We start from the raw sequence: 72,089 nt of genomic DNA, 5'->3' as shown, positions 1-72,089 counted from the left end.
CTGGCACGATTCTCAGTATCTGGACCACCCGATTTAGTCTGAAACACTTTGGATGACCTCATTTGGTCATATTAAGCTTTCACGTAAAGTTTCAGCCAAATCGGGTAACTTTTGTGAAAAATGACCGTTTTGCCCCTGGCATGGTTCTTGGTACCCGAGCCACCCGATGTGACCTGAAACCATTTGGATAACTTTATTTGGTCATATTGTGCTTACATGTAAAATTTCATATAATTTTGGTATCATTTGAACCTTGATCGGTGTGAAACACCATTTATGTGCTTTCCTCGATATCGGTGCCATTTTTAGGCAAAATTCAGCCATATCTGCCACACGAATGGAAAGTACGGGTTGAGACCTTCGCGGCAATATGTGGCGCGTCAAAATCGGCCACATGGATTGGGAGATATTAGCTTTTGAACGTGGACCTTTAAAATGGAATCTTTAAATGGTTTATTAAAAAATAAATAAAATAAAAAAAGGTGGGTCAAACTGAGTTGACCCGAACCGAGTCAACCCAGTCTGACCCGGCCCAGCTGGACTGTCGGCAGGGGACAAGCCCCCACCATTTAGGCTGAGCCACACATGGCCCCATGCCCACTTGCCTGAGCCAGGGTAAGGCTGCAGCGGCCTAGGCTGCCCAGCAGGCCTGAGCACACGCAAGCCTAGCCAGCCCATCACTCACCTTATCCCCAGCCATTAAGGCCCCAGGGGTCTTTGAGACCTTTCCTCGAACACTTTTTTCCCTATAAATAGGAGGTGTTTTAGAGAGGTTAGAGACAGAGGAAAATTATTAAAAAATTACCTTCACGTAGTCCTTGATCCCCTCTTTCCATCCATGGTTTTGTTAACCATAGGTTATGCTCCATTACTGATATACAATTCTGTAAATACCCCTTCTTCACCACTCTTGCCATTCGGAGTAACCACACTTGGAGCAGCTTTAGGAGGTTTCCGGCGATACTTATGGTCAAAAAAAGGTTACTCAAGCTGAGCCCAGGCACTTCCACGCTTCAAGGGTATTTTTCCATATTTTTTGCTTATTTCTAAGTATTTGTTTTGATTTTCTTTACAACAAAGGTTGTTTTTCAGTTATAAAAATGTTAAAAATAATTCAAGAGTGATACAAATATGAAATTTTCAGGGATGATGCTTGTCACTATGTTTGACATTCATTAATTTTCTCAAGCTCCAAATCATTTTTTTGTGACATGTTTGCCCCTGTAAAGGATTTTGGATTATGTAAAATCTGAACATGTGGGTGGATATTTGGACAAAAGTGTTATGACCACGTTAAAGATCATGTTTTGATTATTAGGAATGGGCTCTGGTTTGATCCAATTCGGATCTGTGATGGGGATTTTGTATTTTTCTTGTTTTCCCTTCTTTTTTAGCATTTCAGAAAATATTAAAAATAATATAAATGCATAAAAATTCACAAAAAAATTATGGAATGCATATCTCATCATGCTTGATTTTGTGAAATCATTATCCACTGACATGCATGTTTGATAGTTTTTATACATTTCCCACCTCATTTAGGGGTATAAATGTCATTTTCTAATTATAATGAAAAATTCTGGGAAAATAGGAAAAAATGTTTTTATGCATGACATGTTGTTTTAGAATGTTTTAGGATGTTTTCATATGCACACGTGACTATCATGCTTGATAAGTATGCATAAAAAGTCATTTTCGCCCTCTAGGGGCATTTTGGTAATTTACCAAATGTGGGCCCAGACTATCATTCTAGAAATATCATTTGGGGTGTTCAGTCATTTTAGGATGTTTAACATCACTTTCGCTGCCTACAATGATTCTAAGTGTCTTTGACACTTTTGCCATTTTGCCCTTAGGGGCATTTTGGTCATTTTGTGACCAAAGCTTGCTTAGGACCCCGAAAAGGCTCCTGTTATTTTTTCCGCATGTTTTAACATTTAATAAATATGTTTTAAGCATAAGTCAGCATTTTCATGAATTATCATGCATTTTCTACATGTTTGCCATAACAGGGGCATTTTGGTAATTTTTACCACCCCACATTTCCTTGCCATTTCATGGGCTCTTAATGATCCAAATGTATGATGTTAATGTTTTTTAATCATGTTTTGCTTATTTACAGCATTTAAATATGATTTCAAGCCTTTGTACATATTTTGGCCCTTTAGTGGCATTTTCATAATTTTGGCTATTTTGGCCTATAAGCTGTTTTGCTTATCAATATAATTGTCCTTCTCCATGATATAATTAGACTTGGTTTTCTTTTTTACAGTCAACCATGTTTTAGACCATAGACTTAGGCTTTCTAATTTAGGTAAAATCCATTAATTAGCTTAACTAGGATGCATAATGTACATAACCATCTAGCCTAGTGATAGTAATCAGGATTAAAACATTAATCTTAATTAGCCTAACTAGGTTCATAAATTTCAATTAAGCTAATAAAAAATCTTCAAGAAAAAAAATTAGTTTAATTAGGTGCACAATATGTATAACACAACAGTACACAACAGAGTTTGGTCTAGGAAGATCGGCTGTCGACCGGACGGTTGCTGGGTGCCTAACACATTCCCAGCCCGTAACTTGACACTTACCCAGAGATCTGGGGCAGACCATCCAGTGAGTCATTAGAGTTAATTTAGCGCCCCTTCTGCGAAGAAGGGGCACCATTCATGGGTCCTAGACCCTAAATCTAGGTGGCGGCTCCCATTTTCCCATTTTCTTTCTTTCCCCCTGGGTGCACGCTCAGCGACCCTCCGTCCGCTGCGCCTACAATGGCGACTCCACTGGGGACTGTCAGACTTCTGATTTGACCACACTTTGTTGTATATTTGTTGTGTTGTACATAATTGTTTATATATATTGTGATTGCACTAAGTGCATCATGCATCGTGCTCGAAATGAAATCAAACAACGAGGGTACTCCCTGTTGTGCCTCTACCCCCGGGGAGGTGGGGCACATCATACTAAGTACTCTGAGATTGGATGATAGCCACTTCCTGAATCACATTCGTGCACACACTCACTGCATGGAATCCCTCAACCCTGTGGTTAGTCGTTGGAACCCATGTGTAGTCATGGGTAATCCGCGGCGAAGCCACAACCCTTGATATTGTACCTCCGGTATATCAAAGGAACCACATACCCTCGACTCGCTTCATACATACGAGCGATAGGTATATTGGTTCTGTCAAGGGTGACCTTTTTCTGTCCTATAGCCTACCCTATGCATGCATCATGTACTGAACATAGACCCAATGCATAGGAGCGCCACAAACTGACTGTACTTTGTCTGCGGTCCCTTCCGGAATTCCTTCATAGCCAATCCTACTAGTTTCAGTCTCCCATCTATTGACGGATGAATAAGGATTTGATTTTAACACTAGGGCACAAGTGTTTATAACTACATCATCATTGGTTTTTATGTCCACAACACAAGATTGGAACTGTAGGGTGATGCCTATTCCTCGATAATCAATCCAATATGGCGTAAATCTCAACTTGGTAAAGGTTCCACATTTTTATCCTGGTATTAGGGGAAGATCCGAATTTATCCACCATATGGTTTCGGTGACTGTCTCAATGTAGTATTTCCTGCATGGAAATTCTTGTTTAGACCACCTTGATTGATTTATCATGAGAGAGTTCACCCAATTTGAGTGCACTTTTCTCCAATATGCTTTTGAGTTGGTGGCACTCTCTTTTAGACTAACTTTTGTGTGTTCAAATCTCGTTGTGCATGCTTACTGTCTATAATCATGTTCAGAAAGGAGAGTCTATCTGTTACCATCTCATCACTTCGTCTTTTTTCAAGGCACTATTTCAAACCTAGGGGGAGGGTCTCACTGAAATTCCACTCTTTCAACCTTTCCCACTCATTCGAGGTACCATTTCTCGTGAAAGAGAGCCCTGGGTTAGGGATTCCACTACCGGTAGACTTGTCAAAGTTCATTCTTTGCCTCCGTCAAGTGTCACATCAGAGAGTTCAGATAGTTCCACTAGTTCAAGCAAAACGAGTGAGCATGGTGATCCCTCATCTGGATGGGAAACGATGGAGAACAGATTAATGACCAAATTGGAGCAGATGATGGTCAACATGATGACAACTATGAGGACACAAGGGAATCCTGAGCGTACACCAGATGTTCCTGTACAATCAGACCCTCTTTATCCTCCTAGATTCTCCCTACATTGGCCTACTCCTCCAACCTTGGCAATTGGTGACGAGGACCAAGTTGTGATCAATTCTACTCCTGCTCGACAAACACATTAGAGTCAACAAAATAAGACATGGGATAATAAGTTTTATCGGCTAGAGCGCACAATCCAAAATTTGAAAGGAGTTGAGGATCAAATCATTGACATTGAGGGATTATGTTTTTTCCCCCATGCTATACTCCCAGATAAGTTCAAGTGGAAATCTGATAAATTTGATGATAGAGGAGATCCTCGTACCCACTTGAGGTCTTTTATTGGTCAGCTGAAGTCCCGAGGTTTTACAGATGAACAGTTGGGGCAAGCTTTTCAGTTTTCATTGACCGGTGCTGCTCATTGTTGGTTAATGGCTCTAGATCCATCTTCAAGCCATACTTGGGAAGATATGATGAAGGCTTTTTCCCGCCAGTATTCCTACAATACCGAGGTGGAACTAACCCGACGAGAGTTAGAGACAACAAGGTAACTTTTTGATGAAGGGTTCACTAGCTACCTAAAAAGATTCTGTGACAAGGCGGGTCAGATGTGGGACCGACCCAGTGAGCGAGAGCAGGTAGGTATGCTTATGAAGGGGTTGCGGCATCCATACCGCACATACATATTTGGACAAGGCATCACCACTTTTGATAGCTTGATTGTTGCTGGCCAGCAGGTTGAAGATGCAATCCATGATGAGAATCTCCCACAAGGTAGCAGATATCAAATAGGTTCGCCAAAAGCTAGCAATAGCTCGAGACCCCCTCAGCCAGGAATTTCAGGAGTTAATACAATGGCAGCTGTCGCTCCCCTGTCTCCAGCCTCATCCCTGAGGCCATCACCACGCACAATGGGGCAAACCATTACTCGTCCTTCCTGTCATCCTAGAAGGCAATTTATGAATCTGGGAATGCCCTTGGGGACACTCTTTAGCAGTTTGCTCGAAGCCTATTTGATTCAGAAGGCGGAACCCATACCTCTTTTGGATCCAAAACCGAAGTGGTATGACCCAGACTTGTTCTGCCATTACCACGATCAGAAGGGTCATGCAACCGACAATTGTACCAATCTCCGACATGCAGTGCAAGACTTGTTGGATGCGAAGAAGTTTGAACTCCGTCCCAAGTAGGATAAGTAGTTCTCTTAAGTAGCAATGTCAGGCCCAACAAGGGCATTTGAAGGTTTTGGACATCATTAGCTTTTTGACACAGAAGTTGCTGGAGATGGAGGAAATAGTTTCCCACCACACATCTGTTGATCCACCCTACTGTGGATCCCTTTTCGGACTGAAGCTTCCTAAATGATTTTGTTCATTCCATGGAATTTAATTTGATTTTGGCCATGTCTGGGCCTAAGTCTATTGGTGTTGTAGGTAGTCGTATTGTTGTTCTTTCTTTTTTTCTCTGTTTTTCTTATGTGAAAGATGCTATCTTTCCTTCTTGGTGTCATGTCAGTCCTAGTGAGTGTGTCTGATGTTACCTTTTTAGCTTTCAATAAAATAGCTTCTTTTGAGTATATTATTTATTTTTCCATTTTCCCTATCTTTTGATGATGAATCTTGCGACAGTCCGTTGCCTAGCTTTCCTAAAAAAAAAAACTCATCAACCATTCATTGTCCATTTTGGGTGTCAAAGTATTGATAATAAAAGATCTTGAGCTTTCCATACATCTGATCCCCTTCCAACGAGAGTGGAGCTTAGAAGGGATTTCACAGCATTGAACCTATTAAGGAAGGCCATCTTCGGCCACTTGCTTTCCTAAAGAATCCATAAACATTGGAATCCGCTAGTTCCCCTGTTGTGCCTTGGCATTTTTTTTGAAAGCTCATCTCAGCTTACCTACAACCCATTACCCAAATACCCTCCTACTTGTAGCATGTCCCCATATCTTCTAGGGTCTGATCAGGAGAAATCTCTGTGTTGAAACCTAATGTCACAAAGGTAATGAGGCCCCCAGGAATGAGAAAAGAAAAGATTTTCAAAACCCAAGCCAGTGCAATCTCAAAAACAAAAAAAAAAAAAGCAAAAACAAAAAAAATGTAAAAAAGGAAAAAAAGAAAAAAAGAAGATAGAATCAAATATCAATGAGATGCATCGGTTCAAGTGACGTTGGGAAAGATCTTGCAAGTAACCATGGGGCAAAAGTTTCCAATCTTCTAAATTAAACCTTTGAGGCAAAATTGCCAATCTATTTAGCAAATCACAGGGTTAGAAACTTCTTGATTAAATCTTTGGGGCTAGAAATGCTAAGTTTTCAGTTAACTTGTTGGAGTCAAAATTATCAAGTTCTGGTTAGACCCTAGGGGCATATTTGAGCCTTTACCATCCTTTGCAGCCAAGCCCGAAGCTCCATTACAACCTGCTAAGTCCTCCTAGGCTAGATACGGTGAAGTTTTCTTCAACAGCTTCGAGCTCACCCGGCTATGATGGAACTTAATTATCAAGGCTTTGACACCAACACATCATCAGGCATGAACTACGTTCGACCTGATTCCCAACTTGGGATACGTAGGCAGCTTTCAAGCTCGGTCACACCACCCATCACATCTTCCATTAAACCTCATTTTTAACCATCATAAGGCATGAACTACGTCCGACCTGATTCCCAACTTGGGATACGTAGGCTGCTTTCAAGCTCGGTCATACCAAACTTCATTACCCATCATTTTAGGGCTTCATAAGAATTTCCTTACCAACTCTCATGTTTTAAGGGAACGATAGATTTGTCGCTATTTTCATCATCTAATCCTCTCACAATCTCAGTTGAGCTCTTTCCACCACTCACTTCATTAGCAGAATTCCCAAAGAGTTTTATCCACCTTTAGAGTCTGCGGGTTTGCTCTTGCAATCGCACCATCTTTTTTCCTTCAAACCACTGATTTCTTTCTAATTGTGCGATTTCTCTCACGAGCTCACCATTCCTGTTAGTCTCTCCGTCCATGGTAGACCCATCGAACCTCTTTGCAGTGTCTTACAAAAGTATATAATGTAGTTATTTTAGGCTTGGGTGGGTCCAGACATAACCTGTTGCCTCTTGATGATAACAACATGAACAGATCACCCTTGAACGTCAACAGGAACGAAAGAGGAGTATTCCAACAAAAAGATCACAACATGTTGTAGTTGGTTTCACCCCTATGTAGTGGATCATTGTGAGGTGGGAAATTAACTGGGGCAACTGGTAGCCCTTGCAGTTGAAGACATCAGATGAGATTGCCATTGGTGGCAGCTAGAGAACCAAGTATTGCATGTTTTGGACAAATGGTTATGGCAGAGTAATGCGGATGACTCACACATGTCTCCCTACTTCAATTGTTGGTTCAATCTAAATCAAGGGACTCCAAATAAAATCATGTTTTTACACCCCATAGAGGAATTGATAAAAAAATTGGCATATTTCATAGCAAAAGTGGGGAGTTGGAATTTTCCTGAATTTATGTTGAGTGGGTCGGAGGCAGTTTGATCTGGGGTAATACTCATTTATGGGTTTCCTTCTTGTTTCTCCAATCCTCGTTCCCTGGTGACGGATTACGCTCTCCTACATGAACATGCTGTTAGACTGTGTCTGTAAATTAACTATTAATTGTGGTCATTTACCCTAATCTGCATCTATTTCATGCCTACATGTTGATTGCATTTGTGTTCATTCCATGTTTAATTTAATAGTTTTGCATGTTGATTGCATTTGTATATATTCCATGCTTGCATCTGTACTTATTTCCAATTTAATTTAACTTGGCATGATGTTTAAAGAGTCCAATTTACATGTGAATTATGTTTACACCTGTATCTTGACCCAATAGAGTGTCAATCCATCTCTTGACCCAGTAGAGTGTCACACATCTTTTGACCCAGTAGTGCGTCAACCCATGTCTTGGCCCGATAGAGCGTCAATTCATTCGTGACCCAGTAGAGTGTCACATATCTCTTGACCCGGTAGTGCGTCGATCCATCTCTTGACCCAGTAGTGCGTCACACATCTCTTGACATGGTAGTGTGTCGATCCATCTCTTGACCCGGTAGAGCGTCAATTCATTCGTGACCCAGTAGAGTGTCACACATCTCCTAACCCGTTAAGGGGTCAACCCTATATTGACCCGATAGAGTGTCAATCTGTTTTCATGACCCAGTAGAGTGTCAACCAATAGGTGACCCGTTAGAGTGGCAGCCTTGTAGACTCGACCCATTGGAGCGTCGTGGTCCTCTTCCTTAGATGGAAGGAGAATGCAAGTGATTAGAGTTCCTCGATTCCTGCTCAATTTTCATCTTCCACATGATTTGTAGGCCGCGTTAGGCCAAGTTCTAACAGTACAGGTGATCGTGGTTTAGAGGCTTCATCCGCCAGTTGTTAATTAACAAGGCGAAGGAACTGTAAGATTCCACTTCCATCAGGTTCAAAGCTGTACATTGCTGCCAAGATGGATAATTCAAACATCTGTTGAGAAATCCTCAGGTTCAAAGCTGTACACCGCTGCCAAGATGGATAATCCACACATCTATTGAGAAATCCTCAGGTTCAAAGCTGTACACCGCTGCCAAGATGGATAATCCACACATTTGTTGAGAAATCCTCAGGTTCAAAGCTATACACCGCTGCCAACATAGATTATCCGCACATTTGTTGAGAAATCCTCAGGTTCAAAGCTATACACCGTTGCCAACATGGATTATCCACACCTTTGTTGAGAAATCCTCAGGTTCAAAGCTGTACACCGCTGCCAACATGGATTATCCGCACCTCGCTGAGAAATCCTGAGGTTCAAAGCTGTACACCGCTGCCAACATGGACTATCTGCACCTCTGTTGAGAAATCCTGAGGTTCAAAGCTGTACACCACTGCCAACATGGACTATCTACACATCTGTTGAGAAATCCTCAGGTTCAAAGTTGTACACCGCTGCCAAGATGGATAATCCACACATTTGTTGAGAAATCCTCAAGTTCAAAGCTATACACCGCTGCTAACATGGACTATCCGCACCTTGCTAAGAAATCCTCAGGTTCAAAGCTGTACACCGCTGCAAACATGGACTATCCGCACCTCGCTAAGAAATCCTCAGGTTCAAAGTTGTACACCACTGCCAATATGGACTATTTGCACCCCCAGATCCTTTGGTTCAACATCACACGGCTACCCCCGGATCATTTGGTTCAAAGTCATACGACTACCCATAGATCCTTTGGTTTAAAGCCATGAGGTTGCAAAATAAAAATAAAATAAAAATAAATAAAAGTAGCATTTTACCTTGAACTTTCATAACGAGGTATTAAACCCTCAAGGTATTTAGTCCCAGAACGACGAGGCAGTTAACCCTCTGGGTATTTAGTCCCAAAACAACGAGGTATTTAATCCTCCGGGTATTTAGTCCCAGGGTAACAAAGTTTTTAGCCTGCAAGGGTCAAATGGTGTAGTTGATCGCAGTTTGGAACTTTCGTACTCATTTTTATTGGCATAAGAGCTGTAAGATTCCACTTCACCAGGCATTATTCTTTTGGAAATTCAGGTAAGTATCTGACCTCCTTCCTTTAAATTAAGCAAGATTTGCCGGATGTTTAGAATAGTTAAGGGATTTATCTGGTTTTCAATCGGGTAACCGCCTATTTGGGTTATTGGGTATCTCATATTGCTGATCTTTAACGACTTCTTTTCCGGTCTACTTTGCGTCTTTTTCTCTTTTTGAAATTCATGGAATTTGTTTGCCGAGGGGGCTTTTGTTTTTCGAATTTTCATTTTAATGCTTGCATCCTTGAGCAAGGTGTAGGTTGTATTTTTGCTCCCCTGTGACAAAATGCGGAGTCATTCATTTGACTTTCGTCCACTGCGTGCCCTCAGTCAAATGGGGGCATTCTGTAGACACCACATTTTGACACCTTGGAAGTGTGTCTAAGCAATGATGGTCAAGGACGTAACTCGTGTGGTGACTGAATGGCAAGAATTATCAAATTACCCCTACCTCACTTTTTGTAACCAAACTGTCCCAAATAGAGCCTAAACCCCTAACATAGCCGTATTTAATCATTTTAAGTCCACATTTGAAGTTTCACCCAAATCCAACACCTTTGTGAAAATGACCATTTTGCCCTTGGCACGATTCTCGGTATCTGGACCACCCGATTTAGTCTAAAACACTTTGGATGACCTCATTTGGTCATATTATGCTTTCACGTAAAGTTTTGGCCAAATTGGGTAATTTTTGTGAAAAATGACCGTTTTGCCCCTGGCATGGTTCTTGGTACCCAAGCCACCCGATGTGACCTGAAATCATTTGGATAACTTTATTTGGTCATATTGTGCTTACATGTAAAATTTCATGTAATTTTGGTATCATTTGAACCTTGATCGGTGTGAAACACCATTTATGTGCTTTCCTCGATATCCATGCCATTTTTAGGCAAAATCCAGCCATATCTGCCACACGGATGGAAAGTACAGGTTGAGACCTTCGTGGCAATATGTGGCGCGTCAAAATCGGCCACATGGATTGGGAGATACTAGCATTTGAACGTGGACCTTTAAAATAGAATCTTTAAATGGTTTATTAAAAAATAAATAAAATAAAAAAAGGTGGGTCAAATTGAGTTGACCCGAACCGAGTGAACCCAGTCTGACCCGGCCCAGCTGGACTATCGGCAGGGAACAAGGCCCCACCATTTAGGCTGAGCCACACATGTCCCGATGCCCACTTGCCTGAGCCAGGGTAAGGCTGCACCGACCTAGGTTGCCCAGCAGGCCTGAGCACACGCAAGCCCAGCCAGCCCATCACTCACCTTATCCCCAGCCATTAAGGCCCCAGGGGTCTTTGAGACCTTTCCTCGAACACTTTTTTTCCTATAAATAGAAGGTGTTTTAGAGAGGTTAGAGACAGAGGAAAATTATTGAAAAATTACCTTCACGTAGTCCTTGATCCCCTCTTTCCATCCATGTTTTGTTATCCATAGGTTATGCTCCATTACTGATATAAAATTTCGTAAATACCCCTTCTTCACCACTCTTGCCATTCAGAGCAACCACACTTGGAGCGGCTTTTGGAGGTTTCCGGCGATACTTACGGTCAAAAAAAGGTTACTCAAGCTGAGCCCAGACACTTCCACGCTTCAAGGGTATTTATCCATATCTTTTACTTATTTCTAAGTATTTGTTTTGATTTTCTTTACAACAAAGGTTGTTTTTCAGTTATAAAAATGTTAAAAATAATTCAAGAGTGATACAAATATGAAATTTTCAGGGATGATGCTTGTCACTATGTTTGACATTATTTAATTTTCTCAAGCTCCAAATCATTTTTATTGTGATTTTTTTGCCCCTGTAAAGGATTTCGGATTATGTAAAATCTGAAAATGTGGGTGGGTATTTGGACAAAATTGTTATGATCACGTTAAAGATCATGTTTTGATTATTAAGAATGGGCTCTGGTTTGATCCAATTCGGATCTGTGATGGGGATTTTGTATTTTTCTTTGTTTTCCCTTCTTTTTTAGCATTTCAAAAAATATTAAAAATAATATAAATGCATAAAAATTCACAAAAAAAATTATGGAATGCATATCTCATCATGCTTGATTTTATGAAATCATTATCCACTGACATGCATGTTTGATAGTTTTTATACATTTCCCACCTCATTTAGGGGTATAAATGTCATTTTTCTAATTATAATGAAAAATTCTGAAAAAATAGGAAAAAATGTTTTTATGCATGACATGTTGTTTTAGAATGTTTTAGGATGTTTTCATATGCATACGTGACCATCATGCTTGATAAATATGCATAAAAAGTCATTTTCGCCCTCCAGGGGCGTTTTGGTAATTTACCAAATGTGGGCCCAGACTATCATTCTGGAAATAGCATCTGGTGTGTTCAGTCATTTTAGGATGTTTAACATCACTTTCGCTGCCTACAATGATTCTAAGTGTCTTTTGACACTTTTGCCATTTTGCCTAAGGGCATTTTGGTCATTTTGTGACCAAAGCTTGCTTAGGACCCCGGAAAGGCTCCTGTTACTTTTGCCGCATGTTTTAACATTTAATAAATATGTTTTAAGCATAAGTCAGCATTTTCATGAATTATCATGCATTTTCTACATGTTTGCCATAATAGGGGCATTTTGGTAATTTTTACCACCCCACATTTCCTTGCCATTTCATGGGCTCTTGATGATCCAAATGTATGATGTTAATGTTATTTAATCATATTTTGCTTATTTACAGCATTTAAATATGATTTCATGCCTTTGTACATATTTTGGCCCTTTAGTGGCATTTTCGTAATTTCGGCTATTTTGGCCTATAAGCTGTTTTGCTTATCAATATAATTGTCCTTCTCCATGATATAATTAGACTTGGTTTTCTTTTTTACAGTCAACCATGTTTTAGACGATAGACTTTGGCTTTCTAATTTAGGTAAAATCCATTAATTAGCTTAACTAGGATGCATAATGTACATAACCATCTAGCCTAGTGATAGTAATCAGGATTAAAACATTAATCTTAATTAGCTTAACTAGGTTCATAAATTTCAATTAAGATAATAAAAAATCTTCAAAAAAAAAAAATAGTTTAATTAGGTGCACAATATGTATAACACAACAGTACACAACAGAGTTTGGTCTAGGAAGACCGGCTGTCGGCCGGGCGGTTGCTGGGTGCCTAACACCTTCCCAGCCCGTAACTTGACACTTACCCACAGATCTGGAGCAGACCATCCATTGAGTCATTGGAGTTAATTTAGCGCCCCTTCTGTGAAAAAGGGGCACCATTCATGGGTCCTAGACCCTAAATCTAGGTGGTGACTCCCATTTTCTCATTTTCTTTCTTTCCCCCTGGGTGCACGCTCAACGACCCTCCATCCGCTGCGCCTAAGGGGGATATTGTGTATAGGACAGAAATGGGGGTTCATGCATTTAATCAAAGAAATGTAGTTGGAGCCAAAACCCAGCATGCATTTCTTGGAGGTAAAACCCAATAAAAGAAATGTAATCTATATAAATGTAACCCAATAAAGATCAATCTCTCTCTCTCTCTCTCTCTCTCTCATTAATGTGTCTCGTCTTTCTTTGCACATTTTTGGGGGTGGCGTTGATCTGGGTTGGGTCTTAATATTCACTGACCAGGGAAGACACATAAGCTGAGGCAAGCCTGATGAGGCGCAATTGCACTGGCATGTGTCAAACAAAACAAATCTGGGGAACTACCGGCCCATGCGTGCAGTAATTTCATCGACACTTGCTAATTCAGATGTCATGCATATTTTGTAGTTTAAAATCAATCTCACATTTAAAACAAAAGGGAAATGGGTAGAACCAAGTGGAAAGAATTCACTGAAAATTCGGAGCTATTAAGTGTGTAAAAGCAATCATAAGAATTGTAAGCTTCATAGTGAAAAAGAGAAGTTAAGGTTTTAGTAAAAATCATAAAACAAGATATATGCAGTCTAAGTGTATCCTTGCGTCCTCTTCGGATGTTAAATTTGTATTAATAAAATTTGGGACAGTGTCCAATGAATGCTTTGTAACAGGAGATGTTTGCTCTTGTGGTTCTAAACTGGCAATGTAAAATCTATGACAACTTAATATGGATTAGATTAGTGCCTCTGTCAGTGAATTCAACTTTCATTACCCTTATTCCTAAATCTGATACTCTTGTGGATTTTAGTGTTTATAGACCTATGGCTTTTTGTAACTTATTATACAAGATCATATAAAAAATTTTGGCCAATAGAATTCAGCAGGTGTTTGGTTTTCTTGTCTCCCCCAATCAATCGGCTTTCATTAAGGGGAGATCCATTGCTGCCAATATTCTTATTTGCCATGATGTGGTGAGAGGAATTACATATAAAAACTCCCCCCCCCCTTCAGCCATTCTTAAAATTGATCTCCACAAGGCGTATAATACTATGAGTTGGAGATACATTTTCCATGTGATGGAGACTATGGGCTTTCCAGAGAGATTTATTTTGCGGGTTAAGCAATGTGTGATGACCCCTATGTTTTTAGTTCTTGTGAATGGGAGTCCGACGGGTTTTTTTGCAGGAAAAAGGAGAATTAGACAAGGAGATCCATTATCCCCTAATTTCTTTACTCTTGTCATGGAAGGTTTATCTATGATGCTTAATCAAATGGTTGTGGAAAGGAGGATGCAACTTATCCCTAGATGTAACTCTCTCACTTAGTTTTTGCAGATGATCTGATGGTGTTTGTCAGGGCTGATAGTGAATCCATTTCAGCTGTGTTAGAGACTCTTAGCTATTTCTCCATTATCTCGGGTCTTAAAGTCAACAACTCTAAGTCCTCTATTATCATTGGGGGTGTGGATGATCTTATTCGAAGCTCTCTAGCTAATCCAGATCTCTGGATTCACTGAAGCTCATCTCCCCATCAAGTACCTAGGTGTTCCTTTGATTTCAGGAAAATTAAAATCGAGTGATTGTCTCCCTTTTTTGACTTGGTTAGAAAGAGATTGGAAGGCTGGAAATCTCGTGTCCTCTCATATGCTGGTCGTCTTCAAGTTATTATCTCAATGCTCCAAGGAGGATATATTTATTGGTCGGAAATATTCGAGTTGCCTGGTCATGTCATCAAGAAGTTGGAGTCAATGTTCGCTAAATTTCTTTGGTTGGGGCCTTTGATGGAAAGGAAAATTCATTTCATTTCTTGGAGTGATATTTATAAGCCTAAAAATGAAGGGGGGTTAGGAGTGAGAAGAATTAAGGATATGAATATTGTCGGCATTCCGTAACAAATTTGGTGGGTTGCCTAAAAAAAAGACTCGCTCTGGGTGAAGTGGAGTCAGCATAGATACTTGCGAGTGGATTCCATATGGATTGTCCAACCAATCCTTAACTCCTCTTGGGTGTGGCGAAAGATGTTGAAATATAGGGTGCTTGTGATACCTTTTATACACCACAAAATTGGGATTGGCTCAGATATGCTTCTTTGGTTGGATCCTTGGCACCCTGAAGGAGTGCTTCTAAATAGATTTGGGGATTGCATCAGATATGACGCTGGTTTAGACAGGATGGCTTTGTTGAAGTCTATTATGGTGGATGAAATGTGGAACCATGGTCCTCCTACTTCTTCAGAGCTTTCCTTGGTTTGGGGATGACTTACAGAAATTAGTAGACACAGTCATCTACAGGATGATTCTATCTTAAGGATTGGCTCCCCGTCAAGGGTCTTTTCTACAAATTCCGCTTGGAGCATAGTGAGAGTTCGTTACTTAAAAGTCAATTGGGCAGGTTCAATATGGTTTGACAACTGTATTCCCAGGCAATCAGTAACAACTTGGAAATGCTTGGGTGATGGGCTACCAACCAAAGACCAGATTCGAAAACGTAAGGTGATGATTTCTCCAAATTGTACTTTTTGTTGGGCGGGAGTAGAGAATAGAGACCACTTGTTTTTTTAGTGCTCTTTTACAAAAAATATTTGGGGAGATATATTGAGCCTTTGTTCTCTGACTAAAAGGCCTAGAAATGGTATTCTTATGGAAGCAGAATGGATTGCCAAGACCTTCAAGGGAGATTCAATTGGTTGTATTGCTAAGTTGGCCTTCTGTGCAACGGTTTCTCACATTTGGAAGGAGAGAATCTTCTGGATCTTTAGAGATAAAACAAAGACTATGCCTTGCCTCATTAGAGACATTAAAGCAGACGTCGAGGATAGGTGTAGAGCAAACACCCCCAAGGGAACTAAATCTTCAAGGAATATGTTTTTAGTCCAGAATTGAGGAGTGCATCCTATGTGGGTTGAGAGGAGTAATGTCTTGGGGAGATGACTGGTGTGGGGGGAGGGGTCTGTTAGTCTTTGAGTTTCATTTGTGTATATGGGGTCCTTGAAGAATTGTTTGGGTGGGCGGTGGGCCTTGGTTATGGTCTTAGTCTAGGAGCCTCTTGAGTCTTGGGGAGCCTAGGCCCAAGGCTCTTTAGGCTACCTTTGCCTTGTATATATTTTTGTTTTCTTTCCTCGTTTAGCAATAAGATGATCAACTTATCAAAAAAAAATATGGATTAGATTATTAGGTGAACGTACATGCCAAATTCTTAATAGAATAAATGTTAAACTTAAATTTGTTGGATTTATGTGTCCATCAAACCCGGTTCGGTCCGGTTCAATCTGGTTTTACTTTGTATTGAACCTTTATACATTTTGGTTTAATATTATCACATGCGATATAAACTTTTTGAACATTATGTGTCCGTAAGTATTACGTAAAATGGTAGTCACGACTAGGGTTTGGGTTGGGCACCCTTATCATATGGTCGTCGCATTGGGTATGCCTAGACGTGTGATATCGGGGTACGAATGCGAGTACTCATATGATCAATGTGTGTATTGACGAAGAATTTATTTTATCGATTCCCTCATGTATTATTGCCAGATGTAGGAATGGATAGACATGTGTCACCGAGACCCTTTACTTGAGGGAACCCTGTCGCTGCAAAGTGTGACCGTATTCTTTGGTTCATCTATGACTGAGACTCAAGTGAGTCAAAGCCGGTGTTCTGGGAATGCGCAAACACATTGTGAGTGAATGAGTTACTCAACATGGTCACCACTGCCAGATTGGGGAACATCGAGATTGAAGTTGTCTGTGTATGGTCAGATCAGAATCTAGATCCAATGCCGTTTTGGAAATGGTTTTTGCAAAATCTATTTTACATAAAATAATAGATTATATGTAGTTATTTAAATAAAGTGTTTTATCAAGTTTTGCGGGACTCGATCAGTGACACAGACAATCTTATATGGACATGTACTATGGAATGGGGTTTGGCAGTACAAGTGTACATGCCCTAGATTCCATAATGATGGTGTTGATTAGTGGGGGGCTTGTACATGATAATTTATTATCATGTAGGGAGTTATTTGAAATTTGCTAAAATAATTGATTCTTTATTTAATTAATGGATATGGTGCTATTTATAATTATTCATAAATTAAAATAATTAATTAATTATATCATTCCCTATTAGATTCTGCTTCTTCACCAATTAGAAGCACTTTGAGTTTAAACAGGAAAGCCAACAAGGAGAGAGAGAGTCAGACTCTCATTGGGACTTTTTCCCATCTAGGGTTTTGGAAACCCTAGCAATATAAAACACCAAAAAATGCAGGAGGGGGGCAGTGCTCCACGTTTTTGGCTGTCCCCCCCCCCTTGGATGATTTTTTGGTTCCCCTCTCTCTGGTGATCTCTTCTCCTTCTTCTTGCTCTCTACTTTGTTTGAGAGTTAGGGTTTTGGAAACCCAGATTTATGCTTGAAGAATTGAAGAACATCTAGGATTGGCTTGAAGAACCTTGGCTGCACCATTGAAGGTTCAGATCTGTTTGCTTGGAGTGCTCACCGGAGGAAGAACCATTGTCTATTCGAGGAGCAACTCTTGAGGCTCATCAGGTTAGCAATTCTATGTTAATTCCTGATGATTTAATTGTATTGATTATTCATGGGATGTGAAAGTGACCCAAATCGATTGTTTTCCGCTATGCATTCGGGTGTGGGATGGATCCCTCTATCCATGAGATGGAATAGGGATGATTTTTCTCTATGACATGGATCCCAATAAATTTATGGGACGTCAAAGAGATGGACTGGGCATTGGTTTGTCATACCAAACCTTAATAGGGTTCTAGTAGGGAACCATGGGCGATCATGGAAAACCTTAAAATTGAAAATAGGATGCCCAAGCCAGATTAGGGTGCCCTAAGGCAACCCTAGGGTTCCCAAGGGACAACCCTAGAGTTCCCTAAAACAGGAAACTTGAAAAATAACATTTATTATTTTCCCAAGGTGAACCCCCATGATCCCATGGACTGTATCATCGACCTACAAAATCTTCTACAGAGACTTCTTACGGAAATTGATCTAGTTGATGAGCACATTTATGTGTGAAATTTTAGGGCATAAATTATATATTTTACCACATTGGACAGAGTTACTCGGTGCTTTCTTGTGCTTTTCAGGGTTTAGGTGAATTCTTGTGAAAATGAAGGAGATGATGCTAAGGAGATGTTTTTAAGATTTTTAGAAGTGTAAATGGATGCATAGCCCATCGAGTCAGCTTCGCAATGGTTCAAACGGCACTTAATTCCGAGTTGAAGCGAAGAAGTTATGGCCGTTTCGTAACGACGCGTGAAAATGGTCTGCAGGGGTTTATTTATAATAATTGACAGTCGGATGGGGACAAAGTGAAACGGAAGTTCGGATTTTAGAGGCCTTAATGAAATTATCAGAAGTTACATTACTGTACCCGAAAGATTCTATTTGGAAGGCTCTGACAGACGTCCAACTTCAACTTGAGATATCTTGGGCTCCCCAACTCCGAATTGGATGAAATTTGGGTCTATTTTGTGTGATTTTTCGCAAGGAACACAATGGTGAGACCTATATAAGCACCCCATGCTCCACGTTTTTGAAGGACAGAATGGGTATTTTATTTATTCTTGAAGGAATCCTAGTCATCACCCTTACTCTCTCTCTCCTCCAACTTCTCAAGGGCATTCAAATTCTACTTGGGATAGATTTATATTTTCTCATCTATGGAAGGTTGAAAAATCAAAGATGCTTTGATTTTATTGCTTGGAGAAGATATCTACAAAGAAAAGGAAGCACTTGTTAAAATTGGAAGTTTATTTTTAGAAATAGAAGGTCTATGTAAACAATCTTCTCTTCTTCTTCTTTCTATTTTTTTCTTTTTCTTAGGTTTCAAGGCATTGTAAAGAGGAAAGAGAAGAGAATATTCTCTTTTCTTAGGGAATATTTCTCCTACACTTCCATCTTCTCTCTTCTCCTCTCTTCCACCTATAAATACCCCCTACCTCTCTTGTAAAAATTTGCTCATTCACTTAGTGAAATTTCTTCTCTTCTTCTCCTTCTAATTTGTGATTTTGGCTTTTCTAAGTTCTAGTTTGCTTTTATAATTTTTAGTTAATGCTTATAATAGGTTTAGTTTATGCTTTAATTTTAATTTAAGTCTTCAATTGGGTTGTAATTTCTTAATTTTAGTTTAGGTTTTAAGCCTTCTAGTCTAAGTTCTTAAGTTGATGACAAGACTTGAAGATTTAGAAGAGGAGGCCATGGTAAGTTTATGCAAGTATTCAAGCTTTTCATTTACATTCATGCAAGCACATCCAGGTTTTACTATCTAAACTCTCAATCTCATTCTCCATCTCCTCTATCTCTCTCTATCTTCTTCTTCTCCCCCTCTTATTTCTTTTATTTTAATTTTATATGGTTGTGGTTTATGGATGCATTTTTATTCCCTTATTTCTTTTTATGTGGTTAGTATGTGTGGCTGCATTTTTATTCCTTTCAATTCGCTTTAGTTCGATAGGTTAGATGCTCATGTGTTAAGACGCCGATTTAATCCCTTAATTTTGTTAGATGCTTATGAGTTAGGATGCATTGATTTTCGTTAGTTTAATTAGTTTAATTTAACACTTTAATTTGGTTCATTTTGCATTACTTTTAAGTTAGTTAAATAGAGTGGCGTATATCTCCTCGTGTTCGACCCGTAGCTACGATTGACCCGTACGCTTGCGGTTTTATTTTAACTCAAACAAGTTTTTGGCGCCGTGCGGGGAGATTATTGTCCATTTTATTTATCTGATTTTTAAGTAGTTCAAGTGTTTTAGTTTATTATTTTCTCTTCTTTTTTTTTGAAAAAAAAAAAATCAGTTTTTGAAAACCTCTTCTTGTTTCTCTTCTGTTTCAAATAGTGTGCGCCCAATCTAAAGTCCTTCATATGCTTCAACCCTCCATCTTTTGGTGTCCCTCATAGGATTAAGTTACCTATGACGCTACATCTTGACTTGGTTGGCTGGATTGACATGTGACTTATCTTTGGAGGTGACCACTCTTGATAACAGGAAAGCGACATAGTGAGAGTGTTGGAAACATAAACGTATAGTAGACCTCCATTCTACATCAGAATCCATATTGGAGTCGCACGTAGGTGGCTATAGAAGACTATACGGGTTCCCTTGCTGTCAACCTATATGGCATCCTTACAGCTTTTGAACCATTGTTTCGATTTTTGAGGGATAGAGATGCACTATCTACCTTGGGGTCCCTCTTGTTTCTAGTTTTTTTTTTAAGTGTTTTATTTTTCTTTAATTTTTCTAAAGGAGACCTCATATCTATTTAGGTGGCTAAGGTTTGGACTCGTGATTCAAGTAATCGTCTTATTAGAAGACCACCTCCTCTACCACCTTTGACCATGAGTGACCAACAACCCAAGACTCTTAAGGATAGGTTTTACCCCACCAGGGCTGCAACCCTCATGCATTAGTCTCACTTTGTTATTAGGGAATAACTATGAACTCAAGACCAACTTCATCAAGATGCTACCCCATTTCCATGGGATGGCTAATGAGGATGCATATCTCTTCCTTAGGGAATTTGAGGAGGTCCGTGTTCTAATTAAGGTCCAGAATTTGACCGATGATGCGTTAGGCTTAGGTTTATACCCTTTGCCCGAAAGACCGGGCCAAGAAGTGGCTCTATGGACTGCCAACAAACTCCATTAATACATGGGATGAGTTCACCATTGTCTTTTTGAGAAAATTCTTCCCTCTTCACAAGACCAATAAGCTTAAAAGTGACATCCTCCAGTTCAGCAGAAACCACATGAGTCCTTTTCTAAATTCATGGAAAGATTCAAGGACCTCCTCTTAGAATGCCCTCACCATGGTTTTGACTTATGGCAGCTATGCCAAATTATTTATGAGGGTATTGATTATCGGACCAAGCAACTTGTAGAGTCTATGTGTCCAGCAGGCTTTACTTCTTTTACTGAGGAGAATGATGCATGGACATTCTTAACCAACTTGGTGATAAGACTAGGGAATGGGAATCTTCCCAAGAGGCTGAAAGGACCACTAAGGGGTATCTCATTGAGGGTATGCCAGCCAAGGAGGCCAAACTTGATAGCCTCATAAAACGGTTGGAGTCCATAGTTCTTAAAGAGTCTATACCGCTTAATCCGGTCAACCAGGTCAACCATGTGTCGGTATGCGTTGGTGCCAAACCCCTGGACACCTTTCGAGGAATGCCCCAACACCTTGGTGGGCAATTCCAAGACCGAGAATGTAAGTGCTCTCTACCAAAATAACCCATATAGCAATACTTACAATCCGGGATGGAGAAATCACCCCAATTTCTCATGGAATCAAGGGAACCAAGCGGGCCCATCCAACTTTAACCATCAAGGCCAGGTTGGTGCCCAAAGGACCAACTATGCACCACAAAGCCAAGGAATGTCTCTAACCCCTTTCCCCTCGTCCTCATCCAGGACCTTCTATTAATTCTGCTAGGCCTCCTCTCCTTGCACCTTATCAAGCAACCCCGGGGTTTACCAATATAGGAGAGGCAACAAGACTGAATGAGATGGACAACAAGATAGCTCTTCTCATGACAAGCCACAATAACATGGAAAAACAACTCACCCAGACTTGTCACAATCCTGCATGAGAGGGAAACAGGGAAGTTACCTAGCCGCTGAGCCAAATCCTAGGCATCGGGTTCATATTCAAGAAGGTACCCAAGCTCCTCCAACCAATGTTGCACAAGGCCAACAGCACCAAGGGCCCTCTAGACAGGTAAATGTTGTTTATGCTTTAAGGAGTGGCCGTGAGTATCAACAGGCTAGTGCACCTCGGTCTTTATCATCTCATACTCGTTGACTCTCCCCCTTGTGAAGAGGCCATTGAAGTGCCTACGTTTCGGTTCGTCGATGAACCTAAAGATATACCGATGATTTGGTTGAGGAAACCAAAGAGGATTCTGTTGAGGAAGTCAAAAAGACCAACCCCTGAAAGAATTTATACCCCACCGCCCCTTTCCCAAATACGTTGGTTAGCAAGAAGTCTCCTTCTATGGAGAAGATATTGGATGTGTTCAAACAGGTTCGGTGAATATCCCCTTGTTGGATGCTATTGCCCGGATCCCGCTTATGCTAAAGTCCTCAAAGACTTATGCACCCAAAAGCGGACCACCAATGTGCCCAAAAAGGCATTCTTGGTGCTAACATTAGTTCTCTAATCTCACACCAAGATGCAGCCAAGCATAAGGATCCGGGAAGCCCCACTATCTCTTGCACTATAGACCATACTACTATTGATCATGCCTTATTGGACCTTGGTGCAAGTGTGAACCTCTTACCCTTTCATGTCTACCAACAATCGGGATTGGGAGAACTGAAACCACCAAAATTACTCTTCAACTTGCGGATCGGTCGGTTAAAGTTCCTAAGGGAATGATTGAGGATGTCCTGTTGAAGGTTGGGGAATTTATTTTTCCGTAGATTTTATTATTTTAGATACCCAACCCACTGCCAACTTTAAGGACCAAATCCCAATCATATTGGGTAGACCATTCCTAGCTACCGTAATGCTTTAATCAATTGCGGGAATGGTCTCATGAAATTATCTTTTGGCAATACTTTGACTTCAATGTGTTTAGGTTGGGCAAGCACCGACATGGATGAAGAGGTGCATATGCTTCAAGGATTTCCGATGATATTGATACGTTCTTTGAGATTGATTTTGATTCGGGATTTCAAGAATGTATGCAAGAATTGGAGGGTGTTGATGATACTCCCTTATCCGAGGTCCGGAGCATCCAACCACCTTTGGAGCCCCTTGGACCCCTATCCACTTCCATTCCCAAATCCTCTATTATTGAGCCCCCACATTAGAGTTGAAGGCATTGCCCTCCAACCTCAAGTATGTCTTCTTAGGACATGATCATACTCTTCTGTTATTATTGCTTCCGATTTGACTTCTATTCAGGAAGAAGAGTTGATTAAGCTTCTAAAGGACAATAAGGAAGCCATAGGTTGGACCATGCCTCGACATCAAAGGTATTAGCCCCTCCATTGTTCAACATCATATACATCGATGGAGAGTTCCACACCTTCTAGGGAACCCCAAAGGAGAGCTAATCCTGTGATGAAAGAGGCAATCAAGAAAGAGATCCTAAAATGCTTGGATCATGGCATCATTTATCCTATTTCCGATAGCCAATGGGTGAGTCCTGCGAGGTTGTGCCTAAGAAAGGAGGACTCACCGTAGTTGAGAATGCTAATAATGAGTTCATTCCAACCCGTATCCAAACAGGATGGAGAGTGTGCATTGACTATAGGAAATTGAATGCGGCAACTTGGAAGGACCACTTCCCTTACCTTTTATTGATCGATGTTAGAGAGACTAGGCGGCCATGAATATTATTGTTTTCTTGATGGTTATGCAGGCTATAACCAAATTCCTATTGTTCTAGAGGACCAACACAAGACCACTTTCACATGCCCTTATGGAACCTTTGCTTACCGGCGTATGCCTTTTGGGCTTTGCAATGCCCCCGCTACATTCCAAAGGTGCATGATGAGTATCTTTTCCGATATGGTAGAGCACTTCCTAGAGGTGTTTATGGATGATTTTTCTATTCACGGCTCTACTTTTTCTAATTGCTTGCATCATCTCTCTTTGGTTCTTAAAAGATGCATAGAAAAGAACTTGGTCCCAATTGGGAGAAGTGCCACTTCATGGTAAAGCAAGGTATAGTTCTTGGTCACATTGTGTCCAAAGAAGGGATTAAGGTTGATAGATCTAAGGTGGACCTTATAGCCAATTTACCACCACCCAAGAGTGTGAAGGACATTCGATCTTTTCTTGGCCATGCAGGTTTTTATAGAAGATTCATCAAGGACTTTAGCCGATAGCTAGACCTCTCACCTCTCTTTTGGCAAAGGACTGCCCATTTGATTTCTCTTCGAGTGTCATGATAGTTTTGAGCAATTGAAAAGAGCGTTGACTTCAGCCCCATTATTCAAGCTCCAATTTGGACAGTTTCATTTGAACTTATGTGTGATGCCTCGATTTTGCTATAGGGGTTGTTCTTGGGCAAAGAATCAATAAATTGCCCCATGTGATTTATTATGCAAGTAGGACTCTTAATGATGCACGACTTAATTATACCACCACCGAGAAAGAATTTTTAGTCATTGTGTTTGCTTTAGAGAAGTTTAGGCCCTACTTGGTTGGATCACATGTGATTGTTTATACGACCATGCACTATCAAATATCTTGTGCGAAGAAAGATGCCAAGGCTCGCCTCATTAGGTGGGTCCTTTTGTTACAAGAATTTGATCTTGAAATTAGGGATAAGAAAGGGTGTGAAAATTTGGTTGCGGACCATCTATCCCGGCTGCCTAATTCCTTGATGTTGATTCTCCAGTCAACGAGAATTTTCCGATGAGTATCGATGGCAGTGTCTAGTGAACCTTGGTTTGCTTGACATTGTTAATTATCTGGTTACGGGTGTGACACTGCACATTGGTCCACCCAAGATAAGAATCGTTTCTTTTCACAAGTTAAGTATTTCTTTTGGGATGATCCTTATCTTTTTAAGACCTGCCGATCAAGTAATCCGGAGATGTGTCCCGATCATGAGCAACAATCTGTCTTATCTTTTTGCCATGATCGGGCTTGTGGAGGCCATTTTGGGCCTAATAAGACTGCGGCCAAAGTTTTACAAGGTGGATTTTATTGGCCTAGTCTGCTTAAAGACGCTTTTACTTATTGCGGCATGTTCTTCATGCCAATCCTTAGGCGTCTTACTAAGAGAAATATGATGCCCCTCAACCCAATTCGATGGTTGAGGTGTTTGATGTATGGGGTATTGATTTCATGGGGCCTTTCCTAACTCTTTTGGTAACCTGTACATATTACTTGCTGTGGACTATGTGTCCAAATGGATTGAGGCGATTGCTTGTAAGACCAATGACCACAAGGTGGTTGTGAAATTTCGAAGGAGAACATCTTCTCCCGTTTTGGTACTCCCCGGGCTCTCATTAGTGATCGGGCAAGCATTTTGTAATCGGCCTTTTGAGGCCCTCATGAAAAAAGTATGGTGTCGTCCATAAGTTGGCCACACCCTACCATCCTCGCACTGTGGCCGTGTTGAGGTTTCAAATAGGCGATCAAGCAAATTCTTGAGAAAACCATCAACCCGAACCGCAAGGATTGGTCTAACCAATTGGTAGATGCGTTGTGGGCCCATAGGACAGCCTTCAAGACCGATCTTGGTCAATCTCCGTACCGTCCGGTGTATGGAAAGGCATGTCACTTACCTGTAGAGATTGAGCACAAGGCCTTTTGGGCTATCAAGAAGCTTAACTTTGACCTACGCACTGCAGTGCCCATAGGAAACTCCAACTATCCGAGTTGGAAGAGCTTAGGAATGAGGCATATGAGAATGCCCGAATTTACAAGGAAAAAACCAAGGCTTTCCATGATAGGCACATTTTGAGAAAATCTTTTGAGGTAGGCCAGAATGTTTTGTTGTACAATTCTCGTTTGCATATCTTTCCGGGTAAGCTACGTTCTAGATGGGATGGGCCCTATATTGTTCAAAAAGTTTATCCTCATGGGGTGTTGAAGTCCTCAATCCAAGTACAGGAGCTACTTTCAAGGTCAATGGCCAAAGATTGAAGCCGTACATAGAGATGCCTACTCCAGTTGACGAAGAGGTCATGCATCTCCATGAGCCTCTTTACCTTGACCCCGATATCCTGGTATGTATCCCCTCCCTTGTCCTTATTCTTTCTTTTCTGCATGCATTGAGGACACTTGCATGAATTAAGTGTGGGGGGGTGTGTTGGACTTTAATTGTGAATTTTGTGAATTTTGATTGTGGCGATAGTTTTTGGGTATGTGCATAAGTCTCTTCAAATTGCAAAGCAAGAGTGAGAGGGAATTAGGTGCCCTCCTAGCATGCGAAATAATAAAAAATCCTTTTTCAAGGATGGTAGTTGGTTTGTATCCGGTGATGGGGATTGAGTTTGAAAATATGAGTGCTACTTCATGTGATGGTTAGATTCCTCTATGTGTTTTATGGACCCTTTGATCTTTTGGCTAGTAGTTGAGACCAATTTGTTTGTGGCAAGGCAAGGCATGAAAGTGGAAGTGAATGAAAAAAAAGAAAAAGAACAAAAACAAGGAACGAAAAAGAAAGTGGAATTCCTTAGGACTAGATAGGCACTCGTGCCTCATGAAGCGGGTGACTTGATCGAAACTCCTTGGAAGGAAACTCAAAAAAAAAAAAAAAAAAAACTCTTGCATCAATGTCTCAATGTCTTATGGATATATGCAAAAGCGAAGCTACCAAGTATTTGGGTGTCGGTGTATGCTTCACCATGTCATTCGGAGAATAGTAGTGGAGTAGAAATAGAGTTTGTGGTTGAGAAAGAAAAAACTTTTGCCTTAATGCCTGGAAAAAAAGTATGGTCAACAATACTCAATGCCTAAGTCTTTGGTTCCATCGATGCTATGGGGGTTTACTTGAAGGTGAGTAGTGTTCAGAAAATATGAGGAGATCCCTTGAACTTGATGCATGCTTGTTACTTGAATTGATGTGGGGTGATAAAATTCAAGTGTGGGGAACCTTTGGCTCTTTGATCTTTAGTTGAACACTTTTTGGGATTATGTGCACTTGTCCTACTTATGCCATGATTAAAATTTGCAGCATTTATTTACAATTGAATTTTGGGTGTATATTCACGCAAACACTCACGAGACACAACTCGTCCACTAGGGGTAACCTAGGGGTTAAAAGGCTTGTTGCACATGCTAAGTGCAACCGTGATTCCTACGAAAGTGAGTTAGGATTTTCTCGCATTCTAGGTTAGTTTTTGTTTTTGCTTTACTTGAGGACAAGTAACGTTCAAGTGTGGGGGAATCGATGAGCACATTTATGTGTGAAATTTTAGGGCATAAATTATACATTTTACCACATTGGACAGAGTTACTCGGTGCTTTCTTGTGCTTTTCAGGGTTTAGGTGAATTCTTGTGAAAATGAAGGAGATGATGCTAAGGAGATGTTTTTAAGATTTTTAGAAGTGTAAATGGATGCATAGCCCATCGAGTCAGTTTCGCAATGGTTCAAACGGCACTTAATTCCGAGTTGAAACGAAGAAGTTATGGCCGCTTTCGTAACGACGCGTGAAAATGGTCTCGCAGGGGTTTATTTATAATAATTGACAGTCGGATGGGGACAAAGTGAAACGGAAGTTCGGATTTTAGAGGCCTTAATGAAATTATCAGAAGTTACATTACTCACCCGAAAGATTCTATTTGGAAGGCTCGACAGTCCAACTTCAACTTGAGATATCTTGGGCTCCCCAACTCCGAATTGGATGAAATTTGGGTCTATTTTGTGTGATTTTTCGCAAGGAACACAATGGTGAGACCTATATAAGCACCCCATGCTCCACGTTTTTGAAGGACAGAATGGGTATTTTATTTATTCTTGAAGGAATCCTAGTCATCACCCTTACTCTCTCTCTCCTCCAACTTCTCAAGGGCACTTCGAAATTCTACTTGGGATAGATTTATATTTTCTCATCTATGGAAGGTTGAAAAATCAAAGATGCTTTGATTTTATTGCTTGAGAAGATATCTACAAAGAAAAGGAAGCACTTGTTAAAATTGGAAGTTTATTTTTCTAGAAATAGAAGGTCTATGTAAACAATCTTCTCTTCTTCTTCTTTCTATTTTTTTCTTTTTCTTAGGTTTCAAGGCATTGTAAAGAGGAAAGAGAAGAGAATATTCTCTTTTCTTAGGGAATATTTCTCCTACACTTCCATCTTCTCTCTTCTCCTCTCTTCCACCTATAAATACCCCCTACCTCTCTTGTAAAATTTGCTCATTCACTTAGTGAAATTTCTTCTCTTCTTCTCCTTCTAATTTGTGATTTTTGGCTTTTCTAAGTTCTAGTTTGCTTTTATAATTTTTAGTTAATGCTTATAATAGGTTTAGTTTATGCTTTAATTTTAATTTAAGTCTTCAATTGGGTTGTAATTTCTTAATTTTAGTTTAGGTTTTAAGCCTTCTAGTCTAAGTTCTTAAGTTGATGACAAGACTTGAAGATTTAGAAGAGGAGGCCATGGTAAGTTTATGCAAGTATTCAAGCTTTTCATTTACATTCATGCAAGCACATCCAGGTTTTACTATCTAAACTCTCAATCTCATTCTCCATCTCCTCTATCTCTCTCTATCTTCTTCTTCTTCCCCCTCTATTTCTTTTATTTTAATTTTATATGGTTGTGGTTTATGGATGCATTTTTATTCCCTTATTTCTTTTTATGTGGTTAGTATGTGTGGCTGCATTTTTATTCCTTTCAATTCGCTTTAGTTCGATAGGTTAGATGCTCATGTGTTAAGACGCCGATTTAATCCCTTAATTTTGTTAGATGCTTATGAGTTAGGATGCATTGATTTTCGTTAGTTTAATTAGTTTAATTTAACACTTTAATTTGGTTCATTTTGCATTACTTTTAAGTTAGTTAAATAGAGTGGCGTATATCTCCTCGTGTTCGACCCGTAGCTACGATTGACCCGTACGCTTGCGGTTTTATTTTAACTCAAACACTAGTCAAAAGTCGTTAGATTCAGGCTTACAACATCTGATTGTGCTCTGTTCTTTTTATGCCATTCACTCACCAATGTAGAACATAAGCATTTAGGTAAAGTAGATTCCCAAAATGAACAAATCAAATATTGAAGAACACCTATACAAGAATCATAATGAAAGCGAAAACCCTACCAAAACAATGGACTATGGAATGCACGGTTTAAGGAATTGATTTTGTTTTGTCCTCCTCCTTTGGACTCACAAGGGATGCTCGTCAGAACATACGGCATAAACACATTCAAATGCAGAGATCATGGCAGCAATCTTTCGGTAAACTTGTTGCTCCAGTCAACTCCCCCATTATTCATCTCAGCAAGCACCTAAATAGAGTAGGCAAAGACCAGCGTCATTCACTGTCGAATAACAAACTCTGTAATAGAAAATCAGAACTGCAGACACATATTCAAAGTACTAAAGATTTCATACTATAATACAAATAGAAAAGAGAAGTAAATGATTAATGGAAGCTGGAATTGATTGGTCAAAGACAGACCAATTACATGAAGCAAACAAAGGGGAATTTTTTAACTGCTAATCGGATGTGGTTGGCGATGAGATCGTTATGTATGTCTCGAATTCTTGGACCCGTTTGGAAGAATGACCCACTCAGACATTTTTGGTGGCGACCCGAATGGAACTTTTTCTGAGATTTATGATGGTAGAATGACCCGACCCAATCCAATGGAGGAGTATTTATATTATTTAGCTGCTTTATTGTAAAGTGAGTGAGATTTGGGGTTTTCATTTTAGGATTTCAGGGAGAGAGCAATAGCGCCGTTTTGGGTGTTCTTGAGGGTTCTCCATTGTAATTTTCTCCAATTTACATAGTGAAACAACTTCGCCTTCACCTGTGTGTGAACCACGTTAAATCTCTGTGCCGTCTTGCTCTGCTGTTTGTTTCTTTTCGTGTTTTGGTTGGTGTTTGCTCTAACAGAGAATCATGTGTTTGTATTCGCATGTGGATGAAAATCATAAGAATAAAAAAAATAAACCAAAAAAATGGGTTCAAGAAAAGGAAGCATCACAATAACGTACCTGAGAAAATGAAAGAGAGTTGGAAAGGAAACAAATGGGTGTGGTTGGTGTTTGCTCTAACAGAGAATCAAGGAAATGAACTTGATTTGAAAACCAACCTCCATAGTTTTAACTTGATTTCTAATTTAAATGGCACCCATCTCTTAGACATCAATTAGTCCCAACATAGAGCATGTAAAGTTTGAACAATATCAACCCTTGAAAACATATTATTCTGTTTATACCAGCCAGATAGCTAATCTCCTATAGTAGCGACTGATCAAACTTTATCAATTGATATAAGAATCCAATATGACCAAGAACTGAAAGGTTTATAGTAACAGAAGATATCAGACACTCATCGTATCAGACTATCAGAGAGAGAGTATGTATCAAGAAATAAAAGGGGGGGGGGGGGAGGTAAAACCAAAACAACACTTTAATAAGACTAAAAAAATAAGAGCTATCAAACACAATGAGTAAAAGGAAGAAAGAATAGGTGAGCGAATTATTCCTTGAGTAAGTGTAGATGTAGATTATTATACATTAATCCATCAAAAAATAACTCAACATTAATGAAAAAGGGAGGATTGCAATTAAAATAATAGAGAACAAACTAAGTAAATAAAAACAATACATCAAATAAGATGTAGGAACAAGACTAACTTAATGATGGTCCACCCCCCTCTATTTGGAACAGGACTTACGAACACTTAATAGGGACTTCGCTTGTATCTGCCTCCCTAACTTTGTTGGACAATGTCAGTTTAAAGGACCTATAATCTAGAACTTAAAGTGTGTGAGAAAGAGAGACAATTCAAAACTGACAAGCGAATTGCTGTAGAACTACCCATGAAAGACATGAGATAAAGAATAAAGAAAATGAAGTGATCGAGAGAGAGAAAAACAGACTGCTACCACGTCCACACACTTCATGTCCTGCGATCCTCTAGAATAGATATCTCCGGCCTGATCGACTTGAGCATCAAAAGGAGGGTGAGTCCATTTATTGTGCTCGGCAACTACCGCGTCCGTGCTCAAATCAAGATAATAGAAGGGAGATCAGGGTTTGTACAAGACCATTTGAGGAGAACAATAGGCATGCCCTTGACAAATTCAAGGGATTGCGATGGTGATTCGAGGCCAATCACTATGTAATTCTAAAACCACCAGACAACCCAAAGGGGTGGAGGTGATCGAAGAAGCAGACGTGGGGGTAAAACGGTCAAAAATATACATGATTGAGGGTGGAATACTATATTAGCTAGTTTTGTAAACCCAAACTCAAATTGGGTAGTTTTGTAAAAAGAAACCCAACAGTGGATAATCCTATAATTTTCCCTATAATCTACCAAATTTGACAAGTGAGATTCTACAAATTTATTAGCTAGTTTGGGTTTACAAAACTAGGTAATACAGTATTCCACCCTCAATCATGTATATTTTTTGGAGATTCTCCTTCTAGCCAAAAAGTTTATTCCTAACACATTCAATCACATAGGAGAAAAGTGCCTTTTTGGATCGACAAAATTTAGTAGGCAAACCTAAATATTTCCCATGGTTAGAGACTTCCCTAAACCTTTACAAGGGAAAAATCTCCTTTGATAGACTCAAGGGTGCCAACACTAAAAGGAATACTAGATTTGGATATGTTGACCTTGTCCCTAGAGACACTACAATAGTTAAAGATGAGTTGAATAATAGACTTCCCCTCAAATTTACTAGTTTTAGAAAAGATTACACAGTCCTCAACAAAAATCAGGTGAGACACATTAGGGCCAGCCCTACTAGTCTTAATACCAGAGATGATCCTAGATTGTTCAGCCTAGATGAGATGGCTAGAAAAAGCTTCCTAGCAAAAGATAAAAATACAATAGCTAACCTTGTCTCAAGCCCCTTTGAGGGCAGACCATGGAACAAAAACTCGACCGAAATCTGTTGAAACCACCAAGTTAACTCGGTTTCCCAAGTTTTCGAGACGAGTTGAAAGGGGATTTTATAAAATCCATGTATTCAATCGGGTTTCGATGATTTTGACCAATTTTGACTATATTTCGGTGGTTTCAACACATGCCCATCAAAACTAGGGGAAACTTGGCTCAAAACTAGCACAAACAGGTATTTATGACAAAAACCAGGCCAAAAACCAGGACAAACACTTAGTTATGTCTAATATCATTTAAGTAAATGTTTTTGTATTTGTATTTCATTTGCTTAAAATATTATTTATAAAGAAGCAAATACCCCCTATTTGAATCCAATAAAAATAGTTAAAAAATAAAATGAAAAAATGAAAAAAAATCAACCCTCTAGTTCAAAAACAAAAACTGACGGTAGGTGCAATTTTCAACTTTCTAATGCTAGGATTTTTCTTAATAAAAATTCCATAAATATTAATATGGTAAAACATTGCTAAAAACCAAAAATAAGGTAAAATATTTATTTGTTTTGATGTCCAAAAAAATATTTTCATTCAGAGCGATTTTGACAGTATTCGCGCACACCAAATTAAGTTTAACCGGTACATAACTCCTTCAATATAAATCAGATTTAAGCAATCTTGGACTTATTGGAAAACTATCAAATAAAGCTTTCTAACAAATCCAAGATTGCTTAAATCTCATTTATATTGAAGGAATTATGTTCCAGTCAAACCTTATTTGATACCATGTCCAAGAACAATATACAATATCAAACTTGGATCAAAACCACAAGTAATATTTTTAGCGTTCTCTATGTGAAAGTAATGCATTGATTGAGTTTAAAATGTCAAAAATAGGCAGCACAACAAGAATCAAGGCAAAAAAATAACTTATGGGCCTCGAAACCAAGGTTCGAGTTAGCCTGGAGAAAGTCCAAGGTTTCGACCGAGATATGGTCGAAACGGAGACGAACTCGTTTCTGGCTGGTTGAACCCTAGTCGAAACCCGAGTTTTAGAACCTTGGGGCAGACACAACCAATAATAGACCCATTGATTTTAATGTGATAGCACAAAGTTGTCACACACTGCATTATCCAATTGGTCCAAGTATGAAGAAAGCCAAATTTATAGAGCAGTGCTCTAAAAAGGCCAACTCTGCTTTATCATTGTTGTTTTTGAAAGGTCTAATTTGAGGTCCAAGAGCCCAACTTTACGCTTTGAGGTGGTCTTCATATGATGTAGCACTTGAAGGGCTATGTATACATTGTCATAGATGGCCCACAAAGGGATAAATCAGATTGGTATGGGCTATCAATGAGTTCAAAATAGGCTTAAGAGGGTTAACGAACTAAACCTTTCACAATAATCTTGTAAATAATCATGAATAAGCTAATGGGAGCGGAAGTGGTTCATCTCATAAGGGTTTTATTGTTTGGAGATGGATAAGCACAATCAATAATGATCTCTTTAAAACGTCCAAGCATATGGCATGTATGTATAAAAGAGCCATTGAGCTAGAGAAACAACATCTACCCCAATAGTATCCTAATGAAATTGGAAAATATATTTTGGTTGATAAGCCATTAAATCTCAAAGCCCCGATTTGAATTGAAACGTAGCAAAATAAATTTCATTAAATGAGAAAAGGTATGCAGTGAGTACGATTATGGCTATCTATTATCCTAGGATCAACATCAGCTTGGAAAACAATTGATTTATATCAAGATTAGAGGAAGTAAACAAGTTAGCAAAGAAATGGGCTAAAATAAGATAAGAGGGGTCATACCAGTGTACGTCCTCTGTGACCCATATATATAGATGAGCTGAATCCCAAAGCCGATACTGATAGTGTGAAAATATCAAGTGTTTCTATTGCCCTCATACGTGAAGCCACTGAATACTTGAGTATAGGGCCCAAAATGTTAGATTAATTTGATCCGAATAGGGACAAAATCCCAAAAGCCAGGATCTCCATAGGACGTTCAAGAACACAATCAAATAAATAATAGAAAACAAGGATTGAACCACTAACCTTGTTTCGCATCCATAGTGATGATGACCGTAGTGGAAAAAAAATATCAAGATCTAGGTGCTTACCCTCTATTCCCCAAGTAACTGGCTTGATGAGAATACCGTATGCACAGGGATGATGAACATTGAAAATCATCTTATCCATTTGTCAGTCCAAAATTTATCTTCTTTAAGTGACACAGGCTCACTAGAGAAATAATCTTTATGATTCCAACAAATCTGTATGTCTCATCTTGAATAACTCGAGTTTTACTTTACGTGTTACAAGACATACCTTTAGGCTAATAACTTGATACCCCAGCCTTAAAACTAGATATATATACATCCTGTCAATAAATGAAATACCCATGTGTTCCAAAGAAATTTGCATGCAATGACAACTGATATATATATATGCGTCAAAGTTTACCATACAGTAAAAATTTACAGATGAAAAGAAACTTCATTTTACAATGGAACAAAAATAACTCCCACTAACCAACCGCATCCCATAATGCACTAAGCCCATGCTTATAATATGTCTTTTAAAACACAAGGGTGAAGACCTTTGGTTAGGGGATCTGTAACCATATCATCTGTACCAATATGCTCTACTGCAATGTCACCTTTCTTTATTGTCTCCTTTATGATTAAATACTTGACCTTCATGTGCTTAGAGATTCCTGAGTCAAATAACCTGAGTAGTAGCCCCATGGCATGCTACAAACTTTACCTATGTAGTCGAAGTGGTCACCAACGTCAGTTTTGTACTGTTCCATGATACTGCCCCTCCTGCCATCAAGAAAACATAACCAGATGTGGACCTCCTATCATCCTCACAGCCAGCAAGGTCGAAATCTGTATGACCCACTAGCTTTAGTTCAGGAACCTGTCTATATGTTAGCATATAATCTTTTGTCCCCTTTAAGTACCTCAATATTTTCTTGGCAGCAACTCAGTGGCTAAGACCAAGATCTGACGGATATCTGCCAAGAAGATCCATCACAAAAGTAATATCCGGTCTGGTACAGACCTGAGCATACATGATACTACCTAGTGCGCTAGCATAAAACACCTTCTTCATTTCATCCCTCTCTGCTTCATTTTTCGAGTACTGTATCGAGCTCAGTTTGTCACCCTTAAGAACAGGAACATTCCTAGGTTTACAATCCAGCATACTGAACCTCTCTAGAATATGATCAACATAAGCCCTCTGAGAAAAACTTAGTAAATGACGAGAACGACCCCTATAGATCTCAATGTCAAGGACAAAAGAAGCCTCACCAAGGTCCTTCATATCAAATTCCCTAGATAATAGTTGCGTTGTGTTATGCAACATTCTTAGGTCACTGCTAGCAAGCAAGATGTCATCCACATAAAGTATGAGAAAATAGAATTTGCTCCCATTGACCTTATGATATATACACTGATCCACTTGGTTTTCCACAAAACTGAATGAAGTCACGACACTGTCAAACTTCAAATACCACTGCCTAGAAGCTTGTTTGAGACTGTAAATAGACTTCTTGAGTCTACACTAGATGATCTGAACCATCCACCGCAAAACCCTCAGGTTTAATTCAACAAGCTCCCAAACATCATTATGTTTCATCGATTGCACCTCATCTCTCATCACATCTAACCATAAATCTAACTAAGGACTAGAAACAACGCCCGAATAAGTAACTGGATCAACCACACAACCTATGGCGTAGGCATGCTCTCCCAGATAGACCTCATAGATAGATGGTATAGTTGAATTTCTCTCCCTAATGGATTTTCGTAATGGTGCTACTACTGCCTCACCCTGAATCTGAGCAATCTGAGTTGGAACTGCATCAACGATAGGATCCTCAATCGCATCCTGATTAAGGGGAATCTCATCAGGTGCTACATGAATGTCAGGGACCGTATCAATATCAAGCTCTTGAACTCCATCAGGTGTAACCAATGGCATAGTATGGCCCACATCCGTCTGAATAGGTAGAAGAACAGGTACTGATGTGCCAACCATGTTACGATCTTAAACAGTCTGAGAACAATCATTTTTTGGCCACATCAAATTCCAGAAACTTCGCTGTTTGTGAGTCCACAATCCTAGTGCCTCCACAGGGATTATAAAATTTATATCCCTTCGAATGATCTGGGTAGCAAACAAAATAGTAACGAGTAGTCCATAGATTCAACTTGTTTAAAGTCGGATAATATAGTTTTACTTTTGCAGGGCACCTCTAAACTCTAAGATGGTTTAAACTGGGTTTAGTAGCTACATGGTTAAGGATATAAGGAGTAGTTTTCGAAGCCTCTCCTATAAGAACTTAGGTAAATTTGACCTACTATCCATACTCCTCACTAGTACGGTTATGCCTTTTGACGACACCATTTTGCTCAAGACTTCCTGGCATAGTAAACTGACCCAACTATCCCAAAGTCCTCCAGGTATTTGACAAATGGGCCCTTAAGCTGTCCAGCATCGCCATGTCTGCCATAGTACTCACCCCCACAATCGGATCTAACAATTTTATAAGTTTTTCCAGCTGTTTCTCATCTTCAATCCTAAAAATCTTGAACTTGTCAAGAGATTCAGCCTTTTCTTTAAGGGTAAATTATATGTCACCCATGGTTTTCAAATGAAACTCAGATCACCCCCTAGATTTTGAAAAAACTCAAATCACCCCCTAGTTTAGACCCCAATATGACAAATTAGTCCCTACCGTTAGTTTTATGCTATTAAGTGATGATCTCAGCCAGTTAAATAAATTGAAATCCCTAAACTACCTTTGACCAATGTTGAAGATAAGGAAGGTTAGTATTGTAAATTTAATTCTAATGGTTTAGTACAAGGGTAAAATAGTCCTTTCACACCAGTAAGTAACAGCAGACTAACACTGTTACTATAGAGGGGGTGATTTGAGTTTTTTAAAAAGCCAGGGGGTGATCTGAGTTTCATTTGAAAATCAGGGGGTGACGTGTAATTTACCCTTTCTTTAATTAAGTACAAGTAGCCATATTAGGAATAGTCGTCTGTAAAAGTGATGAAATAAAAATTTCTACATAATGTGGCTGAATAGGGACCACTAATGTCAGTATGAATGACCTCCAACAGGTCAGATCTACCAACTGTAATTTTCTTCTTTATCTTGGTCATTTGTTCCTTACAACAGTCTACACAAGTTTCTAGATCACTTTCGAGAGTAGGTAGGATGTCAAACTTTATCAACCTTTCCACTCTTGCCTTAGACATATGACCTAGCCTCTTGTGCCACAATGTGAAAGACCGTTCTTTAGGTAAGGGTCTTTTAGAAACAATGTTTTTAACATTGTTGGAGGCATAGATATCATTGGGAGATAAACACAGTCTGTACAATCCATTGGACATAATGCAGGAATCAACTTTACTTGAATTAAAAAACAAATTCACCATACTGTTCTTCATTTCAAAATGATAACCACTAATATCCAACACTGAAACCGAAATTAAATTTCACCTGAAGGATGGTACATAAAAAGTGTTCTTTAAAGTCAAATTAAAACCAGAATCTAGTAATAAAATGATATATCCTACGAACTCTACGTCAGCATGACCATCATTCCTACGACAAGCCTTGATTCATCCTGATTTGGCCTCCTCCTGTTTATGAACCCCCGATGGCTTAGGTCTTGATAGCCAAGTCTTGTATTTGTTGCAGTCCTTCTTTATGTGACCCTTCTTACAAAAAAAGCAGCGATTACTCTCTTTCTTAAAAGAGTCTTCTTGGGTCCTAAATTGTTAATCTGATCGAACTCTTTATTGGCAGACTTATGAGTATGGTTTTTAGACTTCTTACTCTTATGGGATTTGTAAGTAAAAAGGGCAGTGTGGGGTTTATCTTTCTTTAGTTTCTCTTCCTCAGATACAACCCTAGAAATAAGGTCATTAATACTCCAGACACCATCCTGGGAAATGTAGTTGGTTTTGATGATGCCAAATTCAGAAGGTAGGGTATTAAGGACTTGATGAACAATCAAGGCATCAGGAAGAGCAATATTCAAGGCTTTGATTTTGGTTTGATAGTCAACCATCCAAATAATATAATCCCTAACACCCCCAGAACTATGATATTCCATGTTAAATAGCCCTTGCAGAAGTCTCCCAATCTCAGCATCGATGATACTTTGTATCTCTTGGAAATTGCATTTAGCAATTCCCTGGCAGTACATTTATCAGGTAAACCACTTTTTAGGTATTCCGGTATTGACCTCTTTATAGGTAGTACAACTAAGCGATTACTCTTTTCCCATGCAGCATGCACAGATTTTTCATCCTCAGTACTATCAGCTGTTAGGTCCATTGGTTTATCTATAATAACGGACTTATGCACATCTGCCATCTCCATGGCAAACATAATGTTCTTTTTCAACTTTTTAAAATTTGACCCAGTAAGAATCTCAATAGTGACCATGTTATTTTTGACTGAAAAGGTGACTGAAAATTTAAACAATGAATAGTACAGTAATCAACATGATGCAAGTATAGTTTGAAACCTTAAAAGCTAATGAGAATTTTACACACATCGTTGTGAAAACACCTTTGAGCTGAATTTCCAACATGTATATATAGAAAAAAACCCTACATTACCAGTGGCCATGGGAATATAACTCAACTTTCAAAATCTACCACTTTTGGGTGTGTAGAATTCTAGGGTCGGCCTATTCACGTGCATACTGTATATGTACCCCTTCAAGTACCAATACATGATCACCACCTTTGGGTATATGACCACACATCAGAGTTGAAGGACATCCCACAACTGTATGAGGCCGGTGTTTCACAAATCCAACAAGGAAGGTCGCTTTGGCAGCTGCATCCTGTCGAACCCATGAAACCTTCTCTTAAGATTTTCCAAAATTACTTACATCCTTAAACAATTTGTGTTATTTGATAATTTATGACAAGGGGCTTAAATGTCTTAAAATCAATACAAAAAAACCAATAATTCTATTCATCAAAGTAGGTATTCCAGCAAGTCAAAAAATTAGTTCGGTTCCCAATGGAACGAATCAACAAATTCCAGAAAAGGGCATGCAACAATAGAATACCCAAAAAAAATAAAAAATATGCATATTTGATCAAAACATAGGACACCACTGTGTAGAGCACAGAAAAACAAAGCCAACACAAAACGGGACCCCAAACGGAATCTCGTAGCCCCCAGAAAAGCCGATCAAAGTTTTAGACCAAAATAGTAGACTGTACTGGTTTGATCGGTCAGTATGGTCAAACTGAGTCAATCCGGTTCAACCCCGGATCGATCAATTCGGATCAGTCCTGATCCAATCGGGTCTAGGTCACCCCCTATCTGGGTTAACAGATCGGGTCCTTGGGTTGCCCTGACTTGGAGGCGCACGTTAGCACAGCCATAAAGTTGTACACGACGCACGATAGCAAACCCCAAAAAAGCTTTTTTTTTTAAAATTCTGCCGGCGAGTGAGATTACCCGCGGCTTTCATCGACACATGAGAGTGCGTCCGACGGCCGCCGACGATGGTCCACCCACCAAAATTCCTAATTCTCCATGCTCTACCCTATTGTGTGATCATATTCGACGTTTACCGGCTAAAAAAATCAATAGTAAGCCCGTGTCCCTATGGATTTTTCAAAAAATTGAAAAAACCCTAAAAAACTTGATTCGAAACGAAAAAAATTTTGATTCTCATAGCATGATCTATTATTTTGAATCCATACAGGTTCAAGAACGGAACTATGGAGGCTCTGATACCATATGTTAGATTAATTTGATCCGAATAGGGACAAAATCCCAAAAGCTAGGATCTCCATAGGGCGTTCAAGAACACAATCAAATAAATAATAGAAAATAGGGATTGAACAACTAACCTTGTTTTGCATCTATATTGATGATGATCACGGCGGAAAAAAAAAATCAAGATCTAGGTGCTTCCCCTCTATTCCCTAATTCACTGGCTTGATGAGAATACGTATGCACAGGGATGATGAACACTGAATATCTCCCTCTCTATCCAGAATGTACTCCTCAATAGAGATTGAGAATAATTAGTTGTGTTGGGTAGAGGGGGGACCTAACTCTCCTTATATAATAATTCCTATAGGGCCTGACTCATCACAGTCCCAATAGGAATCTATCTGCCCACACTAAAGCCAGTCCATAGTGGATTCCTAACATAACTCAATGACCCCCTTAATTAGACCAATACCATAATTAGCCTGAGTTTTAGGCTTATTTAATATTAGTCCATATTAGGGAATAATAATTCTATTCTAAATAGAATTCTAACACGAAAATGTTCCTCACAAATCATGGCTTCCTCAAGGCATCGTCTACGATCAAGTTCCTCAATCGGCTTGAAGGGAGTCCCAATATGAGGGTGAGCTTGCAGATTACCTAGATCCTCAATCAGTTGGGTGATTACCCAACTCTCATTTTTAAAAGTTTAGTTCAAAATCACATCTTTTAAGTTTATACGATTATTTGTAAACAAAAGCAGATGAAGGCCAAGGAGGAGAATGTTAGAGGGACTCTAATCACGCTACCAATCAGTTGCAACAAATTACAGGTAGTCAAGCTAGTGGAAAAGGATCTAAAGGAAATCCTACTCCTTGTTTTAATTATGGAAACCAAGGGCATTGAACTTACGAATGTCGTAAACAATGATTAGAAGCTCAAGTCCACCTAACTGAAGTAGGTGAAGAAGGGAATGGAGTGAAAGTTAGAACAAAAAGTTGAAGATTATATACCAGGTACGTCTAACAACTTGAGGTAATTCAGGAATATGAGAGAGGGAAGCCACTCAGACCCTTGATTGTGTAGAAACATCAGTCGAAAGAAAGCCAAGTCTCTAGAAGTGGAGATATCTATAAGCGCAAGATTTGATGTGCTGCTTTGGAGGGCGCCACTTAAGTAGAGTAGTGTTACCACCACGCCCTCCTCTAGAGAACCCATGATCAGAGGGCATGCGGCTAGGTTGAGCATTGTTGGGAGTGTCACGAGTAGCGACGTTGGCTGTAGGTGTAGAGCAGCTGCTTGCATCGACTAAGGATAGTTTCTTCATCGAAGAAGAGTGCAGAAATTCATGACTCAAAAGCAAGGAGTGAAGTTCATCATAGGAGGCTGGTGTTTGGAGTCCCATTACCATGGGAATTACTTCGTGAAAATCCAACCATAAGAAGCGAAAAATATGTAAATTGAAATCTGCAGTTTATAGAGCAAACTCAGCAGCATTGAGTTCATCAGAAATTCCCTTTTCATTTTGCATGAAAATTGCAACCAATTCATCAGGCTTGTGTACTAGGTCTTGTAACGCAAGGTGGAGAGAGAGAACTCAAGTTGTAGAAGCAAAAGCATAGGCCGTTGTCAGTGTTTCCCACAAGGCCTGACTGGTATTCTTGCCAATAATAAGAGAGAACACCTCTTTAGTGAGAGATAAGTTAAGAAGAATACGTAAAACCGCATCTTGCTGACGTCAAGTAACGGCAGCCGCAAGTCCAGGTGGACAAGGTATGGTTCCATCAAGAAAGCCAAAGAGATTTTGGCCTTGTAGAAAAGCTTCAATTAATCTGAGTATGCCAATACAAAAAATTCTTTGGAGTTAATTGCAAAGACTATTAATGATGGAAATGGGGTATGGTAGGAGTGGTAGACATGGTGGCTGGGTAGGGCTGGAAACCCAGGTAAAAGATTGGAAGGCTGAGCAAGAGAATAGGCAAAAAAGGGGAAGGTGGAGGCGGCCATGAGAGGGGAAGAGATAGTGGTGGTGGGAGAAGTGTAGATGGAGGCGGCAACCGTGGTGTTGGTGGTAGCAGTAGAGGTCGGATCTCCCATGGTCAGGCACCTTTGTAAGATGCTCGTTGGAGCTATAATGGCTCTAATGCCATGCTAGACCGATGGAAATCGTGAAGAGAATTGTATTGATTGTAATTGTCTTGCCTTACATGTGATCACTATATGTTTATATACATGCATGAGAGAGTGAGATCCTTAATAGAGATTCTCAACAATAAACCTGCTACAGTACATGAAATATAAGGAAACTACCTATTCAATACACATAAAATATAAGGTAACTCAAGCTGGAGATTGGGCCGATTGCCGTTCTTGTTCTTGTGCCTCACCATCATGGAAACACCAAGAATGGAAGGTGTCACAAAGGGAACCGAATATAGCATGCCAAGTAAATCTGACATTGCTATATTCGGCTGATAAGTAGGAATGTTAACCGTTCGGTCCTCCATCCAAGGGAGATACGAAAGTCATTTAAAATCCCAAATATATAATAGATTTCAAAATCTCTATTGATAGCGCGAGAGTTGATACAATATCGACACAGAATCAATATCGCTGACTAGCAAAACCGGTACATATCACTCGATACAAGCAATACGATACTGATACTTAGAACCATGGTTAAGATAGGACACAACTTGATAGGTATCTATCAAGAAAATCCCAAAACTATCCAATGGGTAGCCTATCAAATCATCAATTAAAAGTGGCAGGAGGTGATGAAAAGGACTTCGGCAAGGTAACCCATGAAGAATTTTTTCCCAAACTTTATGAAGTGGAAAAGGTACTAGAACATCCATGTTGGTAGGCCTGCCAACACAGTCCATCAAATTTTGGCCAACGTGGCTTGTGACATGGTAATTTCCAACTGTGTGGATAAGTAGGATCTAGTTTGGATTAGTTACAGGTAAGATTGGTGTAAAACTCCACCGGATGATAAATTTATGGGAAAGAGAATGCTACCTGGTCATGTGCAGTGCGTGGTCCCTACGCTTAGACACAGGGCTGCATAAAATGATCGCCCAAACCCCAAAGATTTCCTCCTTTCTATGAGGACACGACGGTCATTTCATGCGGCCTTGTGTCTAGGCATAGGGACCACGCACCATAAACTGCACGGCCTAAATTTATTTTGGATTAGTCGTGTATTTATTCTTATATTTGAATTTTCAACCATTGTTTGAGCTGAAATTTGTAAGTAAATAAAGAACTATATAATTGTAATGGTGTCAATTGGGTACGGAACGGGGTATTTGGTTCAGATCCTGTTCGGATCCAAGCAGTAACAGTGGGATCCAGATCCGGACCAAGTCCTAGAATGGTTCTAGAATTGAATACTCTATCCGTTCCTGGACTGTTCCGGTTCGCATCTGGTTACAATCCGGTTCTTGTATTCGGTTCTTATCTGGTTATTACATCCGGTTACTATATCCAATTTAAATTCGGTTATGCCATTCGGTTCTGATATTCACGAGACAAATCAATGTTTGCTTCTACATTAGAAACTTGTAAGAAACCACTTAATTGACACCCTTAGTCTGTGACAGATCCTTCATTTGTAGTTTGCTTACCGCAGGGAAGATGAAGCGGTAAAGACTAAAGAGAAAGAAGTGAGAATTGAAGGGTTAAGTTAACCACATAACTGTCAATTAGAGTTTTTTAAATCTAATAAAATATTAGGATTTTATGTTAATTTTTAAGGCGGGTATTCGATCCAGATCCGGATAGATCCGCCGGATAGGTGGGTAGATCCGGATCCGATCTGAACCGAATTATAAAGACATTTTCAGAGCCTGAGCTTAACCATATTAAATTCAGTCCGGATCTGGATTCGATACTTGGTTACTGGTTACTCATTACAAAAGTCGTACCCAATGCACAAGGCTCCCGTTGTCCCTTATGGAGGGGTGGATCCGAAACTTTATTTGGTCGGGTGACATTGAGGTTAGAAGAGCTGTGACAATCAAGTGGGACGCTATTTGTATGTCTAAAGCGGAAGGAGGGCTGGGCATCCGTCATCTTTGGGACATTAACACGGCATTACTGTGTAAGCTAGCTTGGTCGATTCGGCATGATGATTCCATGGTTTCTAAATTCATGCGATCGAGGTTTCTCTCCTCTGATGGCTGCCTAAAGCCTCTCTCTTTGTCCTCTTCGATTTTACCTGGTATCTGCAAAGTATGGGACTTTGTAAAATAGCAGGAAAGGTGGGTTATTGGTAATGGCAAATTTGTCCACGTTTGGAAGGATTGTTGGCTAGGAAGTAGATCGATTGCCGATGCTTCTGGTCTAGGTGCAAATCTCTTCTTAGACAAAGATGCAAGGGTTTCTGACTTCATTGTTGATGGCTCTTGGTCCCTCCCGTAGGTCCGATCATCCTTTCTGAAGGATATTTTTGCTGTGATAAATAGCATTATTCTGCCCAGTCCGGGTTTATCGGATTCTTGCTCTTGGGGTATCAGCCCCTCGAGGGTGTTCTCTGTTAAATCAGCTTGGGAGATGCTTAGGAAGAAAGGGCCTCAAGTCCCTTGGTATAGCTTGGTGTGGAATAAGTTCCTCTTACCTAGACATTCTTGCTTTGCTTGGCGGTTGCTGCATGGTAAAACGCCCACGGACATGGTGTTATCTCGCAAAGGGGTTTCCTTGGTCTCTCGCTATGAATTTTGTAAGGCCCATGTGGAATTAGATGTTTATATTTTTTTGGAGTGCCCACTTGCTCGTTGCCTTTGGGAGAGGTTTATGTTCCTATTTCAGGTTCAATGGCCGGGTTCCTTGACCCTATTGGAGCTCTTTGGGTGGTGGAAAAGGAAAGCCGGATATGTTCCCATGAGAGATGCTTGGCTGTCCGGTGTGATTATAATTCTGTTTTGTTTATGGTCTGAGCAGAACTGCAGGAAATTTGAGGGGAAGGCTAAGGGGTTGGACAATCTCTTCTCCACGTTTCTTGTGTCTCTGAGCTAGGGTGGTTTCTAGGGAATTTTCCTACCCAGTCTCCTCTGTGCTTGATCTGTCCTGTGCTAGAAGCTTAAACATTCCTGTGATTCCAAAGCCTGCTCATGTCATTATGGAAGTGTGATGGTTCAACCCCCATAGAGGATGGGTGAAGCTTAACAAGGACGGATGTTCGCTTGGAAACCCAGGTAGGGCCGGGGCTGGTGGTATTCTTAGAGATCATCGAGCAACCTTGGTGTCAGCTTACTGTTTCTTCCTTGGCACAAAGACTAATTATGTGGCTGAGTTCATGGCCTTGATGCATGGTTTGTTGAGAGCTAAGGAAATGGGGGTGACTCGGTTATGGGTGGAATGTGACTCCATGTCAGTCGTGAACTCCCTCCATGCAGGTTCGATCCCTTGGTTCGTTAGGCAGCAATGTTTAGGATTGCAGCCTTATCTTCTTTCAATCCATTGGAAGATCTCTCACTGTTTTTGTGAAGCTAATCCGATAGCAGATTTCCTTGCTAAGGTAGCGGCAAAGAGTGGAGTGTCCTCTCCTTGGGTCTCTGATTTCCCTCCGTCAGTCTGGAGAATTTTATCTGATGATGCAAAGGGTAGGCCCCAGTTCAGATTCGATTAGTGTTTCCTGTGGGGCTTGGTGTGTTGAGCCTTAGTTGTTTTTGCACTTCTCTTAGGTTGTAGGCCCTTGGCCTTAGCTTTTTGTTTCTGTACCTGTCCGGGTATGCCTGGACATTATATTCTTGTATTCTTTTTTCTTCTTCTTTAATATATTCTTGCTGATCTTTAGCAAAAAAAAATGCACAAGGCTGCCGCGTTTAGCACGGTCTGAGGAGGATCAGATGTACGCAGCCTTAACCCCGTTTCCAGAAAGGCTGTTTGGAAACTTACATAATTGAAATTAAAATGAAATGTATAAGTTGATTGAACGGTCTACCTATAAATGAAACTTATAGGACCCGCCTACTCCTGTAATATAAGATATGCAAATTGTGCTTCACAAGAATTTTTGTTTAAAGGTTTTTCAGTTAAAAGTGGGGGGCCACTCCTCTTTTATTTTTAGCTAAATACAATATCTTAGTAGCATAGGAAAAATGTGGCAATCCAATTCGCTTCCACCGATCCGCATCTGATCGCTGTAGTAAACAAGAACTTGACTTCTCAGTTTTAAAATGTATATTGTCAGTGGGAACCAAGAAGTGCCAGCTTAGAATTATATAACGACATGTGCCACGTTATGAGCTGTCTTTCTATTAATGGACCCTACATATTAATTAACTGGCAATCATATAATCTTCTCTCTGTCACTCTCTCTCTGTGTATGTATATGCTTCTTTTTTTTTGGTACGATATGATGTAAGTATATGCTTATAATAAGCGTATGCGTTTGTCATTGTTGAGTTGGTAAACTTAGAAGGTTTCATTTGTTGTAAGTAAAACAAATGGGTCGTTTAGAAGATTACAAGCCTGTGATGGCCATGGTGCTACTGCAGTTCACCTATGCAACTCTAGCTCTCTTCACCAGAGCTACCCTTTTGCAGGGAATGAATCCCAAGGTTTTTGTTGTTTACAGGCAAGCAATAGCTACTTTGGTCATAGCACCTGTAGCTTATTTCTCTGACAGGTGGGTGGGTCTCAGCTCTCTCTCTTTCTCTCTCTCTCTCTCCACCCTCTTTTGTCTGAATTGATTTTGTTGGCAGGAGAAAGACAAACAGGAGTTCTATGGGATTGAGAAGCTTTTCTTTGATTTTTGTTGCTTCTCTTATTGGGTATGTTTGTAAAGGAATCTATAATATTCAAGATTTGGTTTTGTGTGGTTTTGGATCTTCTATGTTGTGATTAGGATGATTGATGTTTTGGATTTATTTACAGTGTGACAATCAATCAGAACATCTATTTTGAAGGTCTTTATCTGGCCTCATCATCAATAGGAAGTGCCATGTCAAATCTGGTCCCTGGAATCACATTTCTGATGGCAACTATTGTAGGGTTAGTCCATCAAAACCCATTCATGCATCTTCTAATTACATCCAGAAGTTATAGAATATAAGTTCTAGTTAGTAACTGAATTGTTATGTTCCATAAACTGATCAGATTAGAGAAAGTACGTATTAGAAGCCTAAGAAGCATGGCTAAGGTAGTAGGGACAGCAGTATGTGTTGGTGGAGCTGTTTCCATGGCATTGTTAAGAGGCCCAAAGCTCCTAAATACTTCAATATTCCCAGTCCAAGAGCTAACTCTTAGTTCAGGAGGAGGCGAGAATTGGCCAATGGGTTGTCTCTTTCTCTTTGCAAGCGGTTGTTGCTGGTCGATTTGGCTGATTTTACAGGTATTTAGTCATCAAAAACTTTCAATCTCTTTAGTTATTTGTATAAGTTAACTAATAATCCCATGGAAATAGTTCGAAAATAACCTGAACAGATATAGCGGAAGAGATCAAGAACCAAGCTTTTGATTACTAGCACCACTGACATGTACAATCTTTTGCAATCTCTAGATATCTCATAACATTCTCGATAGAGAACTTCACACTACAAATTCCAAGGAAAAGACAGAATCCCACAGAAAACATAAAACACTTGGAGAACAAGCGTGAGAGGAGCGATTTAGACTCAGGTTGTGGGGCCTTAGGGTTTTTGGAGGTGTTTATGTAATCACCCAAGCGCCCCCCACCCCCCTTGCAGAGTCCTAATCAGAGTGGGAAGGAGAGGAGGGGGAGTCAGTCAGTTAAGAGTGACCGACCCTCTCTTTCTCTCTCCTTCTCGTGGGTAACGGGCGGCTGCCCTGGGTGGGCACCTAGAACCGGGTCTCAGACCTGGTTCCTATTAACAATTTGGATCACTAACATGCTCTTTATGGTCTAATAACAGGTCCCAATGTCTGCTAGCTATCCTGACCACTTATCATTGTCTGCTTGGATGTGCTTCTTGGCAACACTACAATCAGCAACACTTGCTTTCTTCTTAGAGCCAGACCCAAGTGCATGGACTCTACATTCTATTTCTGAGATCTCATCTTGTATCTATGCTGTAAGTAGTATTATTGTTATCTACACCAGTTCAACTATTGGTAACTGTTCTTTAAGGGTAAAAACCAAATCTATTAACATGCATGAAACTGGATGGTTGGTGTACAGGGAATCATAGGATCCGCAATTTCTTTTTATATTCAGTCATGGTGTATTTCACAAAGAGGGCCTCTCTTCTCGGCAATGTTCAATCCTCTTTGCACTGTTATAGTTACCATTTTCGCTTGTATACTTCTTCATGAGGAACTTTTCACTGGAAGGTAATAGTATCTTTTTGTTTTCTTATTTGGAATCCTTAGTTTTAGGCCACTAAAAGAGTTACTGTTTCAATTCAGTTTGGCTGGTTCTTTTGCTGTGGTGGTTGGTTTATATATTGTGCTTTGGGGTAAAGCTAAGGATCTTGAGGAGATCAAAGGAGAAGTGGGCCCAATACATGATACAATGAAGACTGTTACAATCAGAGGAGAGGTGGGGAAAATACACGATACAATGAAGACTGTGACAATCTTGATTGATGAATCCTTGAAGGAGAGTGGTAAATTAGACTTGGAGGAGCCCCTTTTGGCTCATGATAAATCTTCTGATGTGAATATTGAAAGTCAAAGGAACCAATAATGGATCAAATTGTTTATTTGATCCTTGAGGGGTGATGGGCTTGTTCATGTACTATTAAGTGTATAATCCAAAGAAGATTACAAGGGTCAATCACCCAAAATTAGTCCCTAATTAACTCCTATGATTGTGTAATGAAATCAATTATCCTAGTTAGTCCCTAATTAACTCCTATGATTGTGTAATGAATTCAATTATCCTAGTCAGAAGATAAGTATGAAAACTCATATGGTAAGACTTCCCCTCAGGTTGGAGTGTGCAGGTTAATGCCCAACTTGGAACTTATATATTGAAATGGTTCCTGACCAAGGGATTTGATGAAGAGATCTGCAATTTGATCACAACTGGGAATCTTTGTTGGCCAAATGAGGCCTTGTTGAAATTTTTCACGAACAACATGACAGTCAATTTCTATGTGCTTTGTGCGTTCGTGAAAAACTGGATTTCATGCGATGTGAATTGTCACAAAATAATGTGATTGGGGATTTTGGAGTAATTCCCAAATCCTTCAAAGTTGCGATAATCATGATATTTCATAGGTGGCAATGGCCATGGCCCTATATTCTGCTTCTGCAAAGGACTGAGAGACAGTAGTTTGTTTCTTGGTCTTCCAAGAAATGGGGCTGGAGAAAGTGGAATGCGGTATCTAGTCATCGATTATCTGCTTATTGGACAAGTTACCCAATCAAAATCACAGTAACCTAGCAAATCAAGTGATGATATAGAAGAAAGGAATATTCCTTGCCCTGGTGTAGCCTTCAAAAATCTAAGTAAATGATGTGCATCATCCAAATGGGTTTGGCGGGGTTGATGCATAAATTGACTTAGAATATTTACCGTGCGGACAATGTCGGTGCGAGTAACTGTGAGATAAATTAGCCGGCCGATTAGGCGATGATAAATTGATGGATCATGGAGTAACTCTCCGATCGAATCTATAAGACGCAAGTTTTACTCCATTGGTGTATCTGATGGCTTAGTCCATGGGAGTCCGCAGTCTTTGAGAATATCCAAAATATGTACTTGCGCTGTGATAGATAAATTCCCTTGGTAAATCGTGTGACCTCAATGCCCAGAAAATATTTCAATGGGCCAAGATCTTTGATATGAAAATGTTGGAATAAAAATTCATCGATTGTATCAATCAATGGAGCGGCAGTGTCGGTGATGATGATATCATCCACATAGATCACTATATAAACACTTGCATCTTCCCTTCACAATATGAACAAGGAATGATCTGCCTGTGATTGGATGAAACCAAACTGGAGGAGAGCACGTGAAAATTGGAGATCACTGACGAGATGCTTGTTTCAAACCATATAATGATTTTTCAAGCTTGCAAACGTCGTTCTCCCCCTTGCGACGATATCTAGGGGGTGGTGTCATGCGGACATCTTCATCGAGATCTCCATGTAAGAACACATTGTGAACATCCATTTGATGTAATAACCATCCTTGGATAGAGGCAAGGGCTATTAGAGTGCAGACTGTTACAAGCTTTGCGACTGATGAAAAAGTGTCGTGATAATCGATTCCTTCCACCTGTTTGTAGCCCTTGGCTACGAGGTGAGCCTTGTAACGTTCTATTGAACCATCACAACACTGCTTTATTTTGAACACCCATTTTGACCCAATTGGTTTTTTTCCTTGAGGTAATGGAACAAGTGACCATGTTCGGTTCTCATGTAATGCCACAATTTTGGCCTTCACTGCATCACTCCATTGTGGGTATTTCATTGCATCAGCAAAGGTTTCAGGTTCGCTTGTGGTTGCTAAAGAGGAGAGGAAAGCAACATGTTTGGGTGAAAAATTACTATATTGAAGAAATTTAGTCAAAGGATGGGAGGTACCTTGGATCATCGCCGAAGATGGTATTTGAGAGTGGGTAAACGAACATTAGTAGTCTCGTAATTAGCTTGGTGGTACCCAATTGCGTTGGGGACATGTTGATGGAACTTGAAGAACTGGGCTCGTTTCTTGATCTGGAGTAGATAAAACAATGGCTGGTAGTGGAGGTTCGGTTGTACTTGGAGGTTCAGAAACAATGGGGGTCGATGGAGCGGTACCCGAATTTTCTAAATCATCCTCATCATTGTCATTTAACAGTAGGGGACGCACAAGAGGTGATGGGACGCCCGAGGTGTTTTGAAATGGAAAAATATTTTTTTTTTTATACCGTATTAAGTGTATAACCCAAAGAAGATGGGATTGGAATTGGTGTGTTTCCATAGATATAAGTGTGCCAATTTATACAAGATTACAAGGGTCAATCACCCAAAATTAGTCCCTAATTAACTCCTATGATTGTGTAATGAAATCAATTATCCTAGTCAGAAGATAAGTATGAAAACTCAAATGGTAAGATGTACCTATGTGTTTTTGCTTGCTGATGGGATTTTGTCCCCAAAATTTCTAGTAGTGGTATGTAGAAGCTAAATTTTGATTGTTTTTGAGTATATATATATGGACCAATAAGTTAAGACTAAATCTCTGAATTGAAATACCAATTTATACATACACACACCTCATTGTTATATTAAAAATTGTTCATTTTCGAGTAGGCATATGAAATGACAGGAATTATTCTCACTGAAAAAAAAATGTGGGTCGAAAGTTGAGCAGTAATTAGTGTGGGTGTCAGAGGGCATGTAGCCAGGTTGAGCATTGTTGGGAGTGTCATGAGTGGCGACGTTGGCTGTAGGTGTAGAGCCGCTGCTTGCATCGACTAAGGATAGTTTCTTCATCGAAGAAGAGTGCAAAAATTCATGACTCAAAAGCAAGGAGTGAAGTTCGTCATAGGAGATTGGTGTTGGGAGTCCCATTGGCATGGGAATTACTTCGTGAAAATCAGACCATAAGAAGCGAAAAATATGTAAATTGAAATCTGTAGTTTATAGAGGAGAGTCAGCAGCATTGAGTTCATCAGAAATTCCCTTTGCATTTTGCATGAAAATTGCAATCGATTCATCACGCTTGTGTACTAGGTCTTGTAACATAAGGTGGAGAGAGAGAACTCAAGTTGCAGAAGCGGAAGCATAGGTCGTTGTCAATATTTTCCAGAAGGCCTGACTGGTATTCTCGCCAATAATAAGAGAGAACACCTCTTTAGTGAGAGATGAGATAAGAAGACTACGTAAAACCGCATCTTGTTGACACCAAGTAACAGCAGCCGCAAGTTTAGGTGGACAAGGTATGGTTCCATCAAGAAAAACAAAGCGATTGTGGCCTTGTAGAAAAGCTTCAATCTGAGTATGCTAATACAAAAGATTCTTTGGAGTTAGTTTCAAAGACAAATAATGATGGACATGGGGTATGCTAGGAGTGGTGGACATGGTGGGTAGGGATGGAAAGCCAGGTAAAAGATTGGAAGGCCGAGTAAGAGAATCGGCCAAAGGGGGGAAGGTGAAGGCGGCCATGAGAGGGGAAGAGATAGTGGTGGTGGGAGAGGCGTTGATGGAGGCGGCAACCGTGGTGTTGGCGACAGCAGTAGAGGTCGGATCTCCCATGGTCAAGCACCTGTGTTACTCGGTTGAGGAGAAAAAAGAAAAAAAAAATAAGAGAAGAGGGAAGATGCTCGTTGGAGCTATAATGGCTCTGATGCCATGCTAGACCGATGGAAATTGTGAAGAGAATTGTATTGATTGTAATTGCCTTGCCTTACATTTGATTACTATATATTTATATACATGAGAGAGTGAGACCCTTGATAGAGATTCTCAACAATAAACCTGTTATTTACAGTCAATGAAATATGAGGAAACTATCAATTTAATACAAAAAATATATGGTAATTCAAGCTGGAGATGGGCCGGTTGACATTCTTGTTCTTGTACCTCACCATTATGGAAACACCAAAAATGGAAGATGCCAAGTAAGTCTGGCATTGCTATATTCGGTTGATAAGTAAGAATGTTGACCGTTCGATCCTCCATCCAAGGGAGATACAAAAGTCATTTAAAATCCCAAATAATAGATCTCAAAATCTCTAGGCTCCGTTTGGTTACAAGGGGAATTAAAGGGAAAGGAAGGAAAAATTTTCAAACTTAAAAAAGAAACTTTTGTAATCATTACCCCATGTGATTGTATAAACTAGTTAAATTTTTTTTACCATATTTAGTAATGATACATTTTACATTTTAAACTAAAGGGAATTGGATGCAAAGTAAAGTGGATTTTAATGACCAAATATAAAATGATTTGGAGTTAGTGATATTGTCACATGAGGTAATGATTACAAAAGATTATTTTTTAAGTTTGAAATTTTCACTTTCCTTTCCTTTAATTCCCCTTGCAACCAAACGGAACCTAGTGATAGTGCGAGAATCGAAGGCCACCTTGTCATACAAGTCTGAGAGGAGCTAAAGGTAGGATCACCAATGATCACAACGGGGCAAGGATTGGGATCCATAGTCATAGCTGAACCTGTAATCAAGGTTGCCTAGCTTATTATTTGTATCACTAACAAGGCTGAAGACTGGTCTGTGAACGTGGGGCATTCATTCTGGGCTTATAGAAGATGGCCTGGGAGAATTAACAAATGACGGGCCTGAGCCGCAGATTCAACAGGGCAATGCTCATCAGAGGGCCGTGGGAGGTCCAAACATAATTGGATTGGGACCCCAACACACCCCAAAGTCAAAACCAAAAGGGAGTGTCCTAAGAACAAGATGGGCATAACCCATCATGATGAGATTAAAAGAGGCCCCTCCGCCTAGCCGAATTTATGGGCCCATCCAACAAATTTTCCCATGGGCCTGGTTGAGGGATAGCATACCCCAAAGGAAGAGCAATTCCACGTATCTTTTCTAGATGGAAATAGGCTAAATATATCTGAAGATCTAAAATGGGTCTTATGTGAGACTATGGGCTAGGTATTGTAGGGAACAAACCCTCAAACGATCATCAGTCTTATCCTCTAAGGTTCGAGAAGGTTTTGCTATTGGGTGTTGTAGCGGTCATTGGTGGCCATGGAGCATACGTCGTAAATTAATTATAAGAGCATCTCTTGCGCCACCTATCACAACCACTAAGGACCAGCCTGGAGAATATATTGTGAACGAATCCACAGCTGGTAAGACCATGCCTTGTACAGCACAATCGGTCCTACATCAATCCAAGCTAACATCCCATGAGGCTGGATCAGGTTCTCGTATGAGAACCATTCTCGTATATTAGATGCCGCACAGATGGATTCCACTCACTCTCTTGGATTCTATCCGTGCCGCATCTGGCGTAAGTGAACCTGAACCATTCTGACATCTCATTGTATCATTATAGAAGTTTAAGAGATTTTAAAAGTCAGAAATAAATTCAACAAAAACTGTTGAAAAGTCAAAAAAATAAATAAATAAATAAACCAATACATGCAATAGATCATATGATTAAGATCATGGTTTTAGTACACCGGATTGGAGCAGGTATCAATAACCTACAAAATCGATAAGATATCGATATAGTATCGGCTTGGAACGGCTGTATCGGACAAAACTACCCTTGAACCTCCTTAAAAAATAAGTTTTCTGATAATTTTACCCCTTGTCCATACCGTACTATTGATACAATATCGGTACAGTATCAATATCGATGACTGGCAAAACCGATATGTATCATCCGATACAAACAATACGATATTGATACTTAGAATCATGGTTAAGATTGGACACCACAACCTGATAGGTATCTATCAAGAAAGTCCCAAATCTATCCAATGGTTAGCTTATCAAATCATCAATGAAAATTGGCAAGAGGTGATGAAAAGGACTTCGGCAGGATAACCCATGAAGATTCGTACCAAACAAAAAAGGATAACCCATGAAGATTTTCTTTCCCAAACTTTATGAAGTGGAAAAGGTACTAGAACATCCATGTTGGTAGGCCTGCCAACACAGTCCATCAAATTTTGGCCAACTTGGCATGTGACATTGGTAATTTCCAACAGTGTGGGTAAGTAGGATCAAGTTTGGATTAGTTACAAGTAAGATTGGTCTAAAACTCAAGTTCGGTTCCTCTGCACGTATCAACAGGTGGACGTACATGTGAAAGCCAACCATCTGTCTTATTTTTGCCATTTACAAGGGGATGAGGGGTTTTTATGAAAATAAAATTAAAATGTGATTGACCCTGAGATGTATGTTTAGGTGTTAGTACGTGCAGTTGATCCATTCTCGTAAAACTCCACAAGATGATAAATTTATGGGAAGGAGAATGCTACTTGGTCATGTGGGGTGCGTGGTCCCTACGCTTAGACACAGGGATGCGTAAAATGATCGCCACAACCCCGGAGATTTCCTCCTTTCCATGAGGGCAAGATGGTCATTTTGTGCGGCCCTATGTCTCGGCATAGGGACCACACACCGTACACTGCACACTCTAAATTTATTGTGGATTAGTCTTGTGTATTTATTCTTATATTTGAATTTTTAATCATTGTTTGAGCTGAAATTTATAAGCAAAGAAAGAATATATAATTGTATGGGTGTCAATTGGGTATGGAATCGGGTATTCGGTTTGGATCCGATTCAGTTCCAAACAGTGGCATCGGGATCCAGATCCGGATCAAGTCCTGTAACGGTTCTAGAATTGAATACTCTATCCATTCTAGGATGGTTGCGGTCCGGATCTGATTACAATCCAGTTCTTGTATTCGGTTCTTATCTGGTTATTACATCTGGTTAATATATCCAATTTAAATTCGGTTATGCCATTCGATTCTCGTTCGGTTCTGATATTCACGAGACAAATCAATGTTTGCTTCTCCATTAGAAACTTTTAAGAAACCACTTAATTGACACCCTTAGTCTGCGGTAGATCCTTCGTTTGCAGTTTGCTTATCCTAGGGAAGATGAAGTGGCACAGATTAAAGAGAAAAAAGTGAGAATTGAAGGGTTAAGTTAACCACATAACTATCAATTAGTCTTTTAAACCTAATAAAATATTAAGATTTTATGTTAATTTTTAAGGTGGGTATTCGGTCCAGTTCCGAATAGATCTGCCGGATAGGTGGGTAGATCTAGATCCGATCCGAACCGAATTATAAAAGCATTTTTAGATCCAAGACTTAACCATATTAAATTCGATCCGAATCCGGATTCGGTACTTGAGTCCTGGTTACTCATTGACACCCTTATTAATAATTGGGATTAAAATGAAATTTATAAGTAGATAGAACGGTCAACCTATAAATCAAATTTATAGGCACCGCCTACTCCTGTAATGTAAGATATGCAAATTGAGCTTTACAAGAATTTTTGTTTCAAGATTTTTCAGTTAAAAGTAAGGGAGCACTCGATTTTTTATTTCTTGTGTTTTTTTTTTTTGGCTGAAATACTGTCAAGATGGTAATGGAGAGATCCAATCTCCATCACTTGATTCATTCTATTCATTTGCTATCAATATAAATACAATCCTATATCTATTATGGAATGTACAATATATGGGGTGATACATAGAAGGAAAGATAATACAATTAGAATATGGAGAAGATGGAAAAAGAATAATGGCAAAGATGGAATGTACAGGTCATGCATGCGTGGATGAGCTAATACTCCCCCTCAAGTTGGAGCGTGGAGGTTACAAACGCCAGCTTGATTCATTCTATTCATTTGATAGCAATATAAATACAATCCTATATCTATTATGGAATGTACAATATATGGAGTGATACATAGAAGGAAAGAGAATACAATTAGAATATGGAGAAGATGGAAGGAGAATAATGGCAAAGATGGAATGTACAGGTCATGCATGCGTGGATGAGGTGGATGAGCTAATACTCCCCCTCAAGTTGGAGCGTGGAGGTTACGAATGTCCAACTTGGTTGTAAGAGCCTAAAATTGCCTCCGGCCTAGGGCTTTAGTTAACAAGTCGGCCAATTGGGATGTGTTTCCAATCTTGGTAGGTTGGATAAGGCCTTGTTGCAGCTTTTCGCGAACGAGGTGGCAATCTATTTCAATGTGTTTCGTCTGTTCGTGGAAAATGGGGTTGGCTGCAATGTGAAGTGCCGCTTGATTATCATAGTATAACGGAACTGGCCGGGTGGGGGTGAGACCAAGGTCTTGCAGTAGCGAGGCTAACTAGGTGATCTCACAAGTAGCGACAGTCATGGCCCGGTACTCGACCTCGGTAGAGGAGTGCGAGACAGTGTGTTGCTTCTTTGTCTTCCAAGAAACCAGACTATCACCAAGAAAAATGCAATATCCAATGGTAGAGCGGCGAGACATAGGGCAACTGCCCAATCCGAATCACAATAGACCCGGAGTGTCAAAGAGGTGGTAACAGGAAAGTGAAGGCCCTGGCCTACTGTCCCTTTGATGAAACGTAGGAGGTGGTGCGCAGCTTCAAGGTGCAGTTGGCGAGGCTGATGCATGAATTGGCTCAAGATGTTGACAGTGAGAGCAATGTCAAGCCCTGTAACCGTTAAATAAATGAACCGGAGAATCAACCGCCTATAAGAGGTGGGGTCAGGGAGAACATCCCCAATGTCATCTGAAAGTTTGAGATTTTGCTCCATAGGCGTGTCGGCAAGGCAAGCATCGGAGTAGCCTGAAGAAGTGAGAATGTCAAGAGCATATTTTCTTTGGCAAATATAAAGACCAGAAGTGGAACGAGCGACCTCAATGCCAAGAAAATATTTCAAGTTGCCTAGGTCTTTGATATGGAATTATTGATGAAGCATTATCTGGACAATCCGGATAAGTGTGATGTCAGAACCAGTGATGATTATATCATCCACATAGAGAAAAACAAACACAGAGGCGGTCCCACGATGAAGAATAAATAATGAGTAATCGGCTTGAGAATGAACGAATCCAAAGTGACACAGTGCAGCCGAAAATTTAGAGTACCACTAGCAGGAAGCCTATTTTAAGCTATATAAGGATTTGTTCCAACGGTAAACTAACTCCTCCCCCGTGCGACGATAACCGGGTGGGGGAGTCATGTAAACCTCTTCATCAAGGTCGCCATGTAAAAAAACATTGTTGCCATCCATTTGTTCCAAGGACCATTGATGAGCTGTGGCAACGGCAAGAAGGACACACACTGTGACAAGTTTTACAACAGGGGCAAATGTGTCATGAAAGTCTACCCCCTCTACTTGAGTGTAACCCTTGGCAACCAAGCGGGCCTTGTACCGTTCAACAGTCCCATCAGATTTTCTCTTGATCTTATATACTCATTTGAGCCAATGGCCTTTTTTCCCAGTTGGAAAGGTACCAGAGACCAAGTGTCAAGATAGTAATGGAGAGATGCAATCTGCATCAGCTTGATTCAGGTGCAATGTTTAACAGGTGTCTATGTTTGCATTCTACAACCCCATTTTGTTGAGGGGTGGAGACGCAGCTAGATTGATGAAGTATCCCTTTGGTTTGAAAAAACGAAATTGTGGAGTCATTAAAAAATTCAGTCCCATTGTCCGAACGAATGCATTGGATATTAGAGTGAAATTGGGTGTGTACCATAGCAGAAAATTGTATAATAAATTGATGAACATCACTCTTAGAAGTCATTACATAGGGCCAGGTACTACGAGAAAAATCATCCACCACAGTTAAGAAATAACGTGCACCAGATAAGGAGTTGGTCCTATAGGAACCCCAAACATCTAAATGTAATAATTGAAAACAAGAAGTGGTACTAATTGTGCTTGTAGGAAAAATCAAACGAGATTGTTTTGCCAAAGGACAAACTGTGTAAGAGCACTTAGTGGAAAAAGAAATTCCAGAATTTAAACGATTAAAATGGGAAGGTGAAATATAACCAAGGTGGCCAGTCGCCAATGCCAAAGATCGAAGTGAGCACAAGGGGAGGCCGCAAAAACAAAGGGAGCAGGGTTGCCGACCTTAAGGTAATAAAGGCCACCATGACGCCTACCCGTCACAATAATCTTCCTCGATTGTGGGTCCTGAAATACACAAGAATGATAATTGAAAGTAATCAAAAGATTAGTGGAGGAAGTTAATTTGCTAATAGAAATGATATTGAAACGAAACAATGGAGCACACAAAATAATTTACTAATAGAAATGATATTGAAACGAAACAATGGAGCACACAAATCATTGTCAAGAACCAAATCAGGAAATAATAAAATATGACCTTTCCGGGTGACCGGTATATGGGAACCATCAGGCAATGTGACAGGAAGGGAAGGGGTGATATGATCGGTAGCGCCGGAATCTAAAATCCAGGCGTTACCGGAAGAGAAACAAAGTGGATTACCTGCCAAGTTTAGCAAGGTATGATCACTACCGAGTACCGGCGTGAGGAGGTGCTGAATCTGAGGAACAGTAAGTGAGGGAACCGAGGACGATTCAGTGGTGACAGTAGCAACAAGAGGCCGGGGACCCAAAGACTGAGAACCAGATGCCGAGGTGGGGTTGTGCTGAGAACTGGAGCGTGTAGCCCACCAATCGGGGTATCCGTTCTTTTTGAAATAGCAGGACGTGGAATGTCCATCCTTGTGGCAGAAATCACAGTGATATAAGGGCTTGGTGGACGAAGATCCATAACGAGACGGGCGGGTATTGGTGATATGGGCAGCAGCCATGGCCGCCTGTTCTGGAATGGTTGGACGGGTATCACGCAAAGAGCGTTGGCGTTCTTCCTGAAGCAAGAGTGAATAAGCCATATTGACGGAAGGGAGGGGCTCCATTAACAATATCTGGCTGCGAACGGCTGCGTAAGAGTCATTAAGGCCTTACAAAGAGTCCAGAAGTGCATCAGTGTCAAGGAACTGCTGGAGAGTGGAATTAGTTTGACAAGAGCATTGTGGTAAGATACGATAAGAAAGAAGCTCATCGCGGTAGCCCTTAATGATGGTGTAATATGCAGAGATCGAGTCAGTGCCTTGCACATGCGTGGATAAAGCACGACGAATCTCAAAGATCCGTGGTGCATTCTTTGGAGAGAATCGATCACGCAAATCCTCCCAAACGGCATGAGCAGAGTCCAGCCAAAGTATGCTATGAGAGATAGAAGCAACTATAGAGTGTACTAACCAAGACCGTACCATACTGTTGCAACGTATCCATGACGCAAAATCCGGAGAAGATGAATTGAGCTTAAGTAAGGAACCATCAACAAAACCGAGTTTGTTCTTGGCCTCAAGAGCCATGAGTACGGCACGATGCCACGTTGGGTAGTTGTCTCCATCAAGGAGAGGTGTGACAAGAGAGCTTCCAGGTTGATCACTGGAATGGAGAAAATATGGAGAAGCAACAGAAATCGTGGTGGAGGAAGTAGCCTCCATTGAACTAACAGAGGATGAAGGAGAAGTCATCGTTGGAAAGCCCAAGGATCGAAGGAGGATGATACCATGTCAAGATGGTAATGGAGAGATGCAATCTGCATCAGCTTGATTCATTCTATTCATTTGATATCAATATAAATACAATCCTATATCTATTATGGAATTTTCAATATATGGGGTGATACATAGAAGGAAAGAGAATACAATTAGATCATGGAGAAGATGGAAGGAGAATAATAGCAAAGATGGAATGTACAGGTCATGCATGCGTGGATGAGCTAATAAATACAATATCGTAGTGGTACAGAAAAAATGTGGAAATCAGATTCGCTTCCACCGATCCGCATATGATCGCTGTCGTAAACATGAACTTGACTTCTCTTCTTCTTCTTCTTCTTCTTCTTCTTCTTCAGTTTTAAAATGTATATTGTCAGTGGGAACCATGAAATGTCAGCTTATAATTATATAAGGACATGTGCCACGTTAGGTAATAAGTATCTCTATATAGAACAACCCAAATGAGGTGTCTTTCTATTAATGGACCCTACATATTCATTAACTGGCAATCATATAATTTTCTGAAAGAGCCTCTCTCTCTCTCTCTCTCTCTCTCACTCTCTCACAGTGTATGTATATGCTTATAAGCTAATGCGTTTGTCATTGTTGAGTTGGTAACCTTAGAAGGTTTCATTTGTTGGTAAGTAAAACAAATGGGTCGTTTAGAAGATTACAAGCCTGTGATGGCCATGGTGGTACTGCAGTTCACCTATGCAACTCTAGCTCTCTTCACCAGAGCTACCCTTTTGCAGGGAATGAATCCCAAGGTTTTTGTTGTTTACAGGCAAGCAATAGCTACTTTGGTCATAGCACCTGTAGCTTATTTTTCTGACAGGTGGGTGGGTCTCAGCTCTCTCTCTCTCTCTCTCTCTCTCTCTCTCTCCCTCCACCCTCTTTTGTCTGAATTGATTTTGTTGGCAGGAGAAAGACAAACAGGAGTTCTATGGGATTGAGAAGCTTTTCTTTGATTTTTGTTGCTTCTCTTATTGGGTATGTTTGTGAAGGAATCTATAATATTCAAGTTTTGATTTTTTGTGGTTTTGGATCTTCTATGTTCTGATTAGGATGGTTGATGTTCTGGATTTAATTACAGTGTGGCAATCAATCAGAACCTCTATTTTGAAGGTATTTATCTGGCCTCATCATCTATAGGAAGTGCCATGTCAAATCTGGTCCCTGGAATCACATTTCTGATGGCAACTATTGTAGGGTTAGTCCATCAAAACCCATTCATGCATCTTCTAATTACATCCAGAAGTTATAGAATATAAGTTCTAGTTAGTAACTGAATTGTTATGTTCTATAAACTGATCAGATTAGAGAAAGTACGTATTAGAAGCCTAAGAAGCATGGCTAAGGTAGTAGGGACAGCAGTATGTGTTGGTGGAGCTGTTTCCATGGCATTGTTAAGAGGCCCAAAGCTCCTAAATACTTCAATATTCCCATTCCAAGACCTAACTCTGAGTTCAGGAGGAGGTGAGAATTGGCTAATGGGTTGTCTCTTTCTCTTTGCAAGTAGTTGTTGCTGGTCAATTTGGCTTATTTTACAGGTATATAGCCATCAAAAACTTTCAATCTCCTTAGTTATTTGTATAAGTTAATTAATAATCCCATGGATATAGTTCGAAAATAACCTAAACGTATATGGGAAGATAGCGGAAAAGATCAAGAACCAAGCTTTTGATTACTAGCACCACTGACACGTACAATTTTCTGCAATTTCTAGATATCTCGTAACACTCTCAACAAAGAACTTCACACCACAAATTCCAAGGAAAAGATGGAATCTCACAGAGAACATAAAACACTTGGAGAACAAGAGTGAGAGAGAATTAGACTCAGGTTGTGAGGCCTTAGGGTTTTTGGAGGTGTTTATATAATCACCCAAGCCCCCCCTTGCAGAGTCATAATCAGAATGGAAAGGAGAGGAGGGGGAGTCGGTCAGTTAAAAGTGACCGACCCTATCTTTCTCTCTCCTTCTCGTGGGTTACGGGCGCCTACCTTGGGTGGGCGCCCAGAACCGGGTCTCGGACCCAGTTCCTATTAACAATTTGGATCACTAACATGCTCTTTATGGTCTAATAACAGGTCCCAATGTCTGCTGGCTATCCTGACCACTTATCATTGTCTGCTTGGATGTGCTTCTTGGCAACACTACAATCAGCAACACTTGCTTTCTTCTTAGAACCAGACCCAAGTGCATGGACTCTACATTCTATTTCTGAGATCGCATCTTGCATCTATGCTGTAAGTACTACTATTGTTATCTACACCAGTTCAACAATTGGTAACTGTTCTTTAAGGGTATAAACTAAATTTATTAACATGCATGAAACTGGATGATTGGTGTACAGGGAGTCATAGGATCCGCAATTTCTTTTTATGTTCAGTCATGGTGTATTTCACAAAGAGGGCCTCTCTTCTCGGCAATGTTCAATCCTCTTTGCACTGTTATGGTTACCATTTTCGCTTGTATACTTCTTCATGAGGAACTTTTCACTGGAAGGTAATAGTATCTTTTTGTTTTCTTATTTGGAATCCTTAGTTTTAGGCCACTAAAAGAGTTACTATTTCAATTCAGTTTGGCAGGTTCTTTTGCTGTGGTGGTTGGTTTATATTTTGTGCTTTGGGGTAAAGCTAAGGATCTTGAAGAGATCAAAGGAGAGGTGAGCCCAATACATGATACAATGAAGACTGTTACAATCAAAGGAGAGGTGGGGCCAATACACGATACAATGAAGACTGTGACAATCTTGATTGATGAACCCTTGAAAGAGAGTGGTAAATTAGATTTGGAGGAGCCCCTTTTGGCTCATGATAAATCTTCTGATGTGAATATTGAAAGTCAAAGGAACCAATAGTGGATCAAATTGCTTATTTTATCCTTGAGGGGGGTTGGGCTTGTTCATGTACTATTAAGTGTATAACCCAAAGAAGATGGGATTGGAATTAGTGTATTTCCATAGATATAAGTGTGCCAATTTATACAAGATTACAAGGGTCAATCACCCAAAATTAGTCCCTAATTAACTCCTATGATTGTGAAATGAAATCAATTATCCTAGTCAGAAGATAAGTATGAAAACTCATATGGTAAGACTCCCCCTCAAGTTGGAGTGTGTAGGTTACAAACGCCCAACTTGAAACTTAGATATTGAAACGGCTCCCGACCAAGGGATTCGATGAAGAGATCTACACGATCAGAACTGGGAATCTTTGTTGGCCAAATGAGGCCTTGTTGAAAATTTTCACTAACAACATGACAGTCAATTTCTATGTGCTTTGTGCGTTCGTCAAAAACCGGATTTGATGCGATGTGAATTGTGAAAAAATAATATGATTGGGGATGTTGGAGTAATTCCCAAATCCTTCAAAAGATGCGATAACCAGGATATTTCACAGGTGGCAATGGCCATGGCCCTATATTCTGCTTCTGCAGAGGACTGAGAGACAGTAGTTTGTTTCTTGGTCTTTCAAGAAATGGGGCTGGAGAAAGTAGAATGCAATATCTAGTTATCGACCGTTTGGGTATTGGACAAGTTGCCCAATCAAAATTGCAATAACCTTGGCGATCAAGTGATGATATAGAAGAGAGGAATATTCCTTGCCCTAGTGTAGCCTTCAAAAATCTAAGTAAACAATGTGCATCATCCAAATGGGTTTGGCGGGGCTGATGCATAAATTGACTTAGAATATTTACCGTGTGGGCATTGTCGGAGCGAGTAACTGTGAGAAAAATTAGCCAGCCGATTAGGCAACAATAAATCGACGGATCATGAAGTAACTCTCTGGTCGAATCTGTAAGACTCAAGTTTTGCTCCATTGATGTATCTGGTGGATTAGTCCCTGGGAGTCCACAGTCTTTGAGAATATCCAAAATGCTTGCGCTGTGATCACTGTTAGCAAAAACGCGTTTAAAACTCCGTTTTAAACAGGTTCGTTTTTTACCGTTTTAAACACATTTTGCCGTATGCTTCCCAAACATACAGTAAAAAATGGCAAACAGCAAGCATTCCCGTTTTAAACGCGTTTAAAACACCTTCCCCTTTTTTTGGCGGTTTTTTACGACCTTGGACTTAGCTGACCATATCTCTCTCTCCCGAACTCTGATTGGCTTGATTCTTTCACCGACGTAAAGATGACACGAAGGGCTACATTGTTAGGGTTAGGGTTTAAGCACAAAGTTGCTTAAAGCATTACACCCTGAGTATCTAGTTTGGAATACCCAAACTGCTGCCTCCAGCTAGTATTTATAGGAAACTAGGGTTTAGGTCAGATGGGCTAATTACTAGATTGCCCCTCACAGCCTGGGCATTAATACAAGTAGGATTATATTAGAACATATGAAGGGATATTACATAAATACCCTTACAGTCCACAGTCTTTGAGAATATCCAAAATGTACTTGCGTTGTGATCACTGTTAGCAAAAATGCGTTTAAAACTCCGTTTTAAACACGTTCCCGTTTTTTACCGTTTTAAACACGTTTTGCCGTATGCTTCCCAAACATACAGTAAAAAATGGCAAACAGCAAGCATTCCCGTTTTAAACGCGTTTAAAACACCTTCCCCTTTTTTTGGCGGTTTTTTACGACCTTGGACTTAGCTAACCATATCTCTCTCTCCCGAACTCTGATCGGCTTGATTCTTTCACTGACGTAAAGATGACTCGAAGGGCTACATTTTTCATGATATCACCTTCAACTCAAAGTCAATGCATGGATACCGGAAATAGAAGCATGTATTTCAAATAAAAATTCCTCAATTTATATGAGAATAGTGACCTTTTTTTGGTTCTATTTTTTTTAAATATAAACGTTTAAAACCATATCGTCCGTTTTCCGTTTTTTACCGTTCTCTTTTTTTTTTACCGTTTTATTTGACCATCCGTTTGCAATTTCTTACCGTTTAAAACCCGTACCGTAAAACTCCATTTTATTACCGTTCCCGTTTTTGCTAACTATGGCTGTGATAGATAAATTCCCTTGGTAGATCGTGAGACCTCGATGCCCAGAAAACATTTCAATGGGCCAAGATCTTTGATATGAAAATGTTGGGATAAAAATTCGTTGATTGTATCAATCAATGGAGCAACAGTGCTGGTGATGATGATATCATCCACATAGAGCACTATATAAGCACTTGCATCTTCCCTTCGCAATATGAACAAGGAATGATCTGCTTGTGATTGGGTGAAACCGAATTGGAGGAGAGCGCATGAAAATTTGGAGAACCACTGACGAGATGCTTGTTTCAAACCATATAATGATTTTTCAAGATTGCAAACGTCGTCGTTCTCCCCCTTGCAACGATATCCAGGGGGTGCTGTCATGTAGACATTTTCGTCGAGATCTCCATGTAAGAACACATTGTGAACGTCCATTTGATGTAATAACCATCCTTGGACGGAGGCAAGGGCTATTAGGGTGCGGACTGTTACAAGCTTTGCGACTGATGCAAAAGTGTCGTGGTAATCGATGCCTTCCACCTGATTGTAGCCCTTGGCTACGAGGCGAGCCTTGTAACGTTCTATTGAATCATCACAACGCCGCTTTATTTTGAACACCCATTTTGACCCAATTGGTTTTTTTCCTTGAGGTAATGGAACAAGTGACCATGTTCGTTTCTCATGTAATGCCATAATTTTGGCCTTCACTACATCACGCCACTGTGGGTATTTCATTGCATCGGCAAAGGTTGCAGGTTCACTTGTGGTTGCTAAAGAGGAGAGGAAAGCAACATGTTTGGGTGAAAAATTACTATATTGAAGAAATTTAGTCAAAGGATGGGAGGTACCTTGGATCATCGCCGAAGATGGTATTCGAGAGTGGGTAAATGAACATTGGTAGTCTCGTAATTAGCTTGGTGGTACCCGAATGCGTTGGGGATGTGTTAATGGAACTTGAAGAACTGGGCTCGTTTCTTGATTTGGAGTAGATAAAATAATGATGGCTGGTGGTGGAGGTTCGGTTGCACTTGGAGGTTCAGAAACAATGGGGGTTGGTGGAGCGGTACCCGAATTTTCTAAATCATCCTCATCATTGCCATTTAACAGTAGGGGCGCACAAGAGGTGATGGTATGTCCGAGGTATTTTGAAATGAAAAAATATTTTCATGAAATATGTTTTTGTGATACCGTATTAAGTGTATAACCCAAAGAAGATGGGATTAGAATTGGTGTGTTTCTATAGATATAAGTCTGCCAATTTATACAAGATTACAAGGGTCAATCACCCAAAATTAGTCCCTAATTAATTCCTATGATTGTGTAATGAAATCAATTATCCTAGTCAAAAGATACGTATGAAATCTCATATGGTAAGATGTACCTATATGTTTTTGCTTGCCAATGGGATTTTGTCCCCAAAATTTCTAGTTGTGGTATGTGAAAGCTAAATTTTGATTGTTTTTTAGTATATGTATATATATGTATATATGGTATTTCAATTCAGAAATTCAGTCATAACTTATTGGTCCATATATATATATACATACACACACTTTATTGTTATATTAAAAACTGACCATTTTCGAGTAGGCATATGAAATGCCAGGATTTATTCTCATTGAAAAAAAAAGTGGGTCGAAAGTTGAGTAGTAATTGGTGTGGGCAAAGATGCCTTCAGAAGGTTAGGGTTTGGGATGCCTTCATTCTGTAAACACAATCAAGATCTCCTCGTAGGGCGGGATGACTTGCAAAATGTTATGGTGTTCATGAGGTAAACTAATGTGTGAACCATGGGCCATAATTCTCAAAGGTTAATTTGGTAAATTCCTAACATTAGCAAGGTTAAACTTGTCATTTTAACTTCTTGATGAACCCTTGAAAGAGAGTGGTAAATTAGATTTGGAGAATCCCCTTTTGGCTCATGATAAATCTTCTGATGTAAATAATGAAAGTTAAAGGAACCAATAATGGATCAAATTATTTATTTGATCGCTGAGGGAGGAAGGGCTTGTTCATGTAGCTATGTGGTTTTGCTTGCCGATGGGATTTTGTCCACAAAATTTCTAGTAGTGGTATGTTAAAGCTAAATCTTGGTTTTTTTTTTTTTTTTTTGGTAAGCGGAAATTTATTGATGAGAGGGGTGAGTACAACCGTGGCATCAATCACACAAAGGTCCCGAAGCCACCGAATGGAGTTTGGCCAATCTGTCATGTACCCAATGAAGCGCCTTCCTTGCTAGAGCATCCGAGACACGATTCATAGCCCTAGGAACAAAGAGAGATAACGAGAGGAAAAAGAAGTCCTTAGCGTAGTCACGTCCACTACTAAGTCCTCCACTTCCCACACAGGACTTTGACCCCTCAACAAAAAGAATAGCATCCAAGCTATCCGATTCCACCACAAGATTATCATATCCCACTCTAAAGCCAAAAGTAGAGCATCACGGGCGCCAACGCAGTTCTCCCTGGATGATCGAACCAAGAACAATAGGGATGGAACGAGCCTTAACCAAAGCACGAGAATGGTCTCTAAAAATAATTCCAGTCCTCCCCTACTTGTCTCGGCGTGAAAGCCGCATCACGGTTGCTTTAACAGAGCCCATTGGCGGGGAGTCCAAAAAGAACATCGATGAGAACTATCGTTCCCCAAGCCAACCGAAGAGGAGTTTGAAGCACCCCACAAAATCGGACACATTAGAAAACTCCACGAAAGCTTTGTCGACCATTTGAAGCACATCCGATGGATCCCAAGTCTTGCCATTAAACACTGCTCATTTAAGCACGCCAAAGGTACCAACAAATGAAAGAAGCTCTAGAGATGCTTCTCGAGCCATCTTTTTATCTTGCTTGAACCAAACATTCCAGCTATAAATCCAATCCACCAAGCTCGGCCTTTCAGGAGGAGAGAATTGAAGAGGACTACCGAACCAAACATTTCGAGCAAAGGGGCAGTCAAGGGACCAAAATGAGCTTTGACTATCTATATATGTATATCATACTACTATTATATAAAGCACGTTGTGGCAAAGCTTTCAGTTACCTATTCTACCCTTCATTCTTATCTAAAATTTCATTCTTCAATTCTTAATCTTTATGTCATTATTTCTTATAATTTCATAATCTTAGGTATCCTTTGTATTAATTATTAATTAATTAATATTAATATTAATAATATTTATTATTATTTAAAGCAAATCTCTCCAATTCTCTCCACAAAATTAGATTTACCAAAAGTTAATCAGTTAACAATTATGGAGAGAAAATCTCTCCAATTCTTTCTGATAAAATTAAGGTAATAAATCATACTATTATATAAATTAATTAATATTAATAATATTTATCATTATTTAAAGCAAATCTCTCCAATTCTCTCTCATGAAATTAAGGCAATAAAAAAACCCCTTAATTAAATAAGGTAGATATTCATTCTCTCTCTAGCTCTTTTGCTTGCTGTTTTTTTATTTCTTTATTCTCAACAATATCTCCCTTCTCTCTCTCTATTTGAATCCACAAAATCTCAAAACGTTTCTTGTATCTTGTATCTTGTATCTTGTATCTTGTATATATAATATAATATATATAATTATATTATATATATTATATATTACATATTATATATTATATCATACTATCATACTATTATATAAAAGCACGTTTTTGGCAAATCTTTCAGTTACCTTTTCTACCCTTCATTCTTGTCTAAAATTTCATCCTTCAATTCTTAATCTTTATGTCATTTTCTTATAATTTCATAATCTTGGGTACCCTTTGTATTAATTAATATTAATAATATTTATTATTATTTAAAGCAAATCTCTCCATAAAATTAGATTTACCAAAAGTAAATCGGTTAACAATTATAGGGAGAAAATCTCTGCAATTCTCTCTCATAAAATTAAGACAATTAAAAAAAAAAACCCTTAATTAAATAAGGTAGATATTCATTCTCTCTCTATCATACTATTATAGTATTATATAGCTTCCATTCCACATCTTTCTCCTAGAGATCAATCTTCTCTTCCCACATCTCTTTCTCTTTTCTCAGTCTTCTCTACCTTAATTATAGTTAAAATCTGCCAAATTTAAGGTAAAAATAAAAGAATCCCTTTGAAAGAAGTATATTTTTTTTCCATTTTTAATCTCATGAGTGGGTCGATTTCTCCTCTAGAGTTTCTGAGTTTTTAAAATAAAAAGAATCCCTTTGAGAGGATTATATTTCTTCCCATTTTTTAACTCATGAGTTGGTCGATTTCTCCTCTTACATTTTCTGAGTTTTTTCCCCCTCTTGTGCGTAGGAGTACCTCTCCTTTTTTTCCGCCTATTTTAACTCAACCGCACAACTCTATCTCTCCCTCTCTCTCCCTACAACCTTCTGATTTCTCTCTCTCGTTCCTCCTTTCTTTTCACGCACACTTTCTCCCTTACCTCTCGTTCTCATATCTTCTATATTTTTTCTCCACTTGCATCTCTCTCTCTCTGAGTCCCCCTATTTCATTCTACGTTCTTCTACAGGCAATAGTTAGTAGAGTCCAACTCTACGTACCTGGGACTGCTACTTGATTATGCGTGGTAGCTTACAATCTAATGGTCCAAAACTCTTTGCAACTCCGAACCAACGCCAAAGGAGACTTTGATTGCGCATTTGGTGATGGGAAAAAGGAAATGGTTTATATTATACGGCTTGCTGGCCAATGCAAGAAATTAAGAACAAGGAGCGAGTCTGTTTTTATCAGGATCACAAATGCCCAATCTAAGTCTCAGACGTCGGTTGGGAGCTACAAGCAGTTTGGAATGGAAATCCGGAAGCCGGAGATTGATTATGAAGCTTCTGACGACTGGTGGTGCGTAGGGGAGGTATGTCTATTGGTAATTTAAGTCCATATTTAATTTTTCGTTCGTTCAAGATTTTTTGCCTCAATCGATTACTGTTTTTATGTTCCCAAATCCCAATTACTTACTCATCATAATTCATATATGAAGGGAAATAGATTCTTGATATGTAATGAGGCCTGCCTAGGGGCTGCGGACTGGTAATATTCTTTGTAGCCTCTTCACATTGTAGATTTAATTTGAATCTCTCTTTTGTACAGTTTGCATTATTTCATTCTTTGTTGTTGTGTTTCCTGTGATCGAATTCTAATGCTTAACTAGGTATTTAAGTACAGAATTGGCATTTACCAAAAAACAAAAAAGTACAGAATTGGCGGATAGAAAGAGAGTCGTGGTGGTTTCACTCTTAATTAATTAGGTACTTAAAATTGAGTCCAGTGAATCTTCACGTACGTGAGTGTACATGAACGACTCACAGTCATTCAAATGGAACTTTCTCACAGATTGGATTCCATCTGAACGACTGTGAGTCATTCACGTACGCTCACGTACGTGAAGATTCCCCGCTCACCTTAAAATTACATTGGTGGGGAGTCTTTAGGTATTTGCGTATGATCGATCATGTGGACAAGTTTACACTATCATCATCCATTCATTTGGTAAGCTTCCACCTTCAAAGCATAAGCATTCCACCATGTGGTTGCATCGTGTGGCACAATTGCTTGTGTCAGTTCACGCCGTCTCAGTCTTTGGTATGATTTCTACTTTAATTTTTGTGTTATTTTATTTTCTGTGCCTGTTTGATATGCGTTTTGCAACTTGCATTTGATAAATAGAAATCATAAAATAGTTGAGGATTTATTTTCATTTTAGAGACTGATCGTAATCACTTTAATTAGCCTATTTTGCACTAGACTTTTAATCCACTGTTTGTTTTTAGAGATTTTATTGTATTTAATTTAAAAAATTTGGGGGTGGGGGTGGGGGTGGGGGGAGGGTAAACAAAAGGGAGTGAAAGTTACTAGATGTTCTTTAAAAATACAAAAATCAGGTTTTTGGTTGCAATGAGGGTGGGGAAGTTGGATTCCTAATACTTTTCTTACACGTCCCTTGTCGGATAGGAATTGGCCTGAATCGGTCCGATCCATCTGTTTTTAAGTTATTTTATAATGAAAATAGAATCGGTTTAGGAATCGACCCATGATTCAAGGTGGATTACAAAAAAAATAACTTGGATTCAGACAATTTGGATCTGATTCAGCCGCCGATTCTAGCAATAACGCTTAGAAACAGTGGAAATCAGGATCAATGTCAGCAGATTTCGATCTGAATCGAGCAGTTCTCTGCATTTTGGGCTTACCGTTTTGTGATTGTTCTCTTGTTAGATACCTATGGTTGGTTTTTTCAAATAATATTTTACTTTTTTTTTTCTATTTTCCCTACAACTGTCTATACTAATTACCTTACATCTCTCTCTCTCTCTCTCTCTCTCACCTTCTTAGCATATGACCTCAATAAGATCTTACCTAAAGAAACCCTTATTAACATCTCTGTTCCTCAATAATCTCTCTCACATCTCTCTCTCTCTCTCTCTCTCCCTCTCACACACACACATTCTCATGGCTCTTTCTCTCCCTCATTACTCTCTCTATCTCCTTAATAATACCTTGGATTCTCTCTCTCTCTCTCTCACCTATCTCGATTGTTAATCAATATTTTTATCATGATTTATTCATTTGACTTTTATTCTTCTCCATCCTTGTTTCCGGATTTTTTCTCATGGGCTTTCATTAAATTTTTCTTACTTTTGATTTAAATTTGTCCTTGATCACATAATTGATTATCTAATGAATGATATATGCTTGATTTAAAATATTTTTCCTGATCATAGAATTAGTTATATCTAATGAATGATATGTGTTTGGTTGCTCTTTAGTACGACTTTGAAGGGAGAAAGGATTGGTCAAGTTCGTGAAAGGTAGTTGCAAAAGCTGGTCTTTGGGTTTTAGGCTTTTTACTTGTAGTTTTGAACATCATTTAAGTTCTCTCTCCTTCAAATTAATCTTCTCTTTGTTTTACTGTTCTATGGTTATTGCAATTGTTTTTGGATTGTTGATTCTTTGTCAATGGTTGTCCAATGGCGGTGGTGGTCTATTTTGTTTATAGTGGCTATGATATAACTACAGTTTTTGCTGGCTCTCTATTTTGGCTTTAGTCTGTTCTTGGTTAGGGTGTTGGGGCTGGTTGTATTAGGAGCCACACTCTAATATCCTGCTTTGTATTCCTACCTAATTCATTTACTTCTTCAATAAAATTTTCTTTTATGTTTCTAATAAAAAAGCATGTTAAAGCATCATTATGGATAGATTGCGTTCTTGGCTATGTTAACTTGTGAGATTTATTGTGGTTACCAAGATGACATCAAACATCTTCTGATCATGTGTTAACAGTCCCATTCCCTGCTATCCAATATCGAGCAACCAAGATCATCTGGTATATTTATACATCTCTTGAATTCTGTTGTTCCCAACTATTGTATTAGTTGACTCTTCAATAGTTTGATCTCTTCCCAATATTCCCTTTTTGAATGTTGTTCATTTATAGGTTATTGCACACTTATACATTGTTCATGTTGTATCACAGTGGAACCAAGTTTGATCATCTGGTAAATTTATACATCTCTTGAATTCTGTTGTTCCCAACTATTGTATTAGTTGACTCTTCAATAGTTTGATCTCTTCCCAATATTCCCTTTTTGAATGTTGTTCATTTATAGGTTGTTGCACACTTATACACTGTTCATTTTTTATGTTGCCATGAGATGGAAGAAAATGCAGCCGCAGTTCTGGGTCTAAGGCTTCTTGTATGAAAAAGGATTGTTATCTTGAAAAGGGATTTCCGCAACAATTCCATGCTCTCTCTCTCTCTCTCTCTCTCTCTCTCTCTCCTCCTGTTGCGTTAGGAAATTGTACAGCAGTCCTTCGACTGCCATCACCTGCAAAAGGACCAAGGGTAA

The 72,089-nt window shown here is 39.6% G+C and overlaps 2 protein-coding genes across 2 annotated transcripts; both read left to right on the top strand.

Annotated features, from left to right (window-relative positions):
• Window positions 1–45,792: 45,792 nt before the first annotated feature.
• Window positions 45,793–48,019, top strand: LOC122660343 (WAT1-related protein At4g30420-like). Its single transcript, XM_043855603.1, has 7 exons — window positions 45,793–45,974; window positions 46,051–46,119; window positions 46,223–46,339; window positions 46,445–46,679; window positions 47,221–47,379; window positions 47,487–47,638; window positions 47,714–48,019. The coding sequence occupies exons 1-7, from the start codon at window positions 45,793–45,795 to the stop codon at window positions 47,991–47,993; spliced, it is 1,194 nt and encodes a 397-aa protein (XP_043711538.1). The 3' UTR covers window positions 47,994–48,019.
• An 11,912-nt stretch (window positions 48,020–59,931) lies between these two features.
• Window positions 59,932–62,158, top strand: LOC122659147 (WAT1-related protein At4g30420-like). Its single transcript, XM_043854293.1, has 8 exons — window positions 59,932–60,132; window positions 60,219–60,287; window positions 60,391–60,507; window positions 60,613–60,847; window positions 61,386–61,544; window positions 61,652–61,803; window positions 61,879–61,963; window positions 62,012–62,158. The coding sequence occupies exons 1-8, from the start codon at window positions 59,951–59,953 to the stop codon at window positions 62,156–62,158; spliced, it is 1,146 nt and encodes a 381-aa protein (XP_043710228.1). The 5' UTR covers window positions 59,932–59,950.
• Window positions 62,159–72,089: the final 9,931 nt, after the last annotated feature.

The sequence above is a fragment of the Telopea speciosissima genome, chromosome 4 (genome assembly GCF_018873765.1).
Source record: "Telopea speciosissima isolate NSW1024214 ecotype Mountain lineage chromosome 4, Tspe_v1, whole genome shotgun sequence".
NCBI classification, from domain to species: Eukaryota; Viridiplantae; Streptophyta; class Magnoliopsida; order Proteales; family Proteaceae; genus Telopea; species Telopea speciosissima.
Note: the sequence above shows the minus strand (reverse complement) of the source record. Positions and strands in the feature narration are given on the sequence as shown.

Coding starts and splice junctions, on each gene's coding strand:
- LOC122660343 (XM_043855603.1), top strand. CDS start 45,793: ATGGGTCGTTTAGAAGATTACAAGCCTGTGATGGCCATGGTGCTACTG. Junction 45,975..46,050: donor GTAGCTTATTTCTCTGACAG/GTGGGTGGGTCT, acceptor TTTTGTTGGCAG/GAGAAAGACAAACAGGAGTT. Junction 46,340..46,444: donor CTGATGGCAACTATTGTAGG/GTTAGTCCATCA, acceptor TAAACTGATCAG/ATTAGAGAAAGTACGTATTA.
- LOC122659147 (XM_043854293.1), top strand. CDS start 59,951: ATGGGTCGTTTAGAAGATTACAAGCCTGTGATGGCCATGGTGGTACTG. Junction 61,545..61,651: donor TCGCATCTTGCATCTATGCT/GTAAGTACTACT, acceptor ATTGGTGTACAG/GGAGTCATAGGATCCGCAAT. Junction 61,804..61,878: donor GAGGAACTTTTCACTGGAAG/GTAATAGTATCT, acceptor ATTTCAATTCAG/TTTGGCAGGTTCTTTTGCTG.